This window comes from Phodopus roborovskii, unplaced genomic scaffold (genome assembly GCF_943737965.1).
Source record: "Phodopus roborovskii unplaced genomic scaffold, PHOROB, whole genome shotgun sequence".
Classification (NCBI taxonomy): Eukaryota; Metazoa; Chordata; class Mammalia; order Rodentia; family Cricetidae; genus Phodopus; species Phodopus roborovskii.
In genome coordinates, this window is record NW_026126629.1 from 9,862,026 (window position 1) to 9,933,159 (window position 71,134).

The following is a 71,134-nucleotide window of genomic DNA, read 5'->3' on the forward strand; positions in this document are numbered from 1 at the left end:
GGCCAAACATGTGTATAGCCTTGATTTGTGACAACCCACTCTCAAGCTACCTAGTCCAGCTCAGGGAGACTTCACTCATTTAAGCCTTCTGAGGGTATATTCCTATCAGTTGATTTCCCCATAGTAGAACCCACCTCTTAAAGCTTCCACCATGCCTCATCACTATTACTAGGGACCAGCATTCTAGCATATGAACCTTTCCTAAAGGACAAATGATATTCTACCCCTAGCACAGGATATGGCTAGAACAGCTCAGAGAGCTACCAGGCTGTTCAACCTTTTCAGATTTCTGTCCTGTGAGTCCTTGAGAGCCAGTGTCCATCAGCATAGGTGAGATGGGTTGGCAGGATGGGCACATGATCTCGGCATGGAATTCCCACTGGATCTCATGAACAACTTGTCATTTGGCTCTGGCAAAACTTTTGTGACGATCAAAGCCATACATTCTTACAAGAACAGCTGGGCATTTTAGGGGCACTGGGTAGAACTAGGCCATGAGTTCTTTTCTCTATACTACCTGGGCCTCTTTGTAATTATTACAGTATTAAATGCCTTCCAGAGTCTTAGCTAGGTGGTGTAGGAAGTGGCTGGTTAGTGTGTCTGTCACGGACACAGGGAAGGAATGGGATAGATGTGCTAATGTCCACCATCTTTGGCTTAAGAGGACACCACTCAGCAGTCTGAGAGACATTTAACAAGGGCAGGGTCCTCGAATTTCATTAGTGAGACAAGGATAGACACTCCATAGGACCTCTGACAGAATTCTGGTGCTTCTTCCAGTTGGACTATAAGACCAAAAGCAAGGACAGTGCAGAAGTGCCTAGTTATAGCTGGTGACACAACAATGCCCTCTTCTGGTGAGGTATGGAAGATATGTCCACCATCCCAGTGTGCACTATTATGAGTCCCCAACAGGCTAAGTAGAGAGTCCCTAGCACAGCATCACTTCACTTCTGAGATTATGTGGAGTCACTGCAAATGTCACAAGTAAATGATTTGTTGTGTCCTGAGAAGGGACCTGTTTCAGAGAAAAGCCCCTAGTTTTCCCTGCTGATGTAAAGAAAAAAGGAATCCACTGGACACAGAAGCCACACAGCAGCAATGCCATCCTGTCTTGAAGAAATATGAAGTCACCTTGAACATAAAAATGTGGGCAGGACATAGCTTAATACTGAGCCGAACTGTTGGAATCCAGTTGCAGACAGGGAGGAGTAATGAGCAAAGGGGTCAAGATCAGGCTAGAGACACCCACAGAAATAGCTGACCTGTACAAGGGGGAGCTCATGAATTCCAGTCTGATAGCTGGGAAACCAGCATAGCACTGACCCAGATTCCCTGAATGTGGTGTTAGTTGGGTGGACTGGGCAATCTATGGGGCCTCTGGTAGTGGACTAGTATTTATCCCTAGTATATGAGTGGACTTTGGGAGCCCATTCCACACAGGGGGTTACTCCCTTAGCCTAGACACATGAGGGAGGACCTAGGCCCTGCTCCCAATGATATGACAGACTTTGAAGACTCCTCATGGAAGTCTGCTCCCTGGGGAGCTGAAAGGGAATGGGATAGGGGTTGGTGGGGAGAACAGGAGAGGACAGGATGGTACAGGAACTGAGATTGATATGTAAAACAAGCTTTTTTCAAATTTAAATAAAAACATTTGTTTAATGTGGGCTGGAAAGATGGTAAAGGTGGCATAGGCATCCTTCTCTAAAGAGCTCATATTCTAGATTTGAAATGGATGATATACTAATGCAAGGAACAGTGTATTCCTGCAGAGCCTTGACATGATGATCTGTGTCATCAATATGAGGCACCAATAGATGTCTACCTGTGGCCTGAAAGATGGGCACATGATCCAAATGAGTGCCCCAAGCAGGGCAGCGGAGACAAAGCAACAGGACCCCAAGTTACAGCCAATGGGCACCTGACTCTCTACTGTGATCCCACCTCCAGCTTGTGAGACTCTGAGCTTGCTGGTCCTGCCTTTAAGACAACCAGCAGAGGTCACTGCTGACTAAGCTACCTAGGAAAATAGGTTAGCTGGGAAAGTAGACTACACCCATAGCCATCTTCCAAAATGAGCTTACTGCTTTTCTGGAATCAAGCCTAGCCCCGAGTTAATCTCTGGAGATGAATTGGATCTCACGTCTTGGAGATGAACTCATATTAATTCACTCTTCTGTTCATCCATGAACTCATTTATTCATGAGTAGCTCCTACCCTTTTCTGAACACTCTGTCTGCTGAGGTGAGTGGTGTAGACTGGGAAAGCTCACAGAGACAGGGCTACTGCTAGTATGTATTATTGCAAGCATATGTTGTAGTTGCTTTACAAATAACAGCCTGTCTGTCCCTGGTGATAGTCTTCTGAGGTGGGTACAAGTGTTATTCCAGCCTTACTAAAAAGAACACAAAAGCACAGAGACTGTAGGTGATAATAACAAGGATCACACAGCTGCAACATAATGGAGTCAGAATTGAACCCTGGAAGTCTGGCAACAAGATCCTTACTTCTAATGAAACTGTCACGCTGTTATAATTTAAACCAAATAAATGGCCAAAGTGATGTCAAATATTTACAGTTATTGAGAGGAAAATAAAAATAAGAGGGAAAAGACCTTAAGGCTGGGGTTGCAGCCACCTTAGCTTCACGGGCCCAATGAATTGGATGAAGGCAATATTGGCAGTATCTAAGTTTTCATACGATTATACTAGTGTTCGGACAGTCACTGCTGATTCCACAAATTCCTAGACACACTTAGGGCCATGTGTAGGCTGTTTGCACATGACCAACATGCATACTCTTCACCCAGAGCCTTGGGAACATTGCAAAGAGAAGGGTAGACAGAGTAGGCCTAGACATGGATGGAAGAGGGCTGGGATGAATTGATGGCAACAGAGTACAGCAAGCTTTGGGTCTGTTGGTTGCCATATACACACTCAACACACAATTACATATGCACAAAGGTATGTACAGCAGCATAAGCCCTGGTCACACAAGTACCTTCGTGAGGGCTCATGAATCCAGCTCCTCCCGTATTCAGAAAACTCATTATAGCTGTTACAGTCTTAGCCCTATTCTATAAAGTCCTGGTGGTGGTAAGAGCTTGGGATATGTCAGGATGGGTTTGGAGTAGCAGCTGGTTGTAGGGTGGGGGCGGGTTAGGAGAGACTGTTGATGGACAGATATTATAAATAAAACAGAAACCCCTTTACATCATGAGGGACCTCCACAGAATGAAGAAGTCCTTTGTCCTGGCATGGGTGAGAGATGCACACAAGCCACCAGAATGACTTATTTCTTAGGTCTGAGATTTCCAAATTTTACCAAACATCTAGATCACTTGAGAACCTCACAAAGGCAAGAGACTTTGAAGATTTTTAACAGGGCCCAGTACAGGGCCAGAGTCCTCAAACAATGTTGTGATCCTAGTCAATTATGACAGCCACTGCTCTGAAGAGCCACAAGCCCGTGAGTTACCAGGACAAGACAGGCTACATCACATGCTACCAGTGGCCAACCTAGTCCAAGGCTTGTGTTTAGTTTGCCTACCTGGATTCTATTTCTTTAAACACAGCAATTGTATCTGCCAGGACCAGATTGGTTCTGACTTAGGGACTGTCTCCTTACACAGGTCATTGCTTCCCAGTTGGTCTCTTGTAAGGTATGCCTCTCATTTTCCCAGTAATCCATCAGCCACTCAGGGTTTCCAGGGTAACATCGCTTGATAAAACCCACTTCCCGGCATCACTAGCCTGGGCCTCAGATGGCAACTGATCCTTTCCTAGTTAATGGTGTGTGTGTGTGTGTGTGTGTGTGTGTGTGTGTGTGTGTGTGTGTGTGTGTGGAAAAACCCCAAATTCCTGGCAATTACCAAAGTCCAGATCGTTTACATAACAGTGAGCAAACAGCAGGGTAAGTCAGAGGCTCTGAAGGTCAAGCCTGTGACCTGAGCCCTGGTGCTGGTTGACCTCTGAGAGCCGCTGAGAACGTGGTTTTCCTGAACAACACACAGGAAGGAGGTTACCTGGTGTGAGTGATAAGCCTTCAGCTGAACATTATGTCCCCACCTCTGTCTGGAGCAGAGTGTCAGCAGCAGAGATGAGGGACTCCAGAGAAAGATTGTCCTGCTGAGCAGGCTCTCAGTTCTAGGAAGCAGAATGTGGACTGGAACCTGGAACCTGAGTATCTCCATCTTATAGTACCTGTTTCCCCTTTGTCACATGAAGCAGGCCATGTCCCCAGTGGCAGTGTCTGCATTTGTGCAGAAGGAAACTGACAGACATAGTTTAAACCTGAAGTCCCTGTTTCCTGGGTAATATACACTTAAGAGTCCAACTTACCCTGCATAGGTGCTTCTAAATCCTAGCAGTCCCCAGCGCCTATGGTTAAGCATCTGGATTTGAAATGAAGCAGAGAATCATGCTATGCCACATCACTGGTGCTTGTTGTCTGAAGAAATTTCAGGAACATGGCAGTTGAGGTGGCCTAGAAACCAAGGCACATGGTCCTGCCACCTGGACTCTGCCAGCCCTGGTGGCTTCCGTAGGTCTCACCCTAGTTCCCTCAGGTGCTGGGAAAGTTTGGTGGAAGGAGCACATCCTGACATTGAGTGCTGATCAGTCAACTTAGCCATCCATTTGTGAATGTTTGCTGCATCCATTGAACAAACACCCATCATCCACCAAGCACTTATTGACTGCAGAGTGCTTTTCCTGGCACTTCAGAAACCAAGAGATGTAAAACAGAAATGGACGTGAACAAAGACTTCTCACTAAGTGTGAGTGACTCTTAGCTCATTCTTGAAATATTTTCTCATCTCAGTTGTGAATGGCGAGCAGCAAGAGCCAGCACTCGCCTTCTTCTGGCTCACAACACTTTGCTATTGAATCTCAGCTCCACCTAGCCTTAGACAGCTGGAAAACAAAAACCCATGGCCATGCTGGATAGAGGGAAACTTTGGGTTGCTTGGTAAGGAGGTCCAGTGGCTGGCTGCTGACGTGGTATCATTTGACCCTTGCATCAAGAAGATAACTTTAGGGTTTTCCCACTCCATGCACTGATAATGGGCCTACTGATCCATAATGAGAAAGTATAGCAGTGAAGGAAAGGGATGCTGGGCAGTGGACATTGATGATACGGGCACCCCTTGAGTGGCCGTGCCTTCTTCCATGTTGCACACTCGTACCATACACTGATGTACGGGGAAAGAGCTGCTGTTCATTCTCTGGGTGCACAGCAAGTAAAGAAAGGACACGGCTACTTGGCAATATGTTCTTAGGACTGACAGTGGTCATCACATAGGCTGTTTCCCCTTGTTATGGCCAGAAAGACAAAGGGTACATGAACCCTAAAAGTAACAATGCTTTCACAGAGAGGACCTAGCTAGCCTGTCCCTGGAGTATAGGAAGTACCCAAAAGTGTTAGTCTTCCACTCTTCACCAAATATAGCTCCCTGTAAAGGATCACACAAGAGGCAAGAACACGTTAGAGACTGAGGCTGGACTCAAACAGGCAAGTTTTGTACCACTTAGTGACAATTCATGGGGAAAAGGAATTTCATGTTTTGATGGCTGAGATCAGTGACCACTACGACACAGATATGGTCCTGTCCATCTTTGGTCCTTCAACAGGGAGGGATTTTCTGTAGTTTTCCACAGTTCACTCTGACTTAGCACTGTGCCCTGAACAAAACAGATGTGACCTTGGCTCTGTGCTTGTCTGGCCCCTGGTGCCTCATGTTCATAAGCATCTGCTTATGTCCTCATACCACAATGAACTCCACTCCCCTCAGAAAGAACAGTTAACACTAAGCTTTGGAAACAAGTACCGAATTTTCTTTGGAAGCAACTGACTTCAGAGAGCAGCCCAAGAGAAGATGGAGGCACTAGCTTGCTCAGGCTGGGAACTCGCAGACAGCGATGAAGGAAGCTTGACAGGATATGTCATTCCAGACCCCACCCTCTACCATGATGACACAGTCCTCCCCTGAGCCATGGTTATTGGGCTCATTCTTTTTCCACTTGCTGTAGGTGAGTTTCCCCCCTGTCACGTACATGAATTGGCCTTCAGTCACCTCGTCAGTGATGCCTAAGTAGGCATTGCCTTTGGCCACTTCTTGGATGGCCTGGTTCTCCTCAGCATTCCTGGGAACAGCCACAGTGCCTCGGAGCTCAGTGCACAGAGCCTTTACTTTGGCAAAGGGCATAGTTTCGCGGTTGGTCACGAAGAGCTTCTTCCCAGACTTTTTGCCCATTGAGAAGGCATGCACTGAAATCAGAGATGAGGTTCACTCAGTGTGGAGCCCAGCCAGGATCTCTGAGAATCTAGGGCTCTAAAAAGAAGGCTCAGGTCCAATGACACTAGCCAGAACCTATGACCAGGAACACCTACAGAGCCAGGGAAGGAAGGGCTCCACAACCTCCTGAAAATAGCATGACCCTCATGGGATAGCTCAGCATTAACACCACTGCCAGTCAAAGGCAGATAGCAGCACAGGTGACACAGGGTGGCATCCCATTTAGACACCAGAATAAGGGAAAGGCACCAATAGGTAAGGACAGTGGGTGGGGAGCAAGCCACAAAGATGTAGGAGAAAACACTTTCTTCTTGCTGCTGTCTGCAAGCCGTGTGATATGGAGTGAGTTGTTATACTTCCTGAAGTATAATATCTTTCTTAAAAATGTGTTGCCTCCCTCCCCCCCCACCCGTGTATGTGCATACCGTATTTTTACGTGAAGGTCAGAGAACAGACAACCTTTGGGAGTTGATTAACTTCTCCCACCCTAGGTTCTGGGAACTGAATTCAAATCATCAGGCTTGTGTGGCACATGCCTTTACCCACTGAGCAACCTCCCTGGTGCCAAGACAAGCATAATATCACAACCAAAATTGGTGAGGAAATGTAATGAAATATTACAGGCAAGAGCCATGCCTGCACAGACCTGTGGTAAAATAAGTGTTCGGAAGGGTTACCCGTCTGTCACTCTCCCCCAACTCTGCATTCCTCTGTAGGAAAACTGGGGGCTGAAGGAAAACTTACACTTCTTGGTGTGCTCCAGTTCAGATTTTAACATCCTTATCTCTGCCTCCAAATTCGAGACCTTTGCCTCAAGGGCTGCAAGAGCATCAGGAAAAGGATACTTAGTGACAAGTCTTTAACCTGGAGACTCAGACACTGAGGCAGGGGGTATAAAAAGCTCATAGTCTGAAAAGAAAAGTCAGTAGGCAATGCCATTACCATGAAAATACAAGGATCTGTTTGATTCCCAGAACCTACATAAAAGTTAGGCACGAAATCCCAGTGCTGGATGGACATAGATAGGTACAGACAGGTGGATCCCCGGGGCTTGCTATCCAGCTAGCCTAGCCTACTCGGTAGGTTCCAGGGCTGTGAGAAGACCTCTGGATTACACACACACATGCACACACATATGTATATTCTTCACATGTGTCCTTGCACACACATGAGTGCACACACACTGTGCATGAATATTTTATATGCACAAATGGTAAGGCTCACTAAAAAGTAAGCGTATTCCAGAAAAACATGAATGCTAAAGAAGCAAATGGGAAAAAATAGTATTGCTGCTTTCCCAGGTGTAAGATAGTTACCCTAATGGCCTGTTAATATAGCTCTCCTCCCTTTTTTTAAAAATGGAGTGCTTAATGTTCTAGTATTATAGCAACTTGTAAAAATTTCTCATACATCTGTGATTTTTCTTGGTGATTCTTTTTCGTTACTGGTGAATTACCTCTCTGTTCTTTACATGTATGTGTTCATGTGTAGGTGCACATGTGTGTGTTGGTATGTATGTGTATATGTGTAGAGGCCAGAGATCAACCTGGGATATCATTCCTCAGGAGCCATCGCTTTTGGAGACAAGCACTCTAGCTGGTCTACCTCAGACTAGCTGACTAACAAGCCCCAGGGATGTGCCCATCTCTGCCTCCCCATCACTGGGATTACAAACCTGTGCCAGGAGGAGTGAGTTGTTGTTGTTGTTTTGTTTTGTTTTTAATATAGGTGCTTGGGGTTGGATTTAGATTCTCATGCTTGTCAAGCATTTCACCAATGGTGGCACCTCCCAAACCCAGGTAAACTGGGTTTAATTATTTAATTATTTAATTATTTTAACAGACTGGTGGACAAATATGAACAGGAGAGCTGCCAGTTTCCCTTTTGTCCTCATCAAAGTTGCTCTGTTTCACGCTGAAGCAGCTGCTGTAGTATTCCTCATTCTGACAACTTTCATACAATTCTTCTGACAGTAGACATGGGGGAGGGGCACATTTTCTCCCACATAGCCTAGAGAACACACTGGACTTTCATCAGAGTAAAAGCTAACCCCATGTCATAGGGAGAACTGATGGGGGAATGGCCCCTTGAGGGTACTTGGTACCAATAAGACCCAAGGGACACTGAGTCAGGTTGTAGCATTGAGCCAGTGAGGCATCGGGCAGGGGCAGCTCCCACATGGCCTTCTGTTCCTACCTACCACCTCCATCAAAGCTAATCATGCTGGAGTAGTCTCCTACCTGCACTGTGTCCATGATCCCCTTTTTGGCCTTTTGCTCCTGGAGGTCCAGGAATTCCTACATTTCCTGGAGGCCCCAATTTTCCTGGAGGGCCCTGCATGCCCCTGAGCCCTTGACCTGTTGGGAAATAAAGGTAGCAAGACCTGGTGACTGTTATTCACTCTCAGATGTTCAAAGATTGATTCACATCAGCTCCAGAAAAGAGCCAGAGAGCTAGTGATTGGTGACTCAGAGTAGACAGATCTTTCTGCATCCCAGGTCTGATTGTCTGTCCTGAGGGACAAAGCCTCCGCACAGACCCCTGTATGAAAGTGTTGAGACTCAAGAGAGCTGTTAGGCACTGTTGATTGGGGGTTAGTAATACTGTAGAGACCATTCTGAAGGGAAGAACACCTGCCACAGTGAAAGCCAAGTCTCCCAAGGTCCCTGAGCTCCATCTCCAGGGACACAGGACAGTTTTCCGCTGAAGGTAAAGGTGTAGAAAGTCAGAACAGAGTACCCCATACCTGGTTCTCCTTTCTCTCCTTTGGGTCCATCTCTTCCATCTCTGCCACAGGCTATTACAGAACACGTCTTCAGGGTGTCCTCACAGGTTTGTGGCTTTGATGACGATATGCCCACCACACACAGGAGAAGGATGGGGAGTGATGGGAGCAGGAGCATGGCCCTTACCTCAAAGGGGAGAAAGTCAATGAGATGAATTGCACATTTGGTTCACGGCGCTCGTTCTTAGTTATGGCACCCCACACCCTGGGCTCAGGACAGCAGCTATGAGGGATATCGTACCCCCTGTCTTTGACCTACTGAAAGTAGATCACACCTGAAGCAAAAATAAGAGTCAGGTCAGGGTTAAAACTAAGGAAGATGCAATAGAAAGGGGCCTTGTTCTCCCAAGAGGCCCTGAGTCCCTGTGGTGAGGTGAAGCACACTTCACCCTGAGAGCCTATAGACTGAAAATTTTAAGCCAGCCATGCTGGCAGGAATATAGAATGCCCAGTACCCAAGAGACCCTGGATCTCTGTTTCTTGTCTCCCTTTTTATTTCACAGGAGTTCCAGTCCCCCACATTTTCCCTTCCCCAAGGATCCTCAAACTAGACTATAGAGAATGTACCAAAGGGCCCATGATGTCTACTTCTCAGCCAGATACGGCTCATATTTCAATAAAATGCCTATCTTATATGCTTATGCCTCACCTACTCTCAAACTTGTGGTTATTTCCCCACCATCTGGTCGGCATCATGCACAAATCTCTAGTTTGTGACAGGCATTTGAGAGAGACAGACAACGCTCAAAGTGGGGCCTTCTTGGGTCATGGATCCGTTACACAGGAAATGTCTCTTGGCTTGAGATCCTACCAGAAGGCCATTTCTGCTAGGGAGAGCTCAGGCTCCTACAATGCCTACTCACCGAGGACTGGGGGTACCGCCACCTGCTTCTTCTCCCAGCAGAACTCTCTGTGCTGTCCAGGTCTCACTCTGAGCCACCGGCCTCTCAGGGCTGTCCCTCTGCTTTGTCGTACCTCTAATCCCAGTATCCTTGGTCCTGGCTGAACAACTATTGCACCTGCCCTTGCTTAACCTGCTCTGTCACTTCCCTTAACTTTTGCTTTTTCCAGGACACAGCAAGAGGTGACCAGCTTGAAGACATCTCCCATGATCACATCCTTCCCCATCTTTCCCTTGTTGAGATTTTGTACGTATTATTTTACAGTCCTCTAATCACTGGAGACCATTCATGGTCACACACAGATTGGACATGTGGTGGCACCACCCCTCCTTTTGCTTCTATTTTTCCCTTACAAAATGACTGACCTTTAGTTTGCATATGGTCAAGTAGATCTAGGAAGAACACAGATAGCCCAGATCTGAGAGAGATACAGGCCTAAATAGACCTGTTGACCCCACTAGACCCTTGCCTGGACCTTACAAACTTCAAGCTGAGAGGCCAGACTCCAAACCCAGGGCCCACCACTTTCATCCTCAATTGACTTACTAGTGTTTTCTTTGGAGCGAAGGGGTGGTGGGAAGGAAACTTCCCCTCCAGTCCAGCTTCTGGTGGTTGCCTTCTCAATGCCAGGCCTGTTATCCTGGTGACCAGGGACTAAGCTGGCCTAACCTTCAACTCCAGATTAATAAGCAACTATGTTGCAAGTGGACAGCTGTGCAGATCTTGTGGTATCTCAGCTCAGTGCTGTGTAGTTGTCTTAATACTCTTCTTCTTACCAGATCTCCTCTCATATAGCTTAGATACTCTGAGCCTCTAGAACCATGGGCTCTTGGCATGGCTCCATGAAGATATTCTTTCCATAGGAAACACTCATGAATGTTGTACTAGTCAAGCATTCTCAATCAGGTGTGCACAGGTTCAGATGCACGTGCACCAGCGCGCATAACTCTCATTAGTTGCTGTAACTAGTTTACCCCTCCATTTGTGTCCCATTTATTACAGGACTAGATGAGGTCCTAAGTCACCTCCCTCCTCACTCTTCATTCAGAGCATGTATTAAATGTCTCCTTCAGGCATGTTCCAGACCTAGGCACAAGAGGAAAGGAATATGGTTTTTAAAGATTTTTTTCTTCAGGGGAGGAGGAGAGGGTGAGGGAACTGGGATTGACATGTGAAACAAGCTTGTTTCAAATTTCAATAAAAAAAATTATTGTAAGTTTTTTTTCTTGTTGTTTTGTTTTTTGTTTTTATTTTTGTATATAGATACTTTGCCTGTATGTGTATACACCTGTGCATGATGACTGGCCAGGGGAGGTCAGAAGAGAGCACCAGATAGCTTGAAACTGGAGTTACAGACAATTGCGAGCTGCCAGAAATGATGGGCACTAGAAACTAAGTCCTCTGTGGGAGCAGAAAGTGAGCCATGTCTCCAGCCACATGAGAAAAAAAAAAGTATGTAGATAACCAATTCAAAGCTGAATGCGACCATTGGCACCACTGTCTGCTCGGCTCAGGTGTTCCTTCTGTCTCTATGTGTTGGTTGTTATATAGATTTCAGCTGAGATAGCTTAGGGTAAGGGGCTTTCCTAACCACTCAATTATGAGTAGCTACTATGTTGATAAATTTTAATTCTATTTTTGCTTATTATTTGCCCGTATGTGAAATTGTTTCTTCGGTTGCCTATTTATTGACTACCCCAAATCTCTTTTGTTGTTGATGATGTTTGTTTGTTTGGTTGGTCGGTCGGTCGGTTGGTTGGTTGGTTGGTTGTTTTGAGACAAGGTCTCTATATAGTCCAGGTCACTATGTAGACCAGGCTGTCCTTGAACTCTCTGAAATCCTCTTGTTTCTACCTACTTCACACATTTTAAATGATAGTGAATGAATAGGAGTTTTGTTCTCTTGATGCTGTGGAGAACAAACCTCTCCCTGGGGCACTGGGGCAGAAGGTAAATATTGTTACAGCATTATAAATACTGTTAATAAGTACCACTTTTAATGTTTATTTTATTTTAAATAAGCTAAGATATTGGGTAGTAGGATAACTTGATTCCCTAATTGGCAGATCTTCCCCTCCATGGTTGTTCCCTAAGCCATGGACTATAAGACAAATAAATGCCCAGAAGAACTTTCATGATACCAGCATAAGCTTGAAGAAGTGACATTGCAACCACATATGTTTGCTGCTGAGCCACAACTCTGAATCTCAAGGCATGCTCTTAGCTATGACGGCTTCACATAGCTCCTTTTTGCTGTAAGTCTAGGTGATACCCTATAACCATTTCTACTCAGGCTAGGTGGGGACCACTTTTCATGGTGACTCAGTAGAAGGCCTGTGATAGGGTAAATATACTAAGGACCATTGTGATTGGAATAAATGTAATGCCTTATCTGTATGAGGGATTGTGCTGATTACTGCAAGCCACGCGCTTCATTTGTCTAAAGAACCATTTTTACACACCCTTTTGACTATTTAAGCCAGATTTGTGGGCCAACTGGAAAGCACTGTCCTTCACAGCCTCCCCTGCTGTTTCAGTAAGGGCTTTAATCCAGTGTTCTCTTCTTGCCTTCTTTTCATTTTTATCATTCATTACTATAGTGTGCTGAGCTGGTAACACAAAGGCAGAAGGCGAGGACTAGGATGAAGGAAGGCATGGCTGCAACATTGGTAGCAAAGTTGTGGCAATAGCAATAGTAATGGGAGGCAACAGAAGCAACCCAGAGAGGAACGTGGGCAGAGATGACTCAGAGCAGAGACAATGGAGACAACTAGGTCTGTAAAGAGCTGAAGATGAGCCACTGTAGGCTCTGGTCATTGGGAGGGTTTCAATGAACTACTAAGCCTTCATGGCCAAGGATCCCAGACACTGTAAATCTGAGAACTGAAACACTAGTTGCTATCAATGGCTCAGGGTCCTGACATACTGGGCTTGTATGTTGCTATGGGACCTGTATGAGCACTGTAATATGAGAAGATCTAAGCTACTTCTGTTTGCTGCTAAATGAAGTAGACAATGCTGCTAGAAGCCAAAAACTGACAATAGCTGGTGTTGGCCCCTCTGATGGTTAAAGCCCAGAGTGATAAGCCATAAGTCTCTTGCTTCTAGAGTCTACAGTAACAGACCCCCACCCTTCAGGGTTTGAAGTCTTAAGGCTCTGGTCTGCCCATCTATATGCTAGTTCTTGGATGCTAAGGACAGAGGATTGCAGGCACTAAAAGGGCTTTACCCTGTCTGCCCATGGTTTCCACACTAAGTGGAAAGAGGACCCCAGCTAGCTTATTGGTAACCTGCCCACCTGGTAGAGTGCCCCCAAAGTGTCAATGCTCAAGAAAGATCTGTGAAACAGGCGAACCCTCATCAGCATGTCCTTGAAGCAGCTCTTCTGGCTTCACTGGCCCACCTCACCAGTGTTGATACTTTCCTTGGGCAGGAACTGCATACAGTTCACTTGTCCCCAGAGCAGAAACCCAGTCTGGGAACATAACAAGGACCCAGTGAGAGAGTAAGGAAAGAAGTCTGGCACTAACAGACCAGGCTGAGGCTCCTTGAGCTTGGGTTTCCAGAGAATCCAGGGCTTGCACTCGGAGGCTGATCAAGTGGCCGGAGCCCTGACATGACCTTTCATGCCTGACTTCCTCCAAGCTCACATCCACTCACTGAAACCTTTTATCTTACCAAACAACCTGAGAAGTTTGCTTTCCCCACAACAGAGTGGGCCCAGATCATTTCCAGTCACTCTCTGGTTGGTATCTTGGCTACTCATGGGCCATCAGTCCATGATTACTCAAGACACCATGTCCCCTCTCTACTCCTGTTAGAAGGAGCTCAGCAGGTACCTAGAAGAGCCCTGTTTGTTAAGAACACACCTTTCATGGCTATGTTTTTCCTTGTTGGTAAAAACTTCTGAGCCCATAGGCTGAGAACACAGCTGGCATTTACTGAATGCAGCACACGGGTTGATCGCTCCCAAAAGTGGGAGTTTAAAACTTAAAGGCTTACACAAAACCCCACTCTAAATATGCTACAGACTCTGGAAAAGGTGATGCAAGTGGGGGAGAGGAGAGCATTGTGAGCAAAGAAACAATAGAAGAAGATCTTGATCTGGTCTGTAAAGCGGCACATGCTGGTGACCAGTGTGCTTGGAAGACTGAGATAGGAGGGCCATCCTGGACTATGTAGATAATTTCTAGCCTGCCTTGATTGCATATTGCAAAAAAAGGAAAGAAAAAGAGGAAAATGATTATATTAATGAACTAAAATAAGAAAAATTTAGAAATCATTAATATAAATAGTTGGCAGACATGACAATGGTAGTTTGAATTCTTGTTTCTATACTTCTGCTTCTTGCCAAAGTACATTACAGAGAGGGCCACTTGAGCCCCAGGAGTAAACATTCAGCTCTTTTGATGTTTGACTTGGCTTTATGACTGAGCAAGTTGGAAGAAAGCAGCAGCATCAAGGGTGCTCTCAGGTTAAATGTGACCTATTATGTTTCTTCTCCAGCCTTAGAAAGAATATCTTGCTGGTAGCCGTTACCAGCAGAGTAATCGCATGAACAGAACACAAACTCACCTAGACCCAACATATGCAGTTGAATCCAAACAAGTTCAACCAATATTTTCAAAGCTCAGCATACTCTAAAAAAAGTGTAAGCTGAAATGGTGACTTTATCAACTAATTGACACATTACTAATGACTATAGAAAGAGTATAGTAAATAGACAAATCAAGAAAGAACTGGAATATTATGTTGATATAGATACTCTTGACAATAATGCATTTATGTTATGCTCAATGGACTTTACAACAATCTGGAAATCATATAAAATTGATAGTAGAGGTCAATTTAAAATGATTTAACTTAGCCTAAGGAATGTTAGTTGACTGATAGGTTATTAATCATAAAGTATTGAAAAAAGACATAAAAAGTCACTATCTTATTCATCAAAAAGCAAAGTTTTAAGATTAGTTTTGTCAAATATTTAGTGATCATTTTCTCTCATGTAAATAACTGGAATTAATTCTTTAAAAAATTGACTATTGACCACATCTGCCCATAGCTCAGGTAGGCCATCCACACATGGACCTTCCCCCACTCTCTTGGTTCCCTTGGACAGACATTCCATGCCCAATGATATTTTGTCTTACTCATGGATTGGTGCCCATCCCAATCATCACCTAAAAGATTTCCTCTAGCAGGTGATAGAAGCAGATGTAGAGACCCACACTCAAGCATTAGGTGGAGCTCAGGGAAACCTGCCGAAGGTGGAGAGGATGGTAAGGATTATAGGAACCAGAGGGGTTGAGGACTCCAGAAAACACAGCCCACAAAATCAGCTAAACAGGGCTCATAGTGACTAAAGGCAATCACAGAGCCTGAGGTAGGTCCTCTACATATACCTTATGGTTGTTTAGCTTGGGTTTTTGTGGGACCCCTGACAGTGGGACTTGGGGGTAACTCTGATTCTTTTGCCTGCCCTTAGTTGTCTTGTCCAGCCTTGATATAAGGGTTTGTGCCTAATCTTACTGAATCTTGTTGTGCCATGATATCCCTGTGAGGCCTGCTCTTTTCTGAAGAGAAATGGAGAAGCAGCAATCTGGGGGAGAGGAAAAGTGGAGGTGGAACTGGAAGGAGAGGAGGGAGAAGCCATAATCAGGATGTATTGTATGAGAAAACAAAACAATTTAAAAATAAAACCGCATTCAAATTATTAGCTAGCTGTTGTTAATCAAAATTTAAAAGGACACAAGAAAAGAAATCTCATTTATTTATTTTGTTGATTTTACCAATTCTTTAAGAATTTCAAACAATGAATTTTGACTGTATTTACCCCTACTCCTTCTCCTGGCTCTTTCCAGGTCCACCCCCACCTCTTTACCTCTTCAACTCACTGACCTTCTTTATTTTTAAATAATCCCTCAAGTCTGATTATGCTGCCCATATATTCCTGTGGAAAGAGCTATTCATTGGAGGGTAGTCTCTTATCAAGAGCCACACTCTTGAAGAAAATGATTGTTTTCCCCAGAAACAATTGTCAATAGTTCCTCAGTTAGAGATGGGGGGCGTCTCATGACCCTCTCAACCTATGCTAGAATGTTGACTGGATTGATCTTTTGCAGGTCTTATGCAGGCAACCACAGCTACTATGAGGTGAGTTCTGCAGTCCTATCATGTCCAGAAAACACTGTTTCACTCTGGCCCTCCCTGACCTCTGGCTCTTGAAATCTTTACAACCCTTCTTCTATGCCAATTACTGAGCACTGGGGAGAGAGAGTCATATAGGTGTCCTTTTGATGGCCACTGACACTTAGTCTCAGCACCTTGACCAGTTGTGTGTTTCTGTGTTAACCACTATCTACCATGCAAAGAAATTTCTCTGATGTGGTCTGAGAGCTGCACTGATACAGATATAAATCTAGAGAGAAATTTGATACTATGTCCATTTGGCCTAATAATAGTAGTAGGTTTCCCTTTAGGGCCTATAAGCTCTCCAACCTTGGGTTCGTGGCCAAATGTACAGTGCCAGGTATGTATTTTCTCCTGTGGAGAAGGCCTTAGATCCAATCAGAAAGTGGTTGGATGTCTCTATAACATTCATGCTATTATTGTACCCGTGGGCACATATTTCTACTCCAGTCATTATTTTAGTTCACAGGGTTTGCTTCTGGTTAAAATAGTTGATGACTCCTCCCATTCCCAGCACCCTACATAGGACCTTCTGGCACTAGGAAAGTTAGCCATCACTAAGAATTCTTCTGGTCAGTACCAACTTGATTTATCCATGCCCTGTTGGTCAGTGTATGTGATGTCTTCAGCAACACAGTATTACCATCAAATTCTAGTGGGCAGCCAAGAGCAGTGGTAATGGCATGTGCCAATTTAGGAGACTCTAGGACATCTGTGACCAACAACTTGAGGGGCAGTATCCCACACCTAACACTGGACTTTTACCCGGAAATCTATGGTTTCTGGGGTGAGCATAACCTCCTGTGTAGGATGCCTCCAATCAGACTCTTTTGATTATAAAACACTAAGTTTCCATATGATTGTTTCAAACATCCTTAGTGTTAGTTATCCCTCCTCACACACTCTCCTCCTGTTACTAACCAAGATGTTTTTTCGTTGCAGGTGAAAAGAGAACTCAGATTGAGAGAGAGAGAGAGAGGAAAGAAGAAGGAGAAAAAATACACATACAAAACCACATAATTTGAAAATTTGTTAACTAAAGCCTAGCAGCACACCTATAGCACATTTTCTGGAATCTGACTTCCTATTTTCACTAGACTATAAATTGGCCATGTGGAAGTAAATAATTTTGACCTTCAATATTGTACTTCAATATTCTAAGTTATAATTGAAAAGAACAATAGCACCCACATTAGTCCCTGGCACAGAGTAAATGGTCATCAGGCCAAGTATGATATAGTTCAGGAATTCAAAGATGGCTCAAAACTAAAAAATAAAAATTAAAATAAAAAAACAATGTAATTCATTAAGTTTTATTAAGTCTCAATCAAATGTGTGCAAGCTTGAAGCCTGAAACTTGCTCTGTTCTCAAAACTACTTCAAGGTCTCAAATTCTTCACATTGTCTCTTCAAAGACTAATGTAATGTCAGACTCCTGGGATTGATTTAAAACACACTCCATATGTTTTTGTCCCGAACTTGTTATTAAGATTTCTTTTTCATTTAAAAAATGCACTTTTTATTTTACATACCAACCCCAGTTCCCCCGCCCTCCTCTTCTTCAACCCCGTCACCCTCCTGCCTTTCCACCCTCTATCCACTCCTCAGAGGGGGTAAGGCCTTCCTTGGAAAGTGAACAAAGACTGGCTTTTCAAGTTGAGGCAGAACCAAGCCCCTTACTTCTGTATCAAGACTGAGCAAGGTATCCCACCATAGGGAATGGGCTGCAAAAAGCCAGTTCATGCACCTGGGATAAGTCCTGGCCCATTGCCAGCCCCTTCTCCCCTGACTCAACAGATCAAGCCACATAACTGTCACCCACTTTAAGAGGGTCTAGTTTGGTCCCATGCAGTTTAGCAAGCTGTCAGTCCATAGTCCATGAGTCCCCACTAGCTCAGGTCAGCTGTCCCTGTAGGTTTCCCCAATATGGTCTTAACCCGCCCCCTTGTTCATATGATCCCTCCTCCCTCTCTTTAACCGAACTCCTGGAGCTCAGCCAGTGCTTGGATGTGGGTCACTGCATCTGCTTCCATCAGTTCCTGGATGTAGGTTCTATGAAGACAACTAGGATAGTCACTAATCTGATTAAATAGGAAGACCCATTCAGACACACTCTCCACTATTGCTAGAAGTCTTCACTTGTATTATCCTTGTGGATTCCCAAGAATTTCTCTAACACCAGGTTTCTCCCTAACCCCATAATGGCTCCTTCTACCAAGGTATCTCTTTCATTGCTCTTCCCCTCTGTCCCTCCCCCAATTCAGTCTTCTTGATCCTTCATATTCCCATCCCCCATCGCCCATCCCCTCCCTTCCACTCCCCACTTCCAGTTTACCCAGGAGATTTTAACTCTTTTCCCTTCCTAGGGCCTTCCATGTGTGTCCATCCCAAGGTACCCCTTTTTACCTAGTTTTTGGGTTTTTGGGTTTTTTTTTTTTTTTTTGGATTATTGGTTGTAGCCTCGTTATCCTTTACATCTAATATCCTTATTTCAATTCAATTCATTACTGCAACCCAAAAAATGATGGTGGAGTTTGAAGTTATCACTTCTTAAAATAAAGGGTGAGTAGTGGCCTATTTCTCATACTTCTTTGTCTATGTGCCTGTTATTGGAGTTAAGATTAGTTTGGAGTGGGTGTCCCTGGCAGCTCTAAGAAGCCAGGTTCAGTTACACATACTCAATACACCAAATAGTGCCAAATTAATAGAAAAAAAAACAAAAACAACAAGAAAGGAAATTTATTACAATGTAGTCACATTAGGAAGAAGAACAAAGAGATCAATGATCACTATGTCTATTTTCAAGGTCCTGACATGAGACTGGAGTTTATGAAGGCCAGAATTAAGCATAATCCAGCACTCAGCATGTGGTCCTTCCCATCTTTAATCCACAGTCCTCTTGGCTTTTGTCTCTCCTGTAAGGTGGGGTGGTCTGAAGACTTGTCAAAATTCTGTGAAATTCCTTTGTATGAGGCAACTTCATCCTCTGGCAGGCAGGTTTACATGAGAGGAGAGATGAAGAGAGCATTGGTCCTAAGGTGAGACATGTCTGTTGTCACAGGGAATTACTAGCCAGTGAGGATACTGGTTGTGTCTGATTGCTCAGTGTCTTCCAACAGCTCCTCTTGAGAACTAGTTCCTCTAGAAAGGACTCTGCAAGAGCCTCCATCAAACCATGGCATTAGTTGCACATTTAGGCCCTCAGAATCTTGTTACTGGGGCCTTCCATTTTAGGGATTAAATGCTCATGTGTAGGGATAAATGACAGGTCAGTCTTCTCAGAAGTGAGGTGGAACCACATCACATTGTCCTACCACTGAGAGGCTCACAGTTTCCTCCCATTCTTTTTTTTTTTAATCTTTGATGTGTATCACGATTTGGTTTTTATTTATTTACCCACTTTATTTTCTAATTTTGAGATTATAATATGATTACAATATTTCTCCCTTCCCCTTCCTCCCTCCAAACCCTCCTATATATGCCTTCAAGCTCTCCTTCAAATTCATGACCTCTTTTATCATTGTTAATGCATGCATATATGTATATTCATATACATATATATTCCTAAATATAACCTATTCAGTCTGTATAATGCTACTTGTATGCATGTTTTCAGGACTGACCAATTGGTACTGGACAACCAGTTGGTGTGTTCATCCCTAGGGAAGACCACTTCTTCTACTCCCAGCTTTGCTCAGTTGCCTATAGTTCTTTGTGTAGGGCTGAGGCCTCCCATTTCTATTTTCCTTATGTGTGGTGATATATTGTTTATGATTTATTAAAGCTTGCCTGAGGATTAAGAAAGCCAAGTCAGCCACAAGCCATAGAAGCCAGGCACACATCTTTAATCCCAGCAGCCAGAAGCTAGGTGGTGATAACACACAACTTTAATCCTAAAACTCGGGATTAAGAGGTAGTCCAAGGCCACCCAGATCTACAAAAGACTGATCCAGCCCTAAAGATGATCTCAGCATCTGGGATTACAGGCCTTTAATCCCAGCATTAGGGAGGTATATAAAACAGGAGTAAGGAGTCAGTATCAGGCATTTATTCTCCGGGCACATTGAGGATAGGAAGCCATTCAGTCTCATGATTCTCCAGTGACACTGAGCTGTGGCAGCAGGATCAGCCTGAGGTAGTGGTACAAGCTAGTGGCTGCTACTTTCCTTTTCTGACCTTCCCCTTGAAGTTTGAACCCCAATATCAATTTCTGGATCTTTCATATTTTGTGTTACACTCATGACTCAGCAAAATCAGACACTTGGTATTTAGCACTGAATTGCTCCTAGAACTATGTAGAACTATGAATGGTGTTTTTTGTTTGGTTGGTTGGTTGGTTGGTTGGTTGATTTTTTTTTTTTTTTTTTTTTTTTTTTTTTTTGGTCTGGTTGTTTGTTTTGAGGCAGGGTTTCCCTGTGCAACCCTGGCTTGACTGTTCTGGAACCCTCTGTATAGACTGGACTGGCTTCAAATTCAGGAATTCACCTGTTTCTGCCTCCTAAGTGCTGAGATTAAAGGTGTGTGCTGACATTGCCCAGCCTGGGAATGATTCTAGTTCTCCTCCTCCTTCTTGTTTGTTTTGTTTTATTTTTGAAACACAATGTCCCTGTGTAACAGTCCTGGCTGCCTGGAACTCAATCTATAGACCAGGCTGACTTTGAACTCAGAGTGATCCACCTGTCTCTGCCTCCGAGTGCTAGAAGGATTAAGGGCATGAACCACAACCACCTGCTTGAAATTGATTCTTATGCCTGACTTGAGTAGTGTCTTACTCAGGGAAACTGAGGGAAATTAAGCATCCTTCCTCACAAAGGTCGGAAGGGCAATCTCACAGGCACAGTGGGGTGAGGGGATGCTTTTCGTTTTGTGAGTGAGGTCAGAGGTCACCCAAGGGTGGTCAGCTTCCTTTTACCACCCTATTCCTCTTTAGGCAGGAAAGGTAACACTGCCAATGAAGGGCCTCCTCTTTGCAGGCCCAGTGGTAGCAGCATTGGAGTCTTCCTTCAGATTCAGAACCTCTTAGGCCTGGAAGCTGGCTCCACTCCTGTGCAAGTGGACCAAAGAGAATGCCAGAAAAGCCTCTAATGAAGTTCAACACACACATTCCCGATTTAAAAGAAAACAATGTACCTGGGGTTAGGATTATAGCTCAGTGGCTGAGTGCCTACCTAGTATAAGCAACCCAGGATTTGCTTACAAAAATAACTAAAAACAAACCTTAGCAAACCAAGAGAAAAAAAGCAGGGAGCTTCTCTACCTTAGTCCAAAGTATCTCTTAGAAACCTAAAACATAAAAATTAGAAAAAGTCAACACTTTTTCTAAGTGTTGGCTTTCACTATGACATTTTCATACAGGCATAATTTGTACTTTGCTATGCTATCATCTTGTCTCTTGGTCTCTCTTCCCTCTGGTCCCTTTCTTCTTCTAAATTCTCTATCTTATTTCATGGGTGTGTGTGTGTGTGTGTGTGTGTGTGTGTGTGTGTGTATGTGTGTGTGTGTTAAATATAGTTTTTTTTTACATAAAAAGTGACTTTTTTTCTGAGTCTGATTTATTTTACCCAATGTGTTTATCTCACGTCCATCAGTTAACCTTGCAGATGACATAATTCTGTTGCTCTTTGTGTTAGAGTACAACTCAATTTTGGGCATATGCCACAATTTCTTTGTCTATTTATTCATCTGTTGATGAACACTGAGGCTGATCCCATAATTTAGCTATTGTGAATATTTATACAATAGGTGTAGATATGCAAATATCAGGCATATATGCAGGAAAAATGTAACAATGAATTTTCAGTGGTCAAATATTAGAAGTTTTCCTAGGACACATTAGAAGAATATACTCATATATATGTTTGATATGCTCCAGTGGATGCCCCACATCCATGCACCCTTGACCAGCACTAAATGAAAATGAATTTAGTGGTTTAAGAAGAGGAGGAGGTTTTAAAAGAAGAGGAGGGGGGACATGAGGTTTAGAGGAAGATGTTTAGGGGAGACCAAGAATTGAAAGACAGAAATGAGGATGGGTGTGATCATATTTTATCATGTACACATATGAGATTCTAAAACTATATGTATGTATAAATCATATATGTAATTGCATATGTGAACAAGAAAAATACCATCATATGTAAATGCAATGATATATGTACAAAACATATAAGAGTCACCTGTATTGAAAGTACTAAGAAAAAGAATCTAATTATGCTTTCCCTGAAACCAGAAATATCTCACTAAAACTCTGTCCAAAAACAATATAGTAACAATAACAACTAATGGAATAAAAATTAGACCTCATAGGAAAGTCGAGCAATGTCAACTTTTAGAGCTTTAGACTGTTGGTCTATAAAACTGGGAATATATGTTTCTTTCCCTTGCTTTTTGAAGTCAGGAAACCTTCAACAGCTTTGAGTCCTAAGCACACAGAGAAGATGGATCAGATTAGCAGTTGATGTTCATGGTGCTGTAAGCAACATTGCTCCATCTGGCCTTGTCCTGGGCTTCCTTTTGTGCAAGAAAATACGGAAATGCAGGGCCAGTGTCAGAAGGTGGGAGCACAGGAGCTTTCTAGAGATGTGATGTATGGGTGCTGTCCCCTCAAGGAATAGTTACACCACCATAGACACCTGGAGTGTGGATCATGCTCCCGTTCCACATAGCTGATACTAGAGTGAGTCACATAATCCCTTTCTTGAGACTGGGAAGACTCACAGAAACCTGCAACTTGTATCCAACCTTTACCCCCAGCACATCAGAAACCATCCAGATGGCTGAAAAGTGATGGAAAAGATGGTGTCCCTTCCCACCATGGACCACATGGGCTCAGACCTAGAGATATCTTGACACCAGACATCAGCATTAATGTTGTGTTCATCCAGATAACTCTTTAGAGCCAATGCCCCTAATTTGGTTCCATAAAATCATGTAAAGATTAAATTATACATGATAAGAAATGCTATCAGTGATTGTCAAAGTACTTGGTATGCAGCTTGTGATCAACAATCTTTGCTGTAGTAATTGATATGGGTAATAATTTTGGTAGGTAGAGTACTTGTAATAATTACTTTATTTCCATCACATAGATGAAGAAATAAGCTCAAAGAAAACAGTTATTCGCAGGGCTCACCAGAAGACAACCTAGCATGTGGAACACAGTTGATTTTAACAAAATAGCTGATTGAGCTAATGAGGGGAGAAACAAATGCAGTTAGTGATGAGCATGCCTCAGTGATATGAAGTGGAGTGGGGCTGTGGCCATTAGCAGAAAATAACCAGAGTTAGGGTCTAGGGTGGAAGGGTGGTTCTCCTGGATGGCTGCAGTTAGATCGAGAGGCTAAACTGGCACCTCCAGATCCAAGGGATGGGGCTATACATTGTCAACAAGGGAAGGTGTGAAACACCAGTACTATGCTGTGGCACTCCCTGACTTCTGCAAGACCATGTTTGCCTTGAAAGCATGAGTGGAGATGACACTGAATGTAGCCTAGTTCCACTCACTAGACATTTCCTGGAAGTCCCCTATGTCTATCTTTATGTTTAACCTGGACTTCTAAATCTTGAGGCAGTGAAAAGGTGAGCCGCAGGGCAGGGGAGCAGGCACTTCTGTGTAATTTACAGGGTCCTTCCATGCTGAGACCTCATATACACCATTTATAAATGAAGAAACTAGGCAAGATGAGGAAAAAGGAAGTCTCCATCTCATAGTGAAGGGCAAGGTTGGCAGTGGCTGCCTTGAATGAATGCTCAGAAGGGACTCTAGGGGCTTTCGGGAGGTACTACTGTGTATGGAGAAGAGTTTAGGGCTCATATGGGAGATGGAATGACTAAGAATGGTGCTAATTCTAATAGTCACAAAGAAATTTGGTTGGAGGGAGTTGCAGCATCCTATAGATCAGATGAATCATCAGGATAGAGGATAAAGGACAATGTGTGATTTTATTTGTTTATCTAAGTGCTTGATCAAAATTCACAAATGGCCAGCCGGTACTGCAGGCAAGTCTTGTCATTCCACTGTCCATTTGTATACATTTCTACACACTTCTCTTTGCCTCTGCCCCTGGGCTCCCCTGGGTACCAGTTGGTGTAGTTCACAGAAGCCCCATCCAGGTATCGGAAGTCTCCAGGGGTCTGGTCTTCAACCATGCCCAAATAGGCATAGGTGTTGTGCTTATTCACGATACTTGAGATGGCCTTGTTCTCCTCTGGATTCCTTGGGACAGCAACGTTGCCACCTGCTCTGGTACACGTCTCTCTAATGGTATCAAAGTTGACTGATTGCCCATTGGTGGAAAAGACTTTCTCTCCCACTGACAACATGGATCCATGTAAGCTAAGGACTGAGCAGAGGAGCCTGGGTTAGGCCACTGTCATCTGATTGTCCATCCCCTCCATTGACTTAGGTTCTTGCCCTTAAGCTTTCTCCATAATCTCTCCATCCCTTCCTTCCTCTATGTTTGTCCTTCTTCGAGGCCTAGTTTCAAAATCCATCCCTGTGTTCTCATATACCAAACAAACACTTATTGCCTGAATCTGCAGTTTCATGCTTTCCAATAATTCTGAGAGCACATCCAAGCCCACTTCTGTGTCCTTGAGGTTATTTAAAGACAGGAGAAAAGTAAAGCACCCTTCCTTTCTCCAAAACTTACTTGTCAGACTTTTAGACTGTGGATTATGGTACCAGAGATTACAGGGAAACATTGAGAGGTCTGTGCTTGGTGACACCCCAAACAGTTCCCTTACCTCCCATGATTTGCAGAATCTTATGTCTGATCTCTTGGAGTTCAGTCTGAAGTTCCTCATCCAGGTAAGCTGGAAACCCTGTGGAGATCCCACACATCCAGAATGGGGCGAGCCAGCAAAGAGCTTCACTTGCTACCAAGCAGGTATTCTGCCAGCTACAAGACTGGAGTTTTGTCATCTAATGCTGTTCCCAGAGTCCAGGCCCTAGTTAAATGGTCCAGGACCAGAGCTTCCATACACCTACACACCCATTTCTTAATGTAGCCTTGAGGCTGCTCTACTTTCCTATATCCATTGGCTGCCCCTTCATGTCCATCTGTGTGGTTTTCTGACTTATGAGAACGACCCCATCCCATTCACTCTACCAAGACCAACAATGATGATCTCTGAACTCTCCTAATGGGTCACTGTATTGATCCGTACCCTTCTGTCAGCAAATGGGATTCCTGATCACACAATTTGCCAGATTGCAAGTCTACATTACCCTGCATACCTTGTAAGATGCCCCAGAACATTATCCCTTAAAGGACCCATAGGCCTCCCAGTGCTGCTCCCCTTCTCCTATAGGACACAATGTGTCTCTCTGTCTGCAGCCATGATGCTTAGCAGTCTCTGAAACATGTTATTCAAACCCCTATGGTTTCTCTCATCAGCTTCCTATTTTCTGACTTAGGTTGAGAAATATGCCTTGGACCCTTCCTACCATCCCTCATATAGCTGCCATGCTGTTCCACATCACCACTGACTACTGCCCCCACCTGGAAGACCCCTCTCTCCAGGCTCTCCTTTGTCTCCATGTTCTCCAGGCGCACCAGGAGCTCCAGGCAACCCATCACGTCCAGGAAGACCTGGCATGCCTCCAGGAGGGCCCATGGGACCTACAGAGTAAAAAGGACACAGATATATGGACCTGCATTAGTATGCGGGTGACTCACTTGCTTCTCCACCAGAACTTTTTAGATACGTGCTCTAGCCTAAGGACTCCAGAAAAGTCCCATCAGCTAGTGCCCTGGATAGAATGGCTCTCTTGAAAACAGGTTGCTATCTCCAAGCTAAGAGTGGGTTCTTCCATACTGTACCTGGAGGTCCAGGGTCTCCTTTAATACCATCTCTCCCATCTCTGCCGGGAAGGCCATGGATTCCAGGAGTGCCGGGGATACCAGGGCTTCCGGCACACATTTCTGTCCCATTGCACTTGATACCAGCAACAACAGTCAAGAAGAGGGTGAAGGCCAAAGGACAGAGTGACATGGCTACTGCACCAGCAGCTTCTCCTGCAGGAGGGAAGGGTTACCAGCCTGTCTGTAGTGTTAGCATGGCTTTTTTCTGCCTTCTGTCCCATTCTTGCTACATTTCCCAGGATCCAGGAACATGACAGACAGGAAAGTTCAGTCAAAAGTATCAAGAAGACCCAAACTATGCCCAGTCAGAAATCCCAGCACCATCCGATGTCTAACACAGTCTCACACTTCAGCCCTCCAGCTTCAGACAATCCCTGATAAGAGGAGGAGAGCTCAAGAGAATCAGAAACTTGAGTCTTCACAGAGAGCCTTTGCTGTTTGTTATAACCTCACTGTGTAGCCCTAACAGACTCCCTGTACCTTAGCTGACTCTGGTGTGCTCTATAGATAATCCTAATAAGGTTGTCTGCTAGAAAGTGTATGCAGAAGAAATAAACTCACCATTTTCCTCCATCTGTCCCTCAATAGTTTAAGTAACTCTATTGTGGGTTCTCATGAATCAGAGAGCCATGGATAAACAGAGATGAGCATGGTTCATGGTCCTGCTAAAATGTAAGCCGAAAGCAGTACCTTCCTGCCCAGTTAGCCCTTAATTAGGTATGTGAATCTTACCTCCAGAAACCCAAACACCACAGGATACCCAAGGGCTGGTGGCCTAGCTCAGCTCACTCGCACACAGAGCTTGCAGGTTGTGTGGATGTCTGCCTCCAACTCAGAGTGGACATGTCATCAGCATCACTTATAGCCCTGTGGACTGCAAGTTTTCCCCACCCTCTGTGCCCCTATCATAAGGGAGGGCCTGGCAGGAAGCAGCCATCTTGTTTACACAGCTCAGTTTCCTTCAGAGCACTTCACAAGAAAAGCACTTAGAACCCTTGAGGGGTACAGAATCTGCAGAAGTCAAACCGCAGTTGTGTAGGAGGGGAATCTTTCTCTTGTCAAAGTCACACTTTTATTCTGAGTTAACACTATTGGCTAACAATATAGAATGAAAGCCTTTACCCAGGTTCTGATGAAGATCCACAACCACTCAGAAAAGAAAAACATCAGCAGAACAAACCAGATACGGAAATATGAGAAAGTCTGGCCACTCTACCACCTGCCAATGACCACAGAAAAGAAAAGAGGAAAGTATGAAGTTGAAAATGAATAAAGGCATCAGGAATAAACAGCAAGGAGAGTAAATAAAGGAAGATCAGGGGAAAGAAAAATGAAGCCAGGTTAAATAAAAGAATGTGGGGCGGGGGGAGAAAGAAGAGGAGAGAAGAAGAAGGAAACAGATCAAGAAAAAAAAATCTATTTACAAAATGAAAGCCACACAAAATTACATAGAGGGAAGAAGGGGGATGAAAGAATTTAAAAATGTTTTTCCAGAATAAAATAAAGTGCAAAGCAGGGGCTGAAAGGTGTGGCTCAGTGGCTGAAGTGCTTGCTGTGCAAAGTGCAAGGGCCTGAGATTGCAGCCCCAGAACAGCACCAAGGAGGGCCCAGTGGCACTTTGTAGTCACAGCTCGTCCTCTGTCCAGATGGAAAGTGGATACAGGAGAAGCCGCTGAATCTCACTAGTCAGCTAGCCTGGGGTGCACAGTAGCAACCCAGACCCTGTATGAAACAAGGCAGAAGGCGAGGATTGACACTTGTGTTGTCCCCATACATGTGCAGCCCTACATGCATGTTCACATTCACACACATGCAAAGAAGATACAGAAACAGCTATTCACACATTAAAAGAGATTCTACACCTTGTCAAGCATAGAAATACAAGGTAATACTATAACAAGCAAAAAGAAACAGTGGTCTTGGAAGACACCTTGGCAGCTCCTCGGAATATTAAACAAGTAATTATTCTTATGCTGCAGCAATTCAATCCCTAGCTTAATGCCTAAAATAAATGGGAATAGCTATTCCAAAACTTGTACACAGCTGTTCCAATAAAAAGGTATAAACAGCCCCAGTATTTATTCATGACTCACTGATGAGCAAACAAAATGTGATGGCATATTATTTGGCCATAAGAAAGAATGGATGAAGGATATGTGCTATGATATGGATAAACCTTAAAAGCATTTTGCCAAATGAAAGGCACAAAAAACAATATATTGAATTATTCTAATTATATTAAATGTTGAAAGTAGGCAAATCATTGCTAGGAACAGAGAAACTGAGAGTGACTGTTTAATATAGGGTTTCTTTGGGGGAAAGACAAAAATGTTCTGGAATTAACTTTGGAAGTCAGTTTCTCAGAAAATTGGGAATCAATGTACCCCAAGACCCAGCTATACCACTCCTGGTTATATAGCCAAAGGATGCTCAACCATACCACAAGGGCACTTGCTGAACTATGTTCATAGCAGCTTTATTCATAAAAGCCAGTACTAGAAACAACCCCAGTGTCCCTCAGTTGAAGAATGGATAAAGAAAATGTGGTACATTTATACAATGGAGTACTACTCAGCTCTGAAAAATAATGGCATCATAAAATTTGAAGGCAAATGGATGGAACTAGAAAAAAATCATACTAAGCGAGGTAACCCAGACCCAGAAAGATAAACATAGAATATACTCACTGTATATTAGCTGTAAAGGATAACCAAGCTACAATTTATAAACCAAGTAAGGCTAGGTAACAAGGAGGGCCCAAAAAGGAACATATGGATGGCCTGGGAGAGGGTGACGATGGGAACATGAGGGATAGGGTTGGATGTGAGTGGAGGAAGGGAGTACTGAAAGAAATGACTGGAAAGGGGGAGGGGTTTCTCAGATTCAGATAGAAACCTGGTACAAGAGGAACTCACAGGAATCTGTAAGAGTGACCGCGGCTAAGACTCCTAGCTTGCTGCTGCTGTGTTCTTACTGTATTTGCCGTGGAGTGGTTACTCTGTGACAGGGTCCCATTGTGTCTAGTATAGTGCGATCGTTTCTTGAGAAAATCCCACTCCTCACTGTGCAGTTTACTCACAGATCATAATGAAGATGATTTTTATAGGAACAATGATGAGATCTATGATTTAACTGGACTTTCTGAGTTAGTCTACAAGTTACAGGTGGTTAGGGCAGTTAATAAAGATGATTAGGGACATGATTCAGGTTATTCTGCCAATTGTTCCAGTAAGAGATTTAAAAAAAAAAAAGGCAAAAAGAATAGACTAGAAGTTATCTTCCCTTTTGTTAGATATGAGTTTTGCAGAGGATGTAAAAGAAGATCAAGGAAGTTTCATGTATTATAGACCCATGGATTCTGCCTGTGGACAAATATGCTGACAATCAAAGAAAGCAATTATGTCCCTACACCCAAGGTTAGGCCCCAGTCCCTTGGCCATGTAACTTACAGAATTAATCAGAGGCCCCGGTATACACCTTGAAAAAAAAATAAATTCATAAAAGGAAATTCAATGATCCTGTCGTGAGTAAAGAAACATGGTGAACTGACCACTCATTGAAGTTTCTCTGAAGTAAAAAATAGAAATTGGTTACACTGAAATGGCAAATAGCTGACCACCGTTACCAAAGGAACTGGCTGAAATATACTTAGTTTGCTTAAAACTTTGCTAATCAAGTACAAAAGAATCATTGCTTTGGTGTGAAGACATTATGGTGGGAAAATTAATACAAAGAAAAATGTTCAACTACTTGTGGACTTCTGGGGAAAGCATGTGACTTGTAACCTAAATGTGATTTTTTTTTCCCCTGTGTAAAGATTTTAGTTTGCTTTTGGAAAATATGTAACTTGTGGTTATGAGGTAATCTTTTCGTGCTTACAAATCCTTGCTCTGGGTGGTATAAAAGGAATAAGAGAAAAATAAAAGGTTTAGTAAAAGGGATAAAATCAGATGTAGAAGGACTACAACTGCAAAGTAAAACAACAGGGCAAAAGAACAGAACAGAGTAGGAAGGACAACCCTCAGAGAGAAAAATAAAATGAAGAATTTAGCTTTAGCCCCCAGATAAATGTGTGTCTGTGCATCTATTCCAATAGTTCCCCTATCCACATCTCCTCTCCACTCTCGCTGACCTGCTGAGAGCCTGCTGAGACTAAGGGGTGGAGGCTGGGGCCCCTGGCTGCAGTAGCCTACCAATGACTGGTCCAATCTGAGATCCAAGCCAGGAGAGTGAGCCCACCACGGATGCTGCCTGGGGTACTAGGACCCAGAGGCTGTATGACCCAGAGAAATAAGATAGAACGAAGCACGATTGGAAAGAAAAAATGTCAGCACAATAATGCCTTATGACATTCTGCTATACTTATAGATTGGTGACTATCCAATTGTCATCAGAGAGCTTTCATCTAGTAACTGATGGAAACAGATGCAGAGACCCAGAGCCAAACATTAAGCCAAACTCAGGAAATCCTGCTGATCCCTGAAGACAGGGAAGAAGGATTATATAAGCTAAAGGGTTCAAAAACAATACAAGAAAAACCACAGAAACCACTAACCTGGGCCCATAGGAGCTCACAAAGACTGAACCAAAAACCAGGGAGCCTGCATGGATCTGATCTAGACTCTCTAATATATGTGGCACTTGTGTAGCTTGATCTAATTGTGGGATTCCTAACAGTGGGATCAGGGGTTGTCCCTAACACTTTGGCTGGCTTTTGGGAACCTATTCCTCATACTGGGTTGCCTTGCCCAGCCTCAGTACAAGGGAGGTGCTTTGTCTTACCACAACTTGATATGTCATTGGGTAGCCTGCCCTTTTTGAAACAGAAACAGACGAAGGGTGGATTGGAAGAGGGAGGTGGCAAGAGGGGATAGAGGGAGGAGGAAGGGAGGAGAAAATTGGGCCAGGGTGTAAAATACATAAATAAACAATAAAAAATATTCAGGAATTAGATAATGGTAGTGACACAAGTAGGACTTTAATTCCAAATGATGAAATTCATAAAAATGTATATTAATCCATTTTTGTTTCTATAAAAAAAAATATTTGATTCCAGATAATGCATTTAAAAAGATGTTTATTTGGTTAAGCAATATCTTACCTATTGTGGCAACTCATACATATAATCCTAGTGCCTGGAAGGCTGACACCTTAGCTCTATGGGAAGTTCAAGGGAAGCCCAGACTACAGAATAAGTTCCTGACTCAACAAGCAAGCAAGCATACAAAGAACCCACTAACAAAAATGTTTACTTATTAGCAGCCTCTTTAGATGTCAAAGGACTAAATATTTCTGTTAAAATAGATGTTGCCTGGCGGCACAGGCCTATAGCTCTAGTTACCTAGCTGTCTGAGACAGGGGGATTGCAAATTCAAAGTTTGCTTAGGCTACAGGGTGAGTTTCAAGACCACCCTAGACAACTTAGTGGGAGAGTACCTGGAAAAAATAGGAAAAGCGAAAAGAAGGGTGCTGAGTACATAAGTCTGGTGGGCACTTACCTGCGTGGCCACCTCCAGAGGAAGCAAGAACCCAGCACAGAGTCACTGTGTCCTTTGATGTCCTTCTCCGGGAGTAACACAATGGCACTGTTTCTATCATGGGGTCCCTGGCCACCCTCAAGTTGACTGTGGTCACGGTGGTCATGGCAGTGCTGGACTGGGGGTTATAAAGTTCTAGGATGCCACAGCATTTGCCACCAAGGGGATATGGGCTGGTATCCTTAAGCAGAAATACCCAGAGCCCCCATAAAGACTTGTTTTCAAAGTCTGTGGCTCTCTCCTACTTCAGACCCTAAAATAACTGTTCTAATATCAATAGATCCTAATGCCAGCTGCTATTTCTAACACTGGAGGGGTGGTAAGCCATCCTTCCCTCTCTGCTATCATAAGCACCAAGCTTTAGTACCCCAGAGCAGGCCAGGGGCAAGACACAAAGCACACACAGGGCTCTGTTACTTGTTTACCAACTCGAAACGGGCCTCAGTGATTACATTTGTAAAATGAATAATTACATTTGTAAAATTAATGATTGCATTTATAAACTATGTAGTTCTTAGCTGATCATTGCTGCAAGCATTGCATGAAATAACATTTTATCTTTGGTTCTCCTATTTAATAAAGGACTCTGTCAACAAAGGAGAAAACCAGACCATTAAAGGACAGGATGATTCTGGGGCACAGACACACTAAGGTCTACAAAAGCCCTGGGTGGATGGATAGGGGAAGTAAATACATCAGTTACAGAGGCTCACCCTCTCTCCCAATGAAGAGCTTTCAAGAGGGCCTTTCCACACGGTTGTGTGGGTCAGCTCTGCCCTCTGCTGGCTGCATTAAAAAACTACAACCAACTGAAGGGCTGTAGGTAAGAAAGACTTCAAGTTCCTCATCCACAGAGAGGTGCTTTGACTCAGGAGGCCTGACAAGGTTGGAGGTGGGGTTACTTCACTCAGGCCTCTAGTGAATTTCTCTCCCACCTACTATCCTTCGACCTAGTCTGAGAGGCAGAATCTTTGTTCTTGTGTGTCTCCCTCTGTCAAGGCTCTTCCAGCTGCCTGTCTATCCTTCTCTGTTCCCCTCAGAGGGCTGTGCACCTGGAGAAGCCTAAGGGAAACCACTATACACTCAAGTCTGCTTTTGAGGTACTGCGTACTAGATTCTAGAGAATACTAGATACTACACAGACCCTTTGTGTCAACATCCATGTCTAACTCACCTTCCACCAGGATCTCTTCATTTCCTGCAACACACAAGGAAACTGAGTCTCAGGAGAGTCCTATGACTTCCCAGAGATGGCACAGCTTTCATGTTCTGAAGTCTGGTTAACACTTCATCTGGCTTGGTCTCAGAAGTTCTATTGAGGTTCCCCAGGAGACTCCTGGCAAGCTCTGTCTGTCAACAGAAACCAAAGCCCTGAGGCAGGCTCAGATTGGCCTTTTTTTATGATAATATTTTTTATTTAAATTTGAAACAAGCTTATTTTACATGTCAATCCCAGTTCCCTCACCCTCCCCTCCTCCTCCCCTGTCTTCCCAACCCCCATCCCTTTTCTACTCCCCAGGGAGGGCCAGGCCTTCCAGGAGAAATCTTCAAATCTGTCATATCCTTTGGGACAGGGCCCTGCCCCATGTGTCTAGGCTGAGACAGTGTCCCTCTATGTGGAATCAACTCCCAAAGTGCATTCATGTACTAGGAAAAAATACTGATTGATCCACTACCAGAGGCCCCATGGACTTCCCAGTCCTCTTAACTAACACCTATGTTCAGGGGTTAAGATCGGTCCTATGCTGGTTTCCCAGCTATCAGACTGAGGTTCATGAGCTCCCCCTTGTTCGAGTCAGCTATTTCTGTGGATTTCTCCAGCATGGTCTTGACCCCTTTGCTCATTACTCCTCCCTTTCTGTAACTGAATTACAAGAGTTTGGCTAGTGTTTAGCTGTGGGTGTCTGCTTCTGCTTCCATCAGCTACTAGATGAAGGCTCTAGGTAGTCATCAATCTCATTAGCAGGGAAGGGCATTAAAGGTAGCCTCTCCACTATTGCTCAGATTGTTAGTTGGGTTCATCCTTATAGATCTCTGGGAATTTCTCTAGTGCCAGATTTCTCTTTAAATCTAAAATGGCTCCTTGTGTTATGGTATCTCTTTTCTTGTTCTCCTCTATTCTTTCCCTGTCTCAATCTTCCTGTTCCCTCATGCCTGCCTCTCCCCTCCTCTTTCTCCAAACTCCATCTCCCCTCCCTCCATGCTCCCAATTTGCACAGGAGATCTTATCCCTTTCCCCTTCTCCAGGGGACCATGTATGTCTCTCATCGGGTCTTCCTTGTTTCCTAACTTTTCTGGCCATGTCCTTTGGTCTATATATAAAATCCATATATGAGTGAGTACATACCATGTTTGTCTTTTTGTGACTGGGTTACCTCACTCAGTGTGGTTTCTTCTAGTTACATACAGTTGCCTGCGAATTTCAAGATTCCATTTTTTTGTTTTTCTGCTGAGTAGAACTCACAATTTTTCCATCCATTCTTCAGTTGAGGGGCATTCAGGTTGCTTCCAGGTTCTGGCTATTAAAAACAATACTGCTATTAACATAGTTGAACAGATGTCTTTGTTGTATGAATGTTCATCTCTTGGGTATGTGCCTAAGAGTAGCATTGCTGGATCTTGTACTAGACTGATTCCCATTTTCCTGAAGAAGCACCATACTGATTTTCAAAGTGGCTGTACAAGTTTGCATTCCCTCGAGCAATGGAGGAATGCACCTCTTTCTCCAAATCCTTTCCAACATAAACTGTCATTAGGGTTTTTAATTTTAGCCATTCTGACAAGAATAAGATGGACTCAGAGTTGTTTTGATTTGCATTTCCTTGATGGCTAAAGAAGTTGAGCACTTTCTTTGTCTTTCTTTGTCTTTCGGCAATTTTAGATTCCTCTATTGAGAATTCTCTATTTAGTTCTGTATCCCACTTTTTAATTAGATTATTTGCTGTTTTGGTAACTGGCTTGCTGGGTTCTTTGTATGTTTTGGAAATCATCCCTCTGTCAGATGTGGGGTTGGTGAAGATCTTTTCCCATTCTGTGGGCTGCCATTTTGTCTTGCTGTGTCCTTTATCATACAGAAGCTTTTCAATTTCAAGAGGTTCCACTATTAATTGTTGATCTCAGTGTCTGTGTTACTGGTGTTAACTTCAGAAAGTGGTTTCCTGTACCAATCCGTACCTCCTACTTTCTCTTCTAAGAGGTTCTGTGTGGCTGGATTATGTTGAGGTCTTTGATCCATTTTTGTGTATGTCGACAGATATGGATCTATCTGTGGTCTTCTTCAGATCAGCATCCAGTTATGCCAACATCATTTTGTTGAAGATGCTTTCATTTTTCCATTGTATAATTTTAGCTTCTTTGTCAAAAAGCAGGTGTTCATAGGTGTGTGGGTTACTATCAGGGTTTTCAATTTGATTCCGTTGCTCTACCTGTCTATTTTTGTGGTGATACCAAGCTGTTTTCAGGACTATAACTCTATAATAGAGCTTGAAGTCAGGGATGGTGATGCCTCCAGAAGTTCCTTTATTGTACAACGTTGTTTGGCTATCCTGGGGTTTTTTTGTTTGTTTGTTTGTTTTTGGTTTTTTTTTTTTTTTTTTGGTTTTTGTTTTGTTTTGTTTTCATATAAAGTTGAGTATTGCCCTTTCAAGGTCTATGAAGAATTGTGCTGGGATTTTGGTGGGGATTGCATTTAATTTGTAGACTGCTTTTGGCAAGATTGACATTTTTACTATGTTGATCATACCTATCCAAGAGCATGAGAGATACCATTTTCTGGTATCTTCTTTAATTTCTTTCTTTAAAGACTCAAAGTTCTTATATAGGTCTTTCATTTGTTTGGTTAGTGTTACCCTAAGATATTTTATGTTGTTTGTGTCTATCATAAAAGGTGATGTTTCTCTGATTTCTTTCTCAGGCCTTTTACAGTCAGTACATAGCAGGGCTACTGACTTTTTTAAGTTAATCTTGTATCCTGCCACTTTGCTGAAGAAGTTTATCAGCTGTAAGAGTTCCCTGGTAGAGTTTTTTGGGTCACTTAGGTAAACAATCATATATATATATATATCATCTGCAAATAGTGAAAGTTTGACTTCTCCCTTTATCCTTTTGTTGAATTATGCTCTAGCTAGAACTTCAAGTACAATATTGAAGAGATATGGAGTGGACAGCCTTGTCTTGTTCCTGATTTTAGAGAAATCACATCAACATTCTCTCCATCTAATTTTATGTTGTCTTTTGGTTTGCTGTATATTGCCTTTATTATGTTTAGCTATATTTCTGTTATCCCTGATCACTCTAAGACCTTAATCATGAAGGGGTGGTGGATTTTGTCAAAGGTTTTTTAGCATCCAGTGAGATGATCATGTGGTTTTTCTCTTTCAGTTTATTTATATGGTGGATTACATTGATGGATTTTCATATGTTGAACCATCCCTGCAACCCTGGGTTGAAGCCTACTTGGTCATGGTGGATGATTTCTTCGATGTATTCTTGTATTCAATTTGCCAGTGTTTTATTGAGTATTTTTCCATCAATATTCATGAGGGATATTGGCCTGTAGTTCTCTTTTTCAGTTGAGTCTTTGTGTGGCTTAGGTACTAAGGTGATTGTAACCTGGAAAAACAAGAGTTTGGCAATGACCTTTCTGTTTCTCAGATTGGCCTTTCAGTCTACAGGGTTGATCCCACCTAGGCCTCAGGACTCAAGACTGCCCACCATACCACTGTAGCATGAGTTCTAGTAGGTTTTAATAATAAAAGCCTGAAGTCAGATGCAGGGGTAAATCCTGAGAGATCAGAGAGACAAGGAGCAAGCCATAGCCACACCTTCCCTCACTAACAGTCGGAAAGAGACTAAGCTCCTGTCTCCTCCTGCCTTAACACTTCCTCTCTCTGCCCAGAAATATCACTTCCCTGTCTGCCTATACAGACTTTCAGACCTCTATGACTAGCTAGTAGCTAGCTCCACCCTCTGATCTTCAGGAATGCTTTGTTAGAATATAAATAAGACATCACTCCATATCACCTAGAAGCTCTGGCCTTATTCTTTGTCCATGTCCAAACAGCTCTGACATGCTTCACCTTGCCTCAGTTTCACTGGGCTACTGAGCTCAACAGCACTCATTTATAAATTTTGGTCCTGAGGTTGCAGACATCACAAACTCCTAACGGGCTAACCTGAAGCTCTCAGAATGTGACCATATGGATGGTGGTCATGTTGATGCTCTTGTGGCCCAGATGCTCTGATGAGGTGAAGAAGGGCTGAGGAACTCCAAATACTACTTTCTCCTTCCATGAAAAGCTGAGCTCAGCCCCAACCATGGACAGTATCCTGATGGCCATGGGATAACAACCCTGCTGAAGTCAGACCAGCAGGGCTCCCTGGGCCCTCATTCCATACACATATACTCCACAAAGTCAACCTGATCCAGTCATGATTGAATCAAATTACCGAAAGCTATAAAGAGCCTCTTGTGTTCTCTCCGCTAAGCCACATGAAAGCAGGAGCCTATAATGTTCTAGGAGGCTTAACTGCTCCAAGGTAGTGCTATCATATTTAGAAATGTCCATATTAACAGTCGCCTAATTAAAACTAATGATTCATATATTCTAGAAATCATAATGTGGATAAGTTAAATGGTCACAAATTATTAAGTTCTATAAACTTATAGTGCTGGGGTGCAATTTGAGGAAAATACTTTCCTTTTAGCTAATTAAAACTAGACTATTTTTAAGTAGTAACATATATTGATAATGCACAGAACATGTTTGAATGAAAGTATGACATTACACAGAGCCTCACATAGAGCCGTGATTTGGCCCAGTAAAACCTTCCTAAGCCTCAAGTTATCAAACTTATAGCGATATTTCTCATAGTATTGGCTTCCAAAGACAAGCCACCTCCTGGGTATTCTCTCAACCTCCTTCACTTCTTCTATAGTGCTGCTTGGATTTTCTGTTAACTTGACACAAACTAGGGTCCTCTGGGAAAAGGAAACCTCAGTTGGGGAAATGCCTCCATCTGATTGCTTATGGGCAAGCCTTTGGGTATTTTCTCAACAATTGTTGTGGGAGTGCCCAGCTCATAAATGGGGGTATCACTTCTGGGCTGTCCTGGTTTGTATGAGAAAGTAGGATGAGCCAGCTGCAAGGAACAAGCCAGTAAGCAATGTGCCTCCCTGGCTTCTGTTTCTTCCTTCTGACTTCCTTACAGGACAGATTACAACTGTAAGCTTTTCTCACTGAGTTGCTTTTGGTCGTAGTGTTTTATCATAATGATAGAAAACAGACATCCATATTTTGCTACAATAATGACTTTCGAGAGCTCCATAGCTCAAAAGTATATTCTCTTTCTTACTTCCTTTTTGCATGTGTTTCTGTGTGTGGTGTGCATGTGAACATGAATGACCTTATATAAATATGTGAGTGTGGGTGTGTGTGTGCATACGTGCACACACAAGCAGAGGCTGGCATTTGGGTTTCTTACACAACCACTTCTCAAGCTTATTTCTTCAGACAAGACCTCTCACTTGAACTCAGGGCTTGTTGGTAGAGTCTAGCCGGCCATCTTGCTCTTGGGGAATCCCCTGCCCCTACCTTCTGAGTGCAGGAATTATAGGTGGGCTGCCATCTATAACCTGGGTTCTGGGGATCTGTACCCCTGTTCTTATACTTGCTGCTTGCATAGCAAGCACATTAGTTATTGAGCCAACTTCCTAGCCCTTCTTCTTTTATTGTTTTAGAATGTCATGCATGCAACACTGTACCCCACCCTATTTTCTCCCAACTTCATGTGCTCAAAAAACAGATTCCACATAGTGTTGCCTGTATTTGTGTGGGTATAGGACCATCTACTGGAGCTTTTCAAGACTTGCATCCCTGATGACAACTGGCTCCAAGATTCCCAGCGTCACCAATTGCCAATTGCCAGCCTGGCAGGTGATAGAAGATGAAATTCTGAGCTCTTCACTCCTTTTAGTAGTGTTTTTCCATTTTCCATTCATAAACCTTCCTCCCATAAATAAGCATCCCCAGATGTTTTGTGGGGGGTAGGAGGAGTCTTGTAGCTCACAGAGATTCTTGCAGACTGTGTCACTTTTTCTGTGAGGTGGCTATCCCCTAGACTTTCGGACCTACAGACTGCTTTAGATACAGAGCCAGGCACATACAAGACCTGAGACCACCTAGCTTCAGCTGTTGCCTCTCCTCCTCTCCTCTCCTCTCCTCTCCTCAGTAGGCCTGGAACTTAGTTACACCCCAATCCTTCCAAGTACCCAGGTGATGGGAATGAAGAAAAATACAGACCTGCCCTCTCAGCCTGCATGAAAGTACATGTCCAAAAATTGACTACTTCCCCAACAACACCTGCTCCTAGGAAAATGAGTAAGTCCCAGCTCATTCAACACAGCCTCAGGTTTGATGGCTCCAGGAGGAATGACTAAGCATCTCTAACTCAGAGGGACATGCAGCATCTAACTCAGTGACAGCACAGGAGCCGTTTAGTGAGAAAACATTAGTTCCGGTTGGGGTAATAAGGTACCCAGGTTTTCTTAGAAGTGGGAGAGTCAGAAGTGCTTTGCAGTGAAGCAGTTCAGATTTTGCCAAAAAAAAAAAAAAAATGATAATGGGGCTGAGGAGGTCTCTTTGTGGAGAAGTACACTTGGAATACAAGCACAGGGACGTGAGTTCAAATCCTTAGCACTCATCTATAAAAGCTGTGTGTGGCCATGAACAGGTCTGTAACTCCAGCATGGTGATGGGGGTGAAGACAAGAGGATCACTAGGGCTTGCTGGCCACCAGCCTGGCTCCAGGTTTGGTGAGACACTCTATCTCAAAGGGATAAGGCAGAGTATGATGGAGCAGGCCACCCAGCATCCTCCCCTGGACATGCACATGCATGAATACACACACACACACACACACACACACACACACTGCAAGTACAGAAAGCACAGAGTCCTTGCTCCTTGAGTTTTTTATTCACCATACTATCAGGTAATAGTAACAAGTGTCGGCTTTGTTTTATACGAAACATTGAAAGAAGAGTCTCATTAGTATGAGGGTTAGGGGAAGTATATAATTCTGGATTTTTATTTAGATACAGCTAAAATTACAGGAACTCAGCCATCTGCACACTTATCCTTCCCTCTGCTATGAGGAACTTTGCTCCAGACAACCGAGAACCCCATGGAGAGACCCAAGCTTCTAAGCTACACACAGCTCCAGGAATTTTTGGCCATTTGAACTTTCCCCCTGCTATTCCTCACGTTGGTGGAAGGGGAAAAAACCGGGCTCTTTGTGGTCTAGTCAAAGCACAGATTAAAGGCATCTGCTCCTTGGTAAAGCTGCTGAGCCCTTCTCCCAGCAGAAACAGCACTGTGAGCCAGGTCCCTTCCTGAACCCATGTTCCTAGGAGCTAGCAGAGGGTCTGCTGTGGGGAGGCCCCAGCTAGGGAGAGGTTGGATAAGTGGTACTGATCATGATGGGACAGCATAGGAACATATAGCTTCCAGGACCCTGGTAGACAGACAGAGGCCACAAAAACTACCTGGTTAAAGCCAGCTCTTATGAGATCTTGGGTAACTTGTCCACTGCTTGGAGGCTGACTCTGCACCTGGAGCATTCACTTCCCAAGGAGCATTTAGACTGAGTAAGCATAAGGGTCCAGGGAAGAAGAGGTGGGCAGGGTCCCCTATCAGAGGTTGGTTGCCTGTGCTGCAACAAGCTATCGCCTCTCCTCTATGGAGAGGGAAACACATGGAGCTGTCTATGATTAGACACCATGCCTTTGAATGATGGGAGCTAGGACCATGAAGCTTTTTCTTAGTTCCAAACTCCAGCCCACCTTCCTAGGCCAAGATATCAAGCTTGCCTTGAACCCTCTTCTATGTTTCCATATTGACTTCCTGGGACACTGACCAGGGCTTACCAATAGACAATGGGTTCATCTCCTAATTCCCAGGACACATGGGCCTTAAATAAGAGGCTGCAGCCTCAAGTCAACCCACTTGGTCATCACTCGGACCAACATCTGGTTTGGGATGCAGATGTGACAGTTACAGAGTCAAAACCCCAAATCCACTTCTTTGCTCTGATACATGTGGCTGTGGGAACTTGTGAGAGCTCCATGGACTCTCTGTACCTCAGTTTCCTCATCTGTTAATATGGATAATAAAGATGCCACCTTATTGTGCTGTGGTGAAGAGTCCACAGCTCAGTCCCTCACACAGTGCAAACGTTCAGGGGACACTGACCATATTATATGTGGCAGATGCCCAGGAGGGAGGAAGAGATGGCCTAGTCAGGTTCAGACTACGGGAGGAGTTGAGGGGCAACTCCATACCTGACAGAGGTGACATTTTCACAAAATCAACACTGTCATTATCTGAGGGACAGACAGGGGGAACACTGATTATCTTTGCAAGGAGACCTGATAACCTCACACCAGATAGCCACTTTCTATGTCATCCATGAGATGTTTGCAAATTGCTAGATAGGAAAAATGAGAAGAAGCTGGCTTTGCCCTGAGAGAGAGAGAGGAAACAGAACTCTGAGAGAGGCTAGGAGACATGGGAGTTGAGATCCTGGACAAGAAGAGACTATGGAACAAAGCCAAACATCCCACCAGCTCTAGAACACAAGCTTCTTGGGGACCTCCCAGGGAAACTCCATCCTCCCAAAATGGCCATAGCACGCAGTCTTCTGGTAGATGGGCTTTTTCAGGTCCAAGTCCCTGCAGTCAGAGGAGGCAAGGATCATATTTAAGTAGGAAAAGGTAAGCTCAAGGGGTGGTCCTAGGAGAGCTTTCTCACCCACACCTGCACCCTATGTATACCACAGCCCTGTACTGTTCAGTTTAAGAAGTAAAGGTTCCAAGGTCACAGACAGCTGAACACTAACACAACACACAGGCCGAGGTAACTTTCTACTCCATGATTTTGCCTAGGCCAGTGCTCTCATAGCCCAGAACCTGAAAATGTGGATGCCATGAGAACCTGTAGAAAAGGACTTGCCTACTGGATTCCTAACCATCTGGCCTGAGAAGCCCCAGCTGCCCAAAGATGGCCACACCAGGGATAGTATCTGCAGGGCCTCCTTCCTCTGAAACCCAGATACCCCAAGTTTGGGTCATGGACTGTGCTATGGGGCCAGACACTCTGCTAAGGGGCCAGGACTTGAGACCCTCCTATTGTAAGAGACTTTGGAGCCCTCTGTGCTGGGTGCAGGAGTGGCAAGGTTCCGTGCAACAAGCAGCCTGATAGTACTTTTACCTAACAATAACACCGGGCCGGAGGTCGAAGTTCTTGTTCACCACCTCTAGCAGCTCCCGCTCGGTCTTCTTGGAGGTCCCATAGGTGAAGATGGAAATGGACAGCGGTTCTGCCACACCAATGGCATAGGACACCTTCCAGAAAGATCTGACTCAGGAACTGAGGCCCTCAGAGAGATTTCACAGAGCAGAGCAGCAGGGATCAAACTAACAAGACCCCCCTCCCCCATATCTCTCCTGCCTGACAGCTCTTCAGTCTTCAGTCATGCGCTCTCCTTCCCTAGTTTGCCACCCATAGCAGTCATGCAATACATGAAGAGTTGCAACCAATGGCAAAGAAGCCCACTGAGCCATTATCTCCTAGCTCCAGGCAGGATTGAGGTCTTTGGCAAAGAGGTGAAGGAAGGATCAGAGAGAACGGAGGCAACCTACCTGAACGAGTACTCTCCTGCACAGGCCAGCCTTCACCAGGGACTTGGCCACCCAGCGGGCAGCATAGGCTGCTGAGCGGTCCACCTTGGTGTAGTCCTTTCCTGAGAAGGCACCGCCACCATGAGCACCCCAGCCTCCGTATGTGTCCACAATAATCTTGCGGCCTGTGACACCTGCATCTCCCTGCAGAGGAAAACAAATGGTAAAGAAATGAGAACCAGTGAGCCTGAATGCTCGAGGGGGCAGAGAGAAGGCCCCTAAAAGGATGCCCTGAGTCACCTGTGGGCATTCTCCAGGGCCCCTTTTAATCAGGCAGAAATCCCAAGCGCTTGTCCCAGTCCTGGCACTAAGCAACTAAGAAAATCAGGGAACCTGTCAACGTCCTCATTGGAAAGTGCAGGAGACATGCCAGAAGCCATCTGGTAACAGGCCTTTGCTTTTGAGTTCATCACAAGAAGCAGTACTCCTGGTGGCAGGAATTGTGCTGTAATAAATACAACCTGGGGCTGCGGTGCTGGCCAGTGCCCTCTGCTGTTCACTTCATAAATGTGCTGTGTAGCAGCACTTCAGGAAATCACTTTGACGGGGGGATGAATTTAACAGTCTGGTGAGAATCCAGTTACTCAAGAAAACAAGCAATTCAACCTTCTTTCTGGCCAACACCAACACTGTTTGATCACAGAACCTATGGTGGACACTCAGCCTTGTGACAACACCCTCAGCTCTGCCAAGCCCTACCTTCCCAGTTCTGTGCACATGTAGGAGAAAGAGCAGCCGTTCTGCCAACTTTTATAAAACTCCAGCTCTGTTGTCCTTCCTATAATAGCTGCAGACCCCCAGAGCTCATATTTAGCAAGTGCTGCCTGGAAAGGTCAGTTATGAACACGCACTATGGAGAGGTGATGGGAGCTGTGTGTGAGCATGATAGCATTTGAAATGGCTAGGAGGTAGGGCTTACCCGCTCTAAGGGGAGACTCCTATAGACATGCCCCCCTTTTTATATTAACATATATACAGAGTGCCTTCCGTGTAGGTCAATGTTCACTGAGCACACTGAGTTCGTGGGCAGACATTACTACTACCTCTCATCATCAGTGTATTCTGAGACACAAGCAGTTTAGCCACCAGTACCCAGCAACAGGCCCTTACCTGGGGGCCTCCAATGACGAACCGCCCACTGGGTTGCAGGTGGTAGATGGTGTCTTCATCCAGGTACTTGGCTGGCACTACAGCTTTGATCACCTGTTCCTTCAGGGCTTCTCGCATGGCCTCCAGAGTTATGTCTTCATTGTGTTGCACGGAGATGACGATGGTGTGGATGCGCACAGGGATGACTGCACCATTATCCTGCATGTACTGAACTGTCACCTGTCCATTAGGGAAGATACTGTGAGGCCCACAGGCCTAAGCTAAGGCCACATGGTCGTTAGGCACAGATTCCCAGGAGACAGGCTGAGCTCCTGAGGGGCTGAGTGAGTTCCCTTGGAAAGTTAATATGGCACATGCTTACATTTGCTAATTTGTTTGGTGCTACAGATGACAGCATAATGCACACACATGTGGCATTTCGACTGATGAGCAGGCCTTCTTCTATCCCACAGACCGCTAGTGTCAACGGCCTTCTCTAGCCAAAACCTGCCTGCCACTCCCCACAGACTTTCCCCACTTCCATGAATGAACACAGGAATTCACAGTCTGCCTGTCATTGGCAGAGACAAGGGTACCTTGGTCCTAGAATGCAAAAGACCAAGAAAGATCTTTAACCAAGGTTATATTTGTTGGCATATACTGAGTTTTTGAGACAGAGAAGAGGAGCCTAGCAAGTGGCCCTCTACCCTCAGCGAAGGATCCTGGAAGTGCGCCAGGAAACTGCCAGCTCTCAGGACAGAATGAAAGAGTCTCTAGTCAGGACAGTTAAGCTAGAAGGGAAGCAAGCTCTGAATTCCCATTGTCTTGGTGCTTTGCCAAAGGAAGGTAAAGTGGTATCCCCTTGGGTGGGGGTCAGGATCCTGCTTACAGAGTCCTGGCAGGGAAAGCCATAGAAACCTCTCAAACATGCACCTCCACCATGTCTAGATCTAAGACGTCACAATGAGGAGGTGTTATGACCCCCCACCTCACAAATAAGATAAACTAAGAGATCAGAACTTGCCTGACATCACACAGCCAGTTTGTGAAATGCCCAAGAGCCAAACCTCGCAGAGGTTATACCAAAGCTTGTCACCCTCACTGTAGCACAGACAAAATGCCCTCTAGAGACCTCATGCTCTAATGACATGTCACTAGGCACAGAGCCCTATTAGGTGCCACATTAGGTGGCAAGGAAAAGCAGGTAGGACCCCCTGGGTCTTCAGAGTGCAAAGATTGTGGGGGGGGGGGTTGGGGAGCATCAGATGAGGATAATCAAGAAAGCAGCAATGGGTGAACAAGCTTTTCATGTTAAACGCCAAGCCAAAGATCTGTAGCCACTGTTGCCCCATTCTATAGACAAGAAAGCTTGGGTTCCAGAAGGCAAACACCTTGATCAAGATGGCACGTAAGACTGCTGAGGTGTGACCTGGGGATATATAGCCAGGGCTCTGTCTAGAAGAAAGTTAGCACTTAAAGCCATGAACCATATGCTGGGCTACAGGGTCCATGCTGCCTGGGACAATATGGACCCATCAGAGCAGTATCTACAGAGCTTAGGTGCGCAAGATGCTTGCAGAAGTTTGCCTGTGCCAATATGCCAAACACTGAAGTAGGGGTCTGGGTGACTGAGCAACAGGCATAGAATAGTTTTCCATCCTAGGGCCCAGTTAGAACCCTGCAGCAAGCATTGCCTTGCAGCGGCTCTGCTGTAGTAAGGTCTCTGCCTGCCCAAGGTACCTTAGACAGCCATCCAAATATATCTGTCACTTTTTAGTCTTTTGGCTAAGATCAAGTATAGCCAATGGGATACATATCAAACTTCTGCTCTGTGTTCTGCTGGTCCAAAAAAGCAACAGTGAGATCTAGAGGACGTGAGAAAAGCCCTGGTCACCTGCCATTTGACCCTAGTGAGATGGGCAAGAACACAATCATTAAGGAATCACCCTTAAATCCTGCACTATCCACACGTGGCAATTATCCACACATAGGGCTCCACAAGAGGGAGATGGGGGGGGGAGGGACTTGGATTCCCAAGGTGGAGACAGGTGGTAAGCTCCAGGGTCAGAGTTAACTCATGTAGCCTTGGCTGTTTTCAACTGAGACCTGATGGCTCCACCCCTGCTAAGCAAATAGGCAAATACTATGCTGCATCCTTGCAGAACTCCTAGAACAGGGTGGCAGAGCAAAGGGATTGAGCTCTGCTCTTATCTTGCCCTGTCAGCAGATATGAGGGAAAATACACTATGGAAAACGGAGCTCTGACCTGGTACAAAAATAGCCACTGGACTGCCACCCTGATTCTCAATATCAGCAGCAGAAATTTGTTCAGGTGGAAAGACTCATCCTGGCTGCAGTCAACCCAGGTGACAGTGGAAATCCTTTACAAAGTGGCTGTAGAGGAGGAGGCTGTTACCTTCTTCCCTGGCTCTGGGGTTGTCTTTTCTGTAGAGCTCCACATTTTGGAGTCCCCTATTTTTTGTTTGTTTGTTTGTTTGTTTGTTTGTGTTCCAGCACAGTCTACATGTTAGTTGTCCTGTCCCATACTCCAATGCTGGTGACCCCATCTCCACCTTGACTTGAGAATCACATGAATAGCACAGGAAGCCCCAGGAAAACATTCTATCTGTGCCACAAGCACACTCGCCTGCCTTAAGTGGAGTCAGTGTGAGACCTCTGCTCTGTGTGTTGCCCACCTCACCGAGAAGGGTGTACCTGGGTGGTTGGAGTGACTAGACACAGACATGTACCACACAGGATCGTAAAAGCTTGTACACCAATTACAAGTACGGGAAGGGGGAAGACTGCCTAGTGGGGGTCAGGAGTGGCATTCACAAGAATATGGGCTTTGCTGTCCCCAGAAAAGGAACCCAAATAAGATGAAGGATGCAAGCTCTATAATCAAAGGATAACTTGAGTGGAATGATGTCAGTAAAGTGCAGGGCTCAGAGACGGGTGCGGGCAGAGGAAAGTTATGCAGGAAATCCCATAAAGGTCTGAATGCTGGAATAGCAATGGATTCTGCCCTCATCTCACAAGAAGTAGAAACTCAGAGTGAATTCTGAAGAGATGGTGAAGAGGAAAAATTAACTGTAGTCCTTAAGCACGGAGAACCTTTTGGGAGCATAGAGTGCTGTTGCTGACTTCGGTGGAATGGGAACCACCCCAGGAAAGGCTTGGCTGCAGTGAGAAGAATTCTCATCTGAGGAAACATGGGATACCAGTACCATGGAGACTGATAACACCAAGCAGGAATGGGGGACATGCTCAGTCCTCAGCTGAGTTAAAGGCGATAGTGAGCAGCCCGTGGTAGGCACATGAGCTTGTAAAGTGAGGAAGAAATGGGGCTGCTGGTTTAGAGGGACCATGATGGAAAACTTATGAACTAAATGTGTGAAAAAAGGGAGAAAACATGAGGGAAGATGTACCGAGACCTGGGCCATCAAACTTTGGAACGCAGAAAAGGAGCCAGGGCAGGCAGCCATTGGCCAGAGACAATCAGGAGACTGGAAGAGTGAATGGGAGCTCCATGTATGCTCACATTTGCATCATCATTGTCCTTCAAATAGAAATAGATTTCACCATGACACAGAGGAGTAAGGTCAGGGCCCACAGGGCTAGAACTGGACACATCAAGGATAAAAACAAGGAAAGGGGCCACAGGGAGACAGTCTGCTCATGGTGGGGAGACTAGACCTGTGTGCACATAGAGGCAGGGTCTACACATCTGAACTTGGTGAATAAGTCTGTGGCAAAACCCAAAGAATCATCAGAGTCTACATATGCTTACAAAATAAAGCAAAATAAAAATAAAAACTATATTTTAAACTTGTCTAATTTTTAAAATATTTTTATAGTAAATTTTGATGAGGGTAAGGATGGGAAGTACATTTGCCCTGAGTTTCCAAATAATGATTCTTTTCCAAATGGAGTAGCTAGATAGACTATTTCCATCCTATAAATACTGTGACTGGGGCATAATCAGCTTTCTAATTAGATTTGAGGCTCCCTACACAGGAGCAAATTCATGACTAGTACTGTGACCTAGTCAAAAGCCCATGGTTGGGGAGAGCACAGGCCTGAATGTGGAGCCTACTACTGTTGCTTTACTAAGTAGATTTAATGTCAAGTCCCTTCTAAATATTTGGATTTATATTCTTAAACTTCTGATGAATCCGCCTTGGTCTGGTCCAAGTGCTGAGAATAAGTGATTGTTGAATGACTGTCCTGAATGGATATGAGTGCCTATCCTGAATGGGTATGAGTGCCTATCCTGAATGGACTGTCTCTATCATATAATTGAAAGTTCAGGGAACAACGTGGAAGAGGGGATGGTAAGAATGCAAGAAGAGCCAGGATGGGAAGGAGAGCTATGAAATGCTGCTTTCCAGATATGACATGGCATTGTACCCATGAATCCACAGCAGCTGTAGCTACCTGCATAATATCTGCACAGGGCTGGACCTATCAACGTAGCATTATGAATAGAAGATGGCTCATAACACCCACTCTCCCTGAGGAGCTATAGACAATAAATGGTAAGTAACCCCCTACTTATGATCCTGCAAGCAACTGCGATTAAGTACAATGGGTATACACACAAATAAAGACATAACAGTGGGAGGGAGGACTTGTTAGAGAAAGGAAGATGCTTAATGGAAGTGAGAGAGAAAGAAGAGAGGATAACAGGGCATATAAACAAGAGTATGTGTATATGTGTGTATGCATGCGTGTGTGCTTTGTGAGTGTGTGTGTGTGTGTGTGTGTGTGTTATGAAATCATAAATTAATGAATTAAAAACAAAATAGACATGGCCAGAACCAAAGTAATTTGGTGTACTTGAAGCTCCTGTAGTTAGGTCTGCAGGAGGTGATGGACGCAACTCACCTGAGTTTTAGAATCAGGTCTCAGCCAGGGAAGGACACCAGAGCGCCTTAGTTCTGCCATCCGGGTGTTAAGTTTGTGGGCCAGGACAATGGTGAGGGGCATACATTCTTCTGTCTCATCTGTGGCATAGCCAAACATCAGTCCCTGGAATAGAATACCTGCCTTAGAGCTCAGAGCAGTAACATTCTCCAAATCTCATATTTTGTTTGGTGCTTCAACCATTATGGTGTGGGGGGGTACCCCCTATAGAACAACATGTGCTGTGCATTTTAAAGAGGGAAGATACTACCTCTGACCACCCCAACAATCTGGAAAGAGGACACGAACCTACATCTGTCATTAGCAAGCACAGCCTTCTCCCACACAGCCTAACAGGGCTGCCAGGTAGCAAAGCAGTGCTCAGCATACTGCAGGTGAGATCCTTCCCAGATCTCTAGAGTGACAAGACCACCCATAGTATAATTAACCCAACTGCCTTCTCATGGATCATAGCTCAGTCCAAACAAACCACACTGCTCCACCCCTCACACAGTTTACATACCTGATCTCCTGCACCGACATCCTCTTCATTTCTATCTAGATGGACACATTGGGCAATATCTGGGGACTGTTGCTCCAGAGCCACTAGCACATTGCAGGTCTTGAAGTCGAAACCTGAACAGAAGCAAGCCATGGGGACACGTGTCAAGACAGGACTATAAGTTTCTTGGTGGACTTCTCAATCACTGATGTGGCATTTAGTGTTAGGGGAGGTAGCCTCTGGTTCACAGCTGAGGCCCAGGTTGGTGAAAGACCTTATATTTCCTTCCATGGTCTTGTAGAAAGAGAAGATTCTCAATGATATATTTTACTGTATCCAATTTATACTTGGGTTAAAAACAAAAAGTATACTGTACAGAGAAATGTGACAACCCATAACTGACAGCACCAAGGACACTCTGACAAGTAGGCGAGCAACTTATAGGCTTGCTTCTCTGAGTATCCCAGAGGAACCCTCCAGAATCTCATTTGAAAGTCATAGCACTAACAAGGCATGGTGGTGACTGTAATCCCAGCACCTCTGACGTGAAGGCAGGAGGCCATCTTGGCTGCATATGAAGTTTTGGGCAAGTCTTGGCTATATTAAGCCCTGTCTGAGAGAGAGGAAAGGAGAAGAAGAAAGAGGTGGAGGGATGGAGAGAGTGAAGGATGGGGAAGGAGAGGGGGGGAAGAGAGAATATCTCTGCACTGATTGAAAATCAAGGGTCTTTTCAATGTGCCTTACCCATATGTGTGTATGTGTGTATTTGCTATATACATACATCCTGAATAATAAGCACCATGTACATGAATCATCTAGAGAGACTCCTAGAGCTGGGGTCCTATAACAAATTAAAAAAGATCTAACTCTAATGCACAAACTGACTTTGTGGAGCCCATTCTATATAGAAAGATACCTTGCTCGGCCTAGGCATGGTGGGGCGGTAGCTTAGTCCTGCCTCAATGAGTTGATGAGACAGACTTAGACTTCCTAGGGGAGGCCTAGGGGAGGCTCCTCTCCAAGGAGCAGATGAAAGGTGGGGTGAGGGGAAGTGGGAAGAGCAGGAGAAGAAGAGGGAGGAGGAACTGGGATTGGAATGTAAAAAATAAATTCAGAAAAAAGTTAAACCTCAGAGGCCCAGGTTCCTTCTTCAATGCTGTAGCACAGAGTTGGGGGTATACCTCTAGCATTCTGGGTGCTAACTCAAGGAAGCCTCACTAACAGAAAGTCCTGTCATGCAATGGAACCAGGATGTATCCCTGGTGCACAAAAGGACTTTGGGAGCACATTCCCCATGGAGGGATACTCCCTTAACCTAGAGGCAGGAGAGAGGGCCTCCCCTACTCCAAATGACATGACAGATTTAGATGACCCCTCTTGGAAGGCATCACCCTACCTGTGGAGTGGGGGGGGGAGCATAGGAGGGTGGAAGAGAGGGAGGGAGGGAGGGACAGAGAGGGAACTGGGATAGATACGTAAAATAAGAAACATAAATAAAATTTAAAAGAAGAAGAAGAAGAAGAAGAAGAAGAAGAAGAAGAAGAAGAAGAAGAAGAAGAAGAAGAAGAAGAAGAAGAAGAAGAAGAAGAAGAAGAAGAAGGAAAGACTATCATGGAGCCAGAACTCTTTTAGACAACAAACTTAGGGATAGCCTTAAGCATTATGTACTTTTCCACCTCCCCTAGTACCTCTGGATAGAATGTTGTTCCTCTGGCTCCTCCCCACATACCCAAACTGGACTAGCTCCTAGTTAGCGTCCCTGGACATTTCACTCATGCAATTCTACTCCCTTATTGCATAAGATGAAAACAGATTCACATAGAACACCTCACACTGGGTCGTCTGAGGCCAAGAAGTCCCTCTTTGCCTTTGCGCTTTGCCTGCTCTTGTCCCCACCATCCCCCAGTGGATGTTTTTGTTGTAGAAATCAGTGACAAGTCATTAGAGAGGTGCCAAAGGGCTCTATCTGTTTATTAAGACTTTTTCCATTTGCCTAATCGAGTCTAAATAATGCATCTTCCTAGTGCTAACCAAGTACAATTCAGCCAGAGTTGAGTTCTTTCACTTAGCCCTTTCTAAAGAACATGCAAAGTTTCTTTATTATCTAATGCAAGGTTTGGTCTTGAATATTTCTTAGAGTATAATCGGAATATTTCTTAGAGTATAATGGTAACATCTCAAGATGCTGTCCTCTGGGACAATAAGGTTCTTCTATGAAGCCTTCACATCTTAGGTGGTAAAATTAACTTGCATGCATTCTTTCTCTTCCCAGCCATTCTAATACATCCCCAACCTCAAAGAAGTGGACTTTCTTGCTATTACTCAAGGTCACCATGTCTCTCACAGTGACCTCTGGGAATTGAGAGAGGTCAACAGAGACTCAAGGGACTTTTTCTTTAAATAAATAAATCTGAAAAAATTAAATGCAAATATATGAATACCTACCACTAGATGCTATAGTGGAACGTTTAAGAAGTCAGGTCAGAGCCCTATCCAGGAAGCTAGTATGGATAAAGGGCACTGGAAGCACTACCAAAATGTCTTTGCAAACAGGTGCTCATGTCCTGGGTCTTCTGATGCACTCCTGGGCTGGGTGGTTTCCTGGCCTGCCCAGACATTAAGCAGTGGCAGCTGCTGAGAAGCCTTCAGCTCTGCTTGCATTACCTGGTGCTTCCTGGTCCCCTTACTTCCTTGCCTGGCCTGTACCTCATCCCTGGGTCTCAGCTCCTACACCCCCTGGCATGGGTGTTAACCTGGGCTTCCCTGTCTCCTTTACCTGTGCTCAGGCCCAAGCCTCATTCTCTGCATCTGTAGCAAGATGCAGTGTAGCTCAGTAGAAAGTACAGAAGCACGTGCCCTGGTGGCATCCCACTGTATTTATGCTCTAAGTAAGGATACTCTACTTTACATAAGGAACACACCAGGGGTTCTGGAATGATGAAATCAGATGACATCTAAAGACACTAGCACCCGTGCTTGGCATAGAGCGTGTTGTCACTAGAGGGCAGCTCCCTTCTTTAGGAGCTCCAGTCAAAGCTTCTGCCAGCACCAGAAGGCCAGGCTTTAAATGGGCTTGTCAATAGTGGATGGGTACATGCTGGCCCCACCAGCTGCAGTCCTCCACAGAACCATATGAGTGATGGGCTGTTTGTCCTCTAGACAGACAGAATTTGTACTTCTATAAAACTGAAGGATGAGATTTGACTCCATTTGGGAGACAGAAGCATACAGTACAGACCTACATGCACACAGACACAACAAGTCCATCCTCACCCTTGGCAGAGTCGTCATAGCCGATGTACTTGATGGTGTCTCTCACCACCCGCTGGTAGTCGACCATGGCCACTGAGGTGATCTCCCCACACAGCAGCACCATACCTGTCTTGCACACTGTCTCTGGAAGGGAAAGAAGGCAGGTAACAGTCTTGGGCCATCAGACAGAAGCTCAAGAATCTAGTCTTTCAAAATGGAGACAAAAAGGCTGGGCGGGGCAGGGGGGGGAGGCTTCATGAGGAGTACTTTCTAAGAAAGAATAACTGTGCCAACAAAAAGAACACCTCCAACACTAACAACTGAGTGTCTTCAAGGGCTGTCAGAGAGTGAAGCTTTGGGAAGAATGAATTGTCTTTAAGTTTTGTGCAAAGTATTGACTACTTCTGTTGTCTTGGACAACATATTTAATATGTCTTGAGCAATGTGGCTTTCATAATGAGCATGAGGAATGCATGCCACACATAGATACACACACACACACACACACGCACACACACACACACACATACACATACACGATAGCAGAACTCTGCTATGATGTGTGGAATCTCATGATCCAATGATCAAAACAAACTGATTTTTTTCAAAAGGAACTTTTCTTTAAAAAAAAAAAAAAATTGCATGACTATCTACTGCCAGAAGTTCTCGTGCAAATTTTAAGAACTGGAGCAAGAGTTCTAGCCAAGAAGTTAGTGTGGATAGGCACTTCCAGAAAGTGCTATTGTTTGTTCCAAAGCTATCAGGATCTACGCTTCAAATAGCATGGGGATCTGATGTACATGACAAGGGCTGAGATACCTCTAGAGAAGGAAGGAAGGTCTGTGCAGAGGAGAGGACACAGCATGGAAACTGACAGTGAATTCTGGTCTCCACACTAGGGCTTCCTAACTTAACCCATAAGCTATTGCAAAGGTCCTAGTGCAGCCACCACTGTGGCCCCATTAATAAGGTCAGAAGTTGGACCTGGGCCTTCCAAGCTCTGAAGATAAAGGCTGTGTTGTGTGGCAAGGCCTTCTATCAGGCAAGGCTTTGGTGTTGGAGAACTTATTCCACAAACAGTAGAGGTGTTTTGCCTACATGGAGCTCCAGGAAACACTGGACACATGGTGTAAACAAGAACCTCAGTACTATTTTCAACCATGAGAACTCTCTGGAAAGCCATTGGTTTGGTTATGGACAGTTGATGGAACTGCTGTTCTTGATTGCTGGTAAATGGGATGAATAATTATTTTCACATTTGGGGCATACCACAAGCTAGGGAATAAAATCAGAGAAGAATCCAGACATATAGAGCCATCATAATGATCCTCTAGACAGCCTCAAGCATTTCAAGCTTTTTACTTCCTCTGGAAGATCATCTGAGAAATTTTAAAGGTTTCCTCACTCCTAATGAAAATAGTTATGGTGGTGATGACATCTCCTGCAGACAGGAGGTCATTTACTTTGAACTTGATGAGTATGACTCTATAGTCTTATGTCCACCATGAACTTCTCTGTCTGACACACTCAAGTCTCCAGCATAAAGGGTGCTTGTCTCTTACCACAGGCCACCTTGGCATTGGGGTCTTGCTTGAGATGGGCATCCAGCACCGCATCACTAATCTGGTCACAGATCTTATCTGAATAAGAACAAATACTAAGTGTAACAGATTATATCATTGTTAAGCATAGAAAAGTTAAATGCTAAAATAATTTGACATTTTTATCAGTCTGCCTATCAAATCTACCAATCAAAGATAAATATATTTTCTCAAATATCAGAAATAATAAATACTTTATCAGATGAGTCCTTGTAGATTTTGAAGGTTATACTTATTCTCTGACACTTTCATATGTGTATATTTTTTTCTTTTAGTTTTTCAAGACAGGATTTTTCTGTTGCTTTGGAGCCTGTCCTGGAACTCACTGTGTAGACCAGGCTGGCTTCCAACTCACTGAGATCTGCCTGCCTCTGCCTCCTGAGTGCTGGGAATAAAGGTGTGAGCCACCAATGACCGGCCATATGTGTGTATAATATATTTTGATTGTACCCTCTCTCATGCCCTTTCATTCCCTCTGAGCCTTTTCTTGGTTTCCCCCTCTACTTTGCTGTAGAGGTGACCCACTGTGTCTGCCTGGGGTTGCATACATGAGTGTGGGTGTGGTATTAGTTACCAAAGCATGACAGATTTGCCAATCACTTTCCCACAGAAGGAAAATGACCTCCCCTCCCTTAGCTGCCATTAGCTGCCAATATAATAGCTTTTGGGGTAGGAATGAGGCCTTATGAGCTCCAGAAATTAAGAATATTTTGAATTCTTAATTTCTTCTAATCCCTACATCATATTGGATGGCATGCATTACATAATATCATGGAATTCCTTAAAAGGAAAATACATTTCAAAACCAGCTCTTCTAAGAGTCTAAGTAATTTGCCAGGTGTTTGGTGGCACATTCCTTTAATCCCAGCACTTGTGAGGCAGACAGATCTCAATGAGTTTGAGGCTAGCCTGATCTACAAAGTGAGTTCTAGGAAATCCATAGCTGTTACACAGAAAACCCCTGTCTCAAACACCCCCCCAAAAAGGAGTCTAAGTAATTTAATTTATAATCACATTAAAGTCTTTCATTTATTCAGGAATAAAATCTATTCCTTATTTCTAACATCTAGAAAAGTTCTGGCTATAGTCTAAAGTCCTCCATAACATCAGTAATATTAGGTACTGAGTGGTGAGACCAGATAAATACCATACTGAAAGTTCCATAGATACAGTCAATCAGATGCAAAACACAACCCCAGGCAGAAGGTGCCACCGTGAGAACACCACAAGGGAACCCACGTGCATCACTGCTGTTCAGCAGAGCACTACTATAAGCTCTCAGTTCCTCCCACTGGTCACTTAACCTCCTGCAAGTCAGATGCCTGATAGCTGGGTTAAGATGGAACTGACAAAGATTCAGCAGGAGCTGGGAACTGATGTTAATCTGTTGTTTGCCTTAAAGGACTAGTGTGGTCTAACATGTAGATCACCAAGTGTCAGTATGCACAATTCTCTCCTGCTTTCCAGCTAAAGTGTGTCTATTAACAAATTAGGAATAAAAGAGAGTCCTATTTAATGAATATTGTCTTTCCTTATATATTCAAAATGCCCAGAGTCTGCTCTTTAAGGGTGCTTTGGAAAATATTTATTTTTAATTGTGTAATCTGTGTGGAAGAATGTGCACATGGGAGCACATGGAGTCTAGAAGAGGATGTTTGGTCCCCTGAAGCTGGAATGGACCAGTCTTCTGCCAAAGCAGTGAGTGCTCTTACCACTGATTGTCTCTCCTGCCCCAAGAGATAATCTTTGACAATTCAGATCCTAAGTCAAGAAGGTTAGCTCTCAAAAGTAGATACTAAGATACAAATTAATCTGCCATTAAAGGTAAATTTTCTCATCTTTCCTTCAGAAATGACTATGAAAAGCATGGTGGATTGTTCTATTCACTTCCTGTCAGTGGTAAATGCTGGTTTTAAATCCAGGTGCATATAAGTCCATAGCTTCTGCCACTCCTATCAGTAAAGGCCGCCTGACATCCTAAAATAAATTACATGGAGGCCAATATTGAACTGTCAAGATGCCTAGAAACTATTCATAGGTTAACTGCAGACAGACATCCACACATCCTGTTTATTTAAAGTACCAGCTCATACAGGTACCAGTATGTAGGGAATACAATCATAGGGAAAAGTTAAGAGTCCAGCAAGGTCATTAAGATACCTGATTTATAATTCCTACATCCCTGAGGGATCTCCTCTCTCTCCTCCCTCCCCCTTCTTTCTGGGATTTTTTGAGACACAGGGTCACACATGATGTTTGCATTGAACTTGCTATATAGCCAAGGATAATCTTGATATCTTAACCCCCCTTTCTCCAGCTTCCAAGTGTTGAGATTACAATTCAAATATTTTAATTTTTCTTGCTGGGGGTGAAGCCACTAAGTCTAGGGCCTTGAACATGCTACCCAAGCTCTATACCACTGAACTACATCCATTTCTGGAAGGGATCCTTTCTGAGAAGTCTGTTTAGGCTTCTAAGGTTTCCATCATTAGTAGGCGTAAGACAATAAATGGTAGCTCTCTTGGAAGATTAATAAGAAACATGAATTTTATCTTTCTGATCTGAGAGAATTCAGTAATGGAATAGTAAACAGATCATGAAGCATTAGAAGAAACCAACTTATTTGAACACTTAATTTACAGTAGAAAGTGAATGGCAAATGAGACAAACTGATAGTAAAACCACTAAGGAGTCAAGACAGTCAGTAGACTGGCAGAAGATTTCATGCTTTGTCCACTAAACACATTGCTGCTGTACACAATGGGCCACACTTGAAACAAGTATCCTCTGGGTGCCAAAGAACTCATTTCCTCTAAGCATAGTAAGTTTTTTTAACATATAGATGACTTTCAGAAACTACGGAGCTGACCAGTATGTGTCAGGTACTAGGATGTATCTAAAATTGACCTATAAAGAAATGTGATAAGAACAGCTATTTATATTTAATGAAGCCTCACATTAGATAATCTGATCCAAGGTTTTTCAACAGCCACATTGTTGACATTTTGCACCAAATAATTTTCTTATGTGCCATGTGATGTTTAGCTGCATGTCTGGCCCCACACACTCCAGGAGCATCTTGCCTCTAAGCCCTAGAATTTAACAATCAAAATTTTCCTAGACAAAACAAAATATTTCTGGAAGGAGGGGCTTAGAATTGCCTTCAGTTGGGGGCCAGGGGATAAGTACACAGGTGTAGTGTATTGAAACTTCCAAAGCCAAGTTTCAAGTTAAATTTCTTGGAGAAAGAAGGTGGGAAGAATTAGGCTAGGTGACAAGTCAACGCCTACTGTAAACACTCAAAATAAGTGTGAAGAAGTCCATAAGTCCTCAAATCAGTGTGCCTAATACCAGAATTCTCCTAGAACATTGGTTCTCAATGTGGTGTTCATATCCCAGCAGAGGCAGTACCTTCTAGAGCTGTTACAAATTAGAATTCTTAAGATTCTACCAAGACCTACCAAACTGGACACTAGGAATAAGTCCCAGACCTTGCCTTCATCGAGCCTTATATGATGATGCTTCTGTAATCCAAACCTTGACAACCTCCATCCTACCATCAGAACTTCTGACTCATGGTCCTGTGACTGAAAATTGCCTCTAGCTTCTCTACAACACAATCTATCCCCCTTTCCAGGACCAAAAATAATGCTTGAATGCTCCTCCACAGCAGTTGTTCTCAGCCTTTCTAATGCTGCAACACTTTACTACAGTTTCTCAAGGTGTGGTGACCCCCAAACATAAAGTATTCTCTTAGTCAGGCATGGTCGTGCATGCCTTTAATCCCAGCACTTGGGAGGCAGAGGTGGATCTCTGTGAGTTCAAAACCAGCCTTGTATACAGAGCAAGTTCCAGGACAGCCAAAGCTGTTACACAGAGAATTCCTGTCTTAAAAATCCAAAAGGAAAAAATTTTCTTTGCTACTTAATAACTGGAATTTTGCTATTGTTATAGGTTACAGTGTAAATATCTGTGTTTTGCAATGGTCTTAGGTGGTCCCTATGAAAGAGTCCTTTGACATGACCCACAGGATGAGAATCACTGCTCTTTAGGAAGTTTATACTTGTGTCAGAAAATCTCTCTGAGATCCTTGCTATCTGGAGCTCTGTCTCAACACCCATTAGAGTTCAGAGCTGTTTCTTTCCAATCTGTGCACAGTTTATGTGCAAAACTTGCTCTTGCTTGAGGACCACTCTCTTTTGACTTTAATAGGTCACTGGTAATAGATGAAAGCTTCACTCAAAAACATATTATTTTAATTTAGTTCTGTTAATACATATAGTATATAGCAACCAGCCCTTGCTGTTGAGAGGCAGCATCATGGATGTAGGCTTCAAGATATATGACAGATTTCCAACTAGCTCACACTCTTTCTGGAGAGACTCACTACAACAACTGGTGAACGTTGTTTTTAAGGTATCTAGTAAAAGTGACTTCCTGGGCATAGGCTGGGGATGCCAGGCGTGCCTCCGAGCTCAGGACAAACTACTTACCTGGATGCCCCTCTCCTACAGACTCTGATGTAAACATGAAGGCTCCTTCTTCATTTAGAGAATGGTCATACAAGCCATCCACAGGTCCATTCATTGTGCCACACTTTTCGACTTCACTTTTCCAAGATGACAATTTCAGTGCTGTAACTTTGCCTGCAGCTTCTTTTATTCTTTTTTTCCTCCCCCTACAAAACCAATAGGCTGGTCTTTGGCAGAGTCACAGGGATGACTTCTGCATAAGTGCCTATGAGCACGTGAGGAGAGGGTAAGGATGAGCAAAGAGGGAGAGAGTGGGTGGAATACAGATGTGTCACTCCCTTCAGCTGGTCAGTTTGCTCCCGGGTGACTCCTGTATATGGAAAAGTGAAAGTGCCTGAATAATCATGTAAGGACATTGGAGGAGTCCATTTCCTGAGAGGGGAGTCTTCTTACCTTGAGGAATTTCAGCCTTTGGTTCTGATATCTCAAATGGGAAGCCTGTGATCCATAAGACGTGAAGAAAGATTATAGACTCTCAGACAGGAAGTGCTTCTCAGACTTCCTTCAGCTCCCTACTTGATCTCTGAGTGGTTCTAGGGTTAACATCCCATTCTGGAGAGTTGGGGGTCTTGAGTTGCTCACAGAGACATAAAGGCAGCCAGAAACTCTCCCAGAGATTTGGTATGGGCTAGGTTGCAACACTGTGCAACTCTACTGTGGGTCTCCTCCTCCCCCACACCTGACTGGATTGGGCTCACCCCCTCTGCCTCCTCAGGGCAGAGCAGGAGCCAAGAGCATGCACCTGTACTCTGAACCAGCTGTAGCGTTACACAACAGATTTGTTTTAGTTAGAGGAAAAGCTTTGGAGCCTGCGTTTTTCTTCCACAAGAAATCACCTAAACCCTCTCTAAGAGGCCTGCAAACAAATTAGCTAGCAAGGTGGCTGTGGTGGAAGGTGGTCCAGGCAGCAAAGATCATTACTTCTTAACGTAGTTTTGAGAAACAGATCAATTATGTGGAAATTCAGGCTTGGTATCCCCCAATGTGATAAACTTCCATGTATTCAGTTCTGTTCCTCTCATAAAGACCCCGTTCCTATAACTTCCTCGTTCTTTTTGCTTTGACCAAGAAGAGGTGTAAGCAGGATTGAGGATACCATTAATTAGCTGTGTCATAAATAACAGTGTCTGTACCCAGCTTTTTCCCCATTCTCAGACCTACAATCTTTGAAAAAAAAATGGAATTGAAATCACAAAGAATGGTGCAAAACCAGTTCCTTCTAGAAAGCAATAAACAGTAACCAACCAAAACTTTGTGCATGCAAGGTGGACTGTGGAAAGCACAAAGTAGGAGGAAGTAATGCCCCCTCAATGTAATCTTAGTGACTAAAACCTTCTCCTCTGCACTATAAAGGCTCTTAAAACATGTGTTTCTGACACAAACTCTAGTGTTCCAAACCTTGAGGTTACTTAGTGAACACAGTTGCTCTAGGGAATTAAAACTATATTAAATCGATATGGAATGCAAGGAGACAGCTTGTGTATACACAGCTATCAAAAGCATTAACAAAGAGTGAACTGACTTGCTCAGGCACATGACTGCTAAAAGTTGGGAGTGAAAGGAGCCACTGGGAAGGAACAAACAAATGAATCAGAGTGGGATTTTAGATGAAATGGCTTTGTCATTGCAAGCACAGAACTTTCCTGTTTGTACTTAAAATGTTTCAACATCATTGTCTCTTTGTATATTTCTTTGGGCACATTAGTTTCAACCCTAGACACAGTACAAGCTAATGTTTAATTTGGACTGTAGACCTAGGTTATCCTAGCAGCTACAACTGTAATAATTATGTTACAAATTTGCTTCAAGAGTGACTTGAAGTCTAAATCAAGAATTTACCAAAGTTCTTAAAGCCAGCAAGAAGACAGAAAACAAGCTAACTCTCTTTTGAATTCCAAAATGGTAATAGCATCATGGGGCAGAGGGTGGCAGTTAGAAGATGTCCTCTATAGAGAAGTAAAGCTTTCATGAGTGTTGCAGGAGGTTTCTGAAGCCTGGACATTTATTCGAAATGAAGGAAGGATCTTGAAAGTAGCTTATTCAGCCTAGCTCATGTGTGAGCTGCATACAACATGGCCACTAAGTACAAGGATGCCCCATGTTCATACAGAGGACAAATGATAAGAAATCACATCACAGGTTACGGCAGCTGGAATTGTGGGCTTCTGAGCTGGAATCTCGTTTGTTTTCTAATATGTTATGCAGACCAGAGTGGGCCTCCAGAGTTCTGCAGCAGGTAAAATAATTACCTGCTTTACAGAATTACTGTAAGAATGAGATTAGACCATTTAGACATGATGAGTCTTTAACTTACTGCTAGAAAGCAATATGAAGTTATAAATATTAACAAATATAATTAAACAAGCTATGCATGCATAGTGTTCTGTATATGTGCATATGTTTGAACACATACATATATTTGCATTTGGCTCTTTTCCATATCATATATATAGTCATCTTTTCATATTCTACATATAGGTAACTATTTCTCTTAGCACCTGCGTTGTTTGTTTATGATCTGGAATATTTGTTTAATGATGCAAAGAGATGTTTGATTAAATAAAATTCACCTGCAGTCAGGAGGCTGCATGAACAACTAGCTGACAGGAAATTGTCAGGAGGAGGCAGGTGGAGAAGGGTTTATAAGGAGAAAACACACAAGGACTTCTTGGGAGATAGGAAGAGGTGAGCTGCTTGCTTGCTATTCAGCCTCTCTTGGAAGCAGGATTCCACCTCAGTCTTTGAATCGAGTTCTTTAGTGGGACAGATTTAAATAAAAGATATCCTTAGTAGCTTTGAAAGAATTGGTGCCTGAGCAAACAGATTCCCTCAGGCTTTCACTCTTGCAGCCTAGCTGTTGTTGCTGGTAGCGATGGATGCCCATTTATTTTTTAATTGTTGCTGCCTTTTAAGCTAGCCTATTCAGCAACTGCCACTCCACCGCTTATGATGAATGTATTTGTGGCAGTATCATTGAGATGTTACTAGAAAAGTAAAAAATATTTAACCATCAGGAAATGAACAGCCAAATAATATACAGTACATTCCTACTGTGGGATACTGTTCAGGTATGTGGTAGAATATTGTTTTAAGGTGTGTGACTTTTGTTTATGCTGCATTTCTTTAACTCTGTGAAGCTGTGATTCTTTGCATGTCTAAAACAGCCAGTGGTCTAATAAAAAGCTAAATAGCCAATAGTGAGGCAGGAGCAAGAATAGGCAGGGCTGACAGGAAGAGAACAAAACCGGAGGAGAAAACAAGGAAGAAGGAATAACAAAAGAACAAGGAGAAGAGAACATCAGGGGCCAGCCACCCAGTCAGCCACAGAGTAAAAAGGAAAGAAAGATATCCAAAGGAAAGATAAAAGCCCAGAGGGAAAAGGTAGATGGGTTAATTTAAGATAAGAAAAAGCCAGGCATTCATAAGCAATAATAAGCCTCCATGTGTGTGATTTATTTGGGAGCTGGGTATCAGGCTTCCCCCAAAAGCCAAAAGAGTAAAAAACATCACACTGTTAATCCTTTGTAAAGTTAAATAAGACAAGCAACCAAATAAAGGGAAAAGATACTCAAGTTAATAAAGTTTAAAACCAAAGATGATGCTAAAGCAGATCGATACCACTGAATTCAAGAAGAACAGCAGAGAATATTTTTGAGAACTTATGTTCTAATAAACTGGAAAATCTAGAAGAAATGAACAACTTCCTAGATGTATACTAACTACTGTAATGGTTAAGGTTGGTTGTGAACTCAATGGGATGTTCAGTAACCATAGCAACCTCTGAATATGTCTATGAGGAAGTTTCTTCACTATGTTACTCAAGGTGGAGAAATTTCACCCTAAATGTGGGTTGTACTATTCCACGTGCTGAAGTCCTGAATTAGATAAAAAGTTGAAAATAAAGGTGAGTCTCAGGCCAGCATTCATTGTTTTTGCTTCATGCCTACAAATGTAATCTAACCAGCAACTTCAAGCTCTTGTTACCATGTCTTCTCTGCTATGCTGGATTATTACATTTTCTAACTGTGAGCCAATATAAACAGTTCTTTTCTGAAGTTGCTCTTGTCAGGTGTTTTATCATAGAAACAAAGAAAGCAACTAATGCAAAATATTTAGTACCAGTAGTGGGGCCATTGCTGTGATAAATTTGGCTGTGTGGTCATAGGTCTTTGGAACATATTTTCAAGAGGAATGTAGACAAATTTGGAACTTTAAGCCAGAAAAACTCTAGCATGCTCTAAGCAGATATTAGTAGGCCACTATAATGGGAGTTTGAGAGACCAGAATACTAATGAATACAAGGTCCTTGGAGGCTTGGCTTATAAAGTTTTGGAGTAGAACAAGGAATCTACTGGGAAAACAACTGTCTAGGAAAGTGTTTTCCCAAACTCAGAACAGAGACTCAAAGACACTACTGCAACACAAGTCCTAGGAGGTCAGGCTCCATACTTGGAAGCATTGTCCAAGCGTGAAGATGCAAACTGAGGTGGTCCTGGATCTTAAGTCATAATTTCAGAGAGCTGCTGAGGCAACAAAATGTGTCAATCTTGCAATGAGACCCTCAGGAGCCACTTGTGAAGTTGTAAAGGTAAAGCCTAAGTTACAATGATGATTCCAGAATGTTGTAGATTCCAGAATCAAGGGATACACTTGTTTAATGTTGCATGGTGTGACACTGCCTCAAGGGAGAGGCTATGTAGGCAGCAAGGCTAGAAAAAAAGGCTACCCAAGCCCTTTGGAACGCAGATGATTCTGTTATTAGCCCTCAATACTGAAGGTGAAACTACATGATTTGATGTTTTGGGAATTTGTTTTGCTTTTGTCTTATCTGTCTTTGATGTTCCCCCTCCTCTTCCCTTTTAAAATGGAATACTTGTTTGCTCTATACCATTGTATGTTGAAAGTATATAATTTGTTTCTTGTTTGGTGATTTTTGTAAGTAGATAATAGTTAGGAAATTGGCAAGATTTTAGAAGAAAAAAAAAAAGCTCTGCATGTAAAGCTTAAATTTTGAGGCTGTGGGGACTTAAGTTAGACCGAGTTCATTTTGTGTTATGAGATGTTCATGTGCCTGTGGGGACAATGAGTAGAAGGTTATGGATTAAAGTAATGTGTTTAAGTATAAAGTTGACAAGAGATAGAGCCATTGTTAATCTTAATTGTCAACCTGATGTAATTTAGAATCATCATGGGAACAAACCTCTGGGAATGCCTGTTAGTGCTGTTTCTAGGTTAAGTTAATTAGGATGGTAGGGACCTGTGGGTGGCACCATGTCATGAAGTCCTGGTATAACATGGCCAGCTGTCTCATGCTCCTTCTGCTATTATTATTATTCAGTGAGAAGTGAAACAAAGAATACTATGTGATGATTAGGCCATAGAAAAAAAATCATTAACTTTTTTCAAAATAAGAATTGCCTTCCTGAGTCTTTCATATAGAGAAAGCCTTGGAGGAAAGCTAAAGTTCAGTACTACATAACCTGGCAATGTGACTACCAATGAGATTGATTTTGAAGAGGAACAAAATGAAATTAATTCAGGTTCTCTAGGAGGAGACCCATCCTCACAATCCTAATAACTATTATTCTAAGTCTAGGGTTCTGTCAGAAAGCCAGGCCAGCTCTTAGCCTTTCTAAGCCAGATCAGCACTGGGGGTCAAGATTCAAATATAAATCAACCTGTGTTACTAGAAGCCTGTCTCTGAAATGGCCATTTAGACATCCATTCATCCTCCATCCTTCTGTTCTAGTCATTCTCTAAATGTGAATTAAACACCTACCATAGACCAACCCTATGGTAGGCTCTCTACAATAAAAGGACCTGATACAACAGGAAGAAAAGGTAGTATGTCCAGAAAACTGAAATGCATGGAATATTTGGGATGCTTCCAGTGTGCTGTGAACCTGAGAAATGGAATGTGATCTATTAAACAGCCAGAGAGAGTATCAGAGGAGAGGAGGCAGAAGCCATACCACAAAGAACTTTCTAAGTCCTATAAGAAGTTTAGACTTCATCTTGATGACAGAGAGGAATGCATGAAGCATATCAAACAAATTATGTCAGTATGAATGGAATGTAATCAGATTTAGCTGTTTGTAGAAATGTTGTGGGTTACAGCTCAACACTACCCAGGAAGAGCTAATTGACTTGGTACAGAACTGAATGGAGAATTCTCAATAGAGAATCCAAAATGGCTGAAAGACACTGAAGAAAGTGCTCAACATCCTTAGCCATCAGAGAAATGCAAATCAAAACAAATATGAGATACCATCTTACTCCTGCCAGAATGGCTAAAATTAGAAACACCAATGACAACTTATGCTGGAGAGGAGGTGGAGAAAAGGGAACACTCCTCCCATTGCTGGTGGGAGTACAAACTCGTACAGCCATTTTAGAGATCAGTATGGTGGTTCCTCAGGAAAATGGGAATTAGTCTACCACAGAATCCAGCAATTCTACTCTTAAGCATATATATCCAAATGATCCACATCCATGCAACAAAGACATCTGTTCAACTACATTCATAGCAGCATTATTTGTAATAGCAAGAACCAGGAAGCAACCTAGATGCCCCTCAATTGAAGAATGGAAAAAGAAGATGTGGCACATTTACACAATGGAATACTACTCAGCGGAAAAACACAATGGAGTCTTGAAATTCTCAGGCACATAGATGGAACTTGAAGAAACCATCCTGAGTGAGATAACCTAGTCACAAAAAGAGGAACATGGTATGTACTCACTCATATATGGGTTTTAGACATAAAGAAAAGTATCACCAGCCTATAATTCACACCGCCAGAGAAACTAGGATACAACGAGAATTCTAAGGGATTTATATAAGGTCCCTCACAGAAGGGGAAAGGGACAAGATCTCTTGAGCATATTGGGGGGGGGGGGCAATGAGTAGAGAGAGAGTTAGGAGAAAGAGAAGGGGAGAGGAGGAGAAAATGTGGGACCAGGAAGATTGGGTCAGGGGATGAATAGACAAGAGTGAAAAAAAAAATGAGATACCATAATAGAAGGAGCCATTATAGATTTGAAGAGAAGACTGACTCTAAATAAATGCCCAGAGACCTACAAGGATGACCCCAACTAACCATCTGAGCAACAGTGAAACGGCTACCTTATATGCCCTTCCCTGATAATGAGATTGATAACTAACTTATATGCCATCATATAGTGTTCATCTAGTAACTGATGGAAACAGAAACAGACACCCACAGCTAAACACTGAGCCTAACTGGAATCCAGATGCAGAAAGGGAGAAATGATAAGAAAATGGAGTCAAGACCAGGGTCAAGAGACAGGTGACCTGAATAAGGGGGAGCTCATGGCCCCCCTCCCAGACTGATAGCTGGGAAACCAGCATCGGACTGACTCAGACCTCCTGAACATGGGTCACAGTTAGAAGGCCTGGGCAATCTAAGGGTCTCCTCTTAAAGAATCTGTTATCAAGGTATGTTAAAAATATTCTGAAGCATGTTAGTATTGCCATGTCAGCAATACTCATCTTACATAAGAAAACACACTCACTAAGATAAATATTCCACCTATCTCAAAACCAAAATGAGCTTCGGTGTGTTAAGAATCAGCCAATAGTTGCAGAGGAAAAAAAAAACACAAAATTGGGTGGGATGGAAGAGCAGGATAGGATTGGCCAGTCATCTCCCAACCAAGGTGACCATAGGGAGGGGAGGAAGAAGGAAGTCAATGTGTGCCCAGTGTGGGCGTATCAGGAATTATGAGTGCAACAAAGCACTTTGTTCAGCTAACAGAACTTTACTCTAGAAGGGTTTCTAATGTTTTCAAGGATAAAAGTTACTAGGTCAAGAAACTTACAGCAATCCATTTATTAAATGCTAGGCTAGGTGAATCAGATGTCACCTCTAAATTCTAAACCTTTCTACTTATAGTATTGCTCTGATGTGTTGAGAATTCCACTACCATCTGGAAGCATCATGAAGCCATTTTGCAATAAGATCATCTAAGATCATCGTGGCCACAGCTACCAAATATAAAATGGTCTTATTTTCAAAATTGAAGATAGTCTTACCCAACCTTATTTAATTCATAGAAATTTAAAGTATGTCCTGTCTAAGTCAACTCATCAAACTTCAACAACAATGATAGGAAAGCTACACAGTGCCAAAAAACCTAATGACCTCAGTTTTCAATTCCCTAGCTGATATTAAGTCATCAGCCTACAGCTGTGTAATATTACCAACAGCTGTGGCAAAGTCATTTCTTCCAGGACAACTTCTCTACTAAACAAAACAGGGACTTACAACATTTCAAAGACAAAGATTATGGGGTAAAGAAAATGATAGATCTTTGTATTATATTATCTTTTTTGCTCTATAAAAATCTTAGATTTATCTTATTTTTACTTGTGTGTCTGTAGGGGTGGTGCCAATGAAGATGACAAACCCCTAAAGTTGGAGTAACAGCTGAAAACCAAAGTTTGAGGGAATAGCAAGTGTTCTTATCCACTGAGCCATCTCTCCAGCCCCTTAGACTCACTCTCTGTCTCTCTGTGTGTCTTTCTCTGTCTCTCTGTGTTTTTATCTGTCTATGTCTCTGTGTGTTTGTATGTGTATACACATGTATTATGATTGTATTCTAATATGTCTACATGCAAGTGGAGAGCAGAGGACTTCCTGGAATTTCATTTCTCAGTAGTCCTGAACTTTGTTTTATATGTCACATATGGGTTCTGTTACTGGTCTGACTGGGGCTTGCTGCCCAGCAGACCAGCAAGACCCAAAGATCATCCTGTCTCTGTCTCCTTGGTCCTGGAATTAAAAGTGTGTGCCACCATGGCCAATCTTCTACATTTGTTCTGGGAATCAAACTCAAGTCCTTGTACTTGCAAAGCAAGCACTTTAGTGACTGAGCCTTCTCCTCAGCTAGCTCCCTAGGAATATGATATATATTGTACTATTAGAGTATAAATATTTTGGGGGGTTATTATTAGTATCATCATCATCATCATCATTATTTGTTTTACTCTGTATTGGTTTGGAACATGTCCTGGAACTAGCTCTGTAGACCCGGTTGGATGCAAACTCACAGAGATCCACCTACCTCTGCTTCCTGAGTGCTGGGACTAAAGGCATGTGCCACCAACACCCAGCTAAGTCTAAATATTTTAAATGAATAAGAAGCTAAAACACTTTGGTCATTTATGTTTAAGTCAACCTGTCTCTCCCACTCAAACTTTCATTAAAAAACAAAAACAAACAAAAAACTACACAAGACTTGGCTCCAAACTGTTTCATATCTGGAAATGTCTGTAGAGTTTTCTCACTGGGGAGTTAAGAGCAGAGATTGAAAACATTTATGTGGAAAGCAGCTGCCCACTCATCTTCTCTGCTAACAAATTTTCCTATCAACAATTATATCTTGAAGCATAAAAAAAAATCCTGCATACGTTGGCTCATTTGGCTCTCACAATGTCCGTGATCCCATCAGTTCTGACCCCATTCAATGGAGGAGAAAGCTCAGGGCCACAGAGATTAGGTGATTTATTTGTGTTGTATGATCAGTAAGTGGCACAACATTCAAAGTCAGCTCTTCCCATTCCAAGTTATTGTTTCACTGCTCTGTACTGTTCACCTAACAGGCTTCAATTCCTCCTTCCTGATTAATTCGAGAGAATAAAAAACAGCTCCCTACTGACTCGGACCCCCCTGAATATGGGTCTCAGCCAGAAGGTCTGAGCATTCTAAGAGACCTCAGACAGTGGAGCCAGGATGTATCCCTGGTGCACAAAAGGACCTTGCGAACATATCCCCCATGGAGGGATAACTGCCTTATTCTAGAGATAGGAGAGAAGCCCTAGTCCCTACTTCACAGGACCTGTCAGATCTACATGGCCCCAACTGGATGGCATTCCCCTGCATATGGTATTGTGGTGGGGGGTTGGGAGGGGAGGGTGTTTAGAGTGCATGTGAGAGGGCAGAGAGGGTAAAAGGGAGGGAAGGAGGGAGGGAGGGCTGGAGGGGAGGGAGGGAGGGAGAGGGAACTGGGATCGACATGTAAAATAATAAATTTAAAAAAAAAAAAAAAAAAAAACGCTTTGACTCCAAAATTTAAGTTGAAGAACAAGTTACTGGGGAAAAGGATTTCTATTTTTGTTTCCACAGAAAATGAAAAGATGTGGATTCCTTCCAGACTAATGTGGTTTGATCACGCCAGACCGCCTGAAACAGAGTACAAGCTGATCCTACATTCCAAACAGTTGGACAAAACAGCCCTACAGACTACAGCTAGGATATCTGAATCTTCTTCGAATCCCCCAAGACAGCGCCCCTTACCAGCAGGAAGTAATTTGGAAAGAACGATGCCCAAATTCCCAAATATTGTGTATAAATGTTTGTTTTCATTTAATTGGACTTTGTTATATAAAATTAAATAAAAAAATTATATAAAAAAACAGCTCCCTATCTATAAATAATGACTACCTATTGTGGCTACTTACACGAAGTGGTTGATTATTTAGCTGTTACCCAAAATTCTATTGCTTTTCTTTGGTGAGTTTTCTTGGTTATAACTACTGATGCCTTGACTTTGAACCTTCTAGAATTATACACAAAGAATCTTTGAAAGATAATGCAAGTGCATCTCTAATTCTGCTGTTCATATGATGTGCTTCCACTGGCTTAAATTTTCTATTCCAGAGAGGGTGGGTAGGCATGGCAAGGTGCTGTGTGGAAGTCAGAGGATAGCTTAGAGCAATGGTTTTCAGCCATCCTAATGCTGTGACCCTTTAATACAGTCCCTCATTTGTGGTGACCCCCAACCATAAATTACTTTCATTGCTACTTTATAACTATAGTTTTTGCTGCTGTTAGGAATCTTAATGTAAATATCTGGTATACAGGATACCTGATATGCAACCCTTCTGAAATGGTTGTTCAATCCCCAGGTTGAGAATCACAGGATTAGATGAACAAGTTGTGCACTTCATTATATAAGTTCAGAAGATCAAATTTGCCCATTAGACTTGGCAGCCAATACCTTTACTGCTTCGTCATCCTGCCACCCAACCTCTTTTTCCTCACAGATATCTTATGCACCTGAGGCCCCAAACACCTACATAGCCAAAGATGACCTTGAACTCCTAGTTCTCTTGTGTTTGTCTCCTAAGTATTGAGATTTATACTAGACACTTTTAATTTATAGTGATCACTTGAAACAAAGGATTGAGTATAGAATTATCAGACATCAGAAAGGATAAAGTAACTGGATAAGAACCCAGATTCTGTCAACTGTGTCCTTTGCCTTATAGAAGCTTCTCAGTTTGAGGAGGTCGCATTTATTAATTGCTGATCTCAGTGTCTGTGCTATCGGAGTTATGTTCAGGAAGCGGTCTCCTGTACCAATTTGTTCAAGGGTACCTCCCACTTTCTCTTCTAAGAGGTTTAGTGTGGCTGGATTTATGTTGAGGCCTTTGATCCATTTGGACTTGAGTTTTGTGCATGGTGATAGACATGGGTCTATCTGCAGTCTTCTACACACCCTCATCCAATTGTGCCAGCACCATTTGTTGAAGATGCTTTCCTCCTCCCATTGTATACTTTTAGCTGTTTTGTCAAAAATCAGGTGTTTGTAGGTGTGTGGGTTAATATCAGGATTTTCTATTCGATTCCATTGGTCTACTTGTCTATATTTGTGCCAATACCAGGCTGTTTTCAGGACTATAGCTCTGGAGTAGAGCTTAAAGTCGGGGATGGTGATGCCTCTTAAAGTTCCTTTATTACACAGGGTTGTTTTGGCTATCCTGGGTCTTTTGTTTTTCCATATAAAGTTACTTATTATCCTTTCAAGGTCAGTGAAGAATTGTGCTGGGATTGAAACACATAGAGACAGCTGACCTGAACAAGGAGGAGCTAACTGGCCCCCAGACTGATAGCTGGGAATCCAGCATGAGACTGACTCAGACCCCCTGAATGAGTCTCAGCTAGAAGGCCTGAGCAGTCTAAGGGACCTCAGATGGTGGAGCCAGGATGTATTCCTGTGCAAAAAGGACTTTGGGGGCACATTCCCCTTGGAGGGACACTGCCTTAACCTAGAGACAGGAGAGAAGTCCTAGTCCCTACTTCAAATGACTTGACAGATTTAGATGACCCCTCCTGTAGGGCATCACCCTACATGTGGAGTGGGGGGAATGGGAGGGAGGCATGAGAGGGTGGGAGAGAGGGAAAGATGGAGGGAGGGAGGGGGAACTGGAATCAATATGTAAAATAAAAATTTTTTAAAATTAATATTAATAAAAAAGAACCCAGAGGCTGTGGGTTCTACCTACTTTTCCCTGAGAGGCAGCCCTTCTGTGCCTTCCTCTGGGGAGCTGCTCTACCCTCAGATTTCTCCAGCATGCATGTCTGTCAAACCCCTTTCCTTTTCTCTCCAGCCGGTGCTGTTTGAACTTGCACTTCTGCCTCTAGGAAACACAGACACTATTTAAATGCACTCCAGATAATGTAGAGTCTTGCATCATGCCTAGATCATAGTAGGTGACTTCTTTCTTTTATGAATGAGCCATAATGTCAGAGGTAACTGAATTTCAAGATAGGACTGATGAAAACAAACACATAGTTGGGAAGAATGGTCATGTGGGAGGCATTCCAGAGCATGTGAACATTTCTTGTAACTCAAAAGGTCTATCCACTAATCAGTCTCACAGCCTGGGAAGTCATTCAGTGTACCTCTCAGATGTGTAGCCTCCCACACTAACCTGAAAGAAAGGAAATTAAAGCAATGAAAATAATGGCAAGGCTGGAAGTAGTGGGCATGTTTGTGCTGGAGCAAACACACTCAGCTTCGGCACCTCAATGCCATTTGCCATCATTCAAGTCCTGAGACATAATTCTTACTATCGAGTACAACTGCTAAAAGTGCCCTTTGCCATAGCTTTAAATTGTAAGTTTGATTAC

The 71,134-nt window shown here is 43.4% G+C and overlaps 3 protein-coding genes across 3 annotated transcripts; all 3 read right to left on the reverse strand.

The window, feature by feature from the left end:
• Nucleotides 1-5,501: 5,501 nt before the first annotated feature.
• Nucleotides 5,502-10,628, reverse strand: LOC127238255 (mannose-binding protein A). Its single transcript, XM_051206795.1, has 5 exons — nt 10,532-10,628; nt 9,045-9,210; nt 8,539-8,655; nt 7,043-7,117; nt 5,502-6,270 (listed from the first exon to the last, which is right to left on the reverse strand). Exons 2-5 carry the CDS (start codon nt 9,199-9,201, stop codon nt 5,897-5,899), a joined length of 723 nt encoding a protein of 240 aa, XP_051062752.1. The 5' UTR covers nt 9,202-9,210; nt 10,532-10,628; the 3' UTR covers nt 5,502-5,896.
• A 12,600-nt stretch (nt 10,629-23,228) lies between these two features.
• On the reverse strand, nt 23,229-26,884 carry LOC127238305 (pulmonary surfactant-associated protein A). Its single transcript, XM_051206857.1, has 5 exons — nt 26,773-26,884; nt 25,999-26,193; nt 25,678-25,797; nt 24,920-24,997; nt 23,229-24,516 (listed from the first exon to the last, which is right to left on the reverse strand). The coding sequence occupies exons 2-5, from the start codon at nt 26,168-26,170 to the stop codon at nt 24,140-24,142; spliced, it is 747 nt and encodes a 248-aa protein (XP_051062814.1). The 5' UTR covers nt 26,171-26,193; nt 26,773-26,884; the 3' UTR covers nt 23,229-24,139.
• Nucleotides 26,885-39,534: 12,650 nt separating this feature from the next.
• Nucleotides 39,535-58,698, reverse strand: Mat1a (methionine adenosyltransferase 1A). Its single transcript, XM_051206853.1, has 10 exons — nt 58,590-58,698; nt 58,158-58,506; nt 53,626-53,703; nt 52,085-52,207; nt 48,833-48,945; nt 48,292-48,435; nt 43,426-43,644; nt 42,277-42,459; nt 41,846-41,979; nt 39,535-41,307 (listed from the first exon to the last, which is right to left on the reverse strand). Exons 2-10 carry the CDS (start codon nt 58,249-58,251, stop codon nt 41,205-41,207), a joined length of 1,191 nt encoding a protein of 396 aa, XP_051062810.1. The 5' UTR covers nt 58,252-58,506; nt 58,590-58,698; the 3' UTR covers nt 39,535-41,204.
• Nucleotides 58,699-71,134: the final 12,436 nt, after the last annotated feature.

What these genes read in the sequence shown, in the direction of transcription:
- LOC127238255 (XM_051206795.1), bottom strand. Translation starts at nt 9,201, where the DNA reads ATGCTCCTGCTCCCATCACTCCCCATCCTTCTCCTGTGTGTGGTGGGC. An exon ending in AGGAGAGAAAGGAGAACCAG is followed by an intron (nt 8,656 to 9,044) that starts GTATGGGGTACT and finishes ATTTCCCAACAG; the next exon opens with GTCAAGGGCTCAGGGGCATG. An exon ending in GGATCATGGACACAGTGCAG is followed by an intron (nt 7,118 to 8,538) that starts GTAGGAGACTAC and finishes ATGCTCTTGCAG; the next exon opens with CCCTTGAGGCAAAGGTCTCG.
- LOC127238305 (XM_051206857.1), bottom strand. Translation starts at nt 26,170, where the DNA reads ATGTCACTCTGTCCTTTGGCCTTCACCCTCTTCTTGACTGTTGTTGCT. An exon ending in AGGAGACCCTGGACCTCCAG is followed by an intron (nt 25,798 to 25,998) that starts GTACAGTATGGA and finishes TTTACTCTGTAG; the next exon opens with GTCCCATGGGCCCTCCTGGA. An exon ending in GATTCTGCAAATCATGGGAG is followed by an intron (nt 24,517 to 24,919) that starts GTAAGGGAACTG and finishes TCCTCTGCTCAG; the next exon opens with TCCTTAGCTTACATGGATCC.
- Mat1a (XM_051206853.1), bottom strand. Translation starts at nt 58,251, where the DNA reads ATGAATGGACCTGTGGATGGCTTGTATGACCATTCTCTAAATGAAGAA. An exon ending in GACCTGATTCTAAAACTCAG is followed by an intron (nt 43,645 to 48,291) that starts GTGAGTTGCGTC and finishes CCTAATGGACAG; the next exon opens with GTGACAGTTCAGTACATGCA. An exon ending in TCGTCATTGGAGGCCCCCAG is followed by an intron (nt 42,460 to 43,425) that starts GTAAGGGCCTGT and finishes TTTCCTCTGCAG; the next exon opens with GGAGATGCAGGTGTCACAGG.